Below are 54,651 nucleotides of genomic sequence, written 5' to 3'. Positions count from 1 at the left end.
TAATTTTTTTGATTAATAAACCAACCGTTCATGTTAATCCTGACACTTGAAATTTGATCCTACAGTAATGATGAAAAGATCGATGTAAAACTGCCGAAATCCTGGAAATTCATTATTGTAACGACTGTTTTGGACCAACATCGCCATCTGTGACGTTTAGCTGCAACTAAATTTTTTCTCTAAAAACACGTATTAGCCCCGAGAGAAGCCAATCTCTTGCAATCGTTGGTAAAAGTATTTTCCATATTATCATTATCATTTACGTTATATTAAACAATTTTTTACTTAATTTGAGTTAAGATGATATAAAAGGCGCTGAGAAATTTAATCGAGGTCGATAAATTAAAATTCATTTATACCCTTCTCGGTGGTATTATCATTTTGAATATCCAAGTGGGAACATAGTCCCGCGTCCCGTTACCGACATTTATATTTACGTTGAAGTCTTTTCTAGTCTACGTTGAGAATTATACGAACTTAAGCGTTCCATATGTCATATCGGTAAAGTTGTACGATATTCGCTCAATATATAGAAAATATAGAACAAATATTTTGTGCTACTAGTAGTGATGTATTGTACATGGCTGACTCTTTCATATCACCTTATCTTCGACCGAGAAGTAACAAAATATTAACCTTTTTGTTACGAGGGATCGGCTCGTAGAAGCGCTGCCTCGGTACGGGGCAATCCCAACGAAAACGCCCTTAAGGCGATGTGAAAGTGGCGTCGAAGAGGTTTTGTTTATATAACTTTTCTTCCAACTCGATTTACCGAATAGTTTGAGACGTTTCAACGCGAATAGGGAGACTATAAGGAAGGTCCTGAGACTCAAGAAATTTCAATTTTTTGTCAAATTTGTTTATAGGTATTTTAAAAATAGTTTGTAAAAAATGAAATCTCGCGAGTTTCAGGACCTACCTTAGGGTCTCCATATTCACGTTTTAAAGTATGAGACGATTTGTTCGTAGAAAAGGTTTATGAACGATAGGTATACTACATACAGATTTTAATAATTAGAAGGCTTAGGAAAAAATAATCGTGTGTACAAATTCTTTGGATGAAATGATTAATTTACGATACAAAAATGGTTAAAATTAATGCTATGGTTTTTCCGGTATTTCTTTTTGAAGTTTGAATTCCGTCAAATTGACGGGTCCCGTAAACCTAGTGTTAAAAAAGAGTGTTGTATTCGAATCGACTGAGTTGAAGGGGATTTCACTTCTCCTTAAAGAGTTTGGTGAGGTGGCGTCGAAATGATTTCTCAGAGAATATTTATTATTATTTAATAAACCAGGTAAAAACGTACAATTAATGCTCTCGAACGTTCGGAGCTCACAGTGTGGACATATAGCTTGACTGCCCTGAGCAATATCGAAACAAGTCCACTCGTTTGAGCGTGCACGTTTATTACCGTACGATAACGGAGCGTGGAACGATTCAGGAGGTAACACGACATAGGCGGTTACCTCCGTTGTAAATTAAACCGTGACACTTAAACTTTGTGACAACTTAAGGAAACTTGCTACAACGTACTTAAAAGTTGCCCTCCTCCTTAAGCCCCGATAAAAAGATTACTTAATTCCTCGATTCAAGGCGAAATCCCATTATTTTACGGGTACAATCCAATTGACAATCCCAACTGATCGATGAAACATTATACGAGCGGCTACTAAAATTTGCTCCAATGTCAATAATAATAATTAAAAACATTAAGGTAGTTATCACAAAAATTAATTAGCTAGAGGGTTCTATTATTTGTAGATCGAGCGATACTTCCTGGTGATCGACCTTGGGCTTATCATCGGACTGGCCAGAAATCTCAATTACTTTCTCAAAACCGTAAATTTCGAAAATCGTTTTATGACTCTTGTGGTATTACCGGAAGCCTGTTGTTTAAACCTGGGACGTTTATTACCGCGGGATAACGGCGCAAGGCACGATTTAGGGGGCAACGTTTACACAGGCAATTTTCCCTATATAAATTACACTGTAACAATTAAATTTAACAGCGATTAAGATGATACGAAAGGGGCTGAGAAATTTAATCGAAGTCGATAAATTATTATTCATCTGTACCCTTTTTGACGGGGACGTCATTTTGAATACCCAAGTGGGAACATAAGCTGTCGCGTCCCGTTACCGACATTTATATTTATTTTAAAGTCTCTTACAGTTTACGTTGAGAATTATACGAATTTAAGCGTTCCATGTACCATTTCGGTAAAGTAATGTCAGTGCCCTGTGCGATCCAATAAAGTTAATGGAATAAAAAAAAGATGAAAGCGTTTAGCTATACGAATAGTTGTGTCGCCAATAAGGCAATAAAGATTAAGAATNTTTTAATAATTAGAAGGCTTAGGAAAAAATAATCGTGTGTACAAATTCTTTGGATGAAATGATTAATTTACGATACAAAAATGGTTAAAATTAATGCTATGGTTTTTCCGGTATTTCTTTTTGAAGTTTGAATTCCGTCAAATTGACGGGTCCCGTAAACCTAGTGTTAAAAAAGAGTGTTGTATTCGAATCGACTGAGTTGAAGGGGATTTCACTTCTCCTTAAAGAGTTTGGTGAGGTGGCGTCGAAATGATTTCTCAGAATTACGTAATCGACTCAGACATAATTTTTCTCCTTCGCCTTTCAGATTTCATAATCCAAGATGGAGTCCTGGCTGAGCGACGTTCAACGCGTGAGGATTCCGCGTCCGAAATTCGGTAGCGGAAATTCCGTCCGCCGCTCGAATTCGGTGGTCCAGAACGTCCGACCGGAAATACACGCAAGACAGGGACAGGATGTCGCAAAAGCCACGGAAGAGTTGCGGCAAGCTCTTCAAGATAAGCTCTGACCGAGCCGGACCAGGAAGAAGGATCTTTTTGCATGTCGAACGTTCGACTTTCGCCCTGAGAACCGTGAATTAGTGATGGATTGAACCCTCGAGCTTTCCGACTTGGCAATTTCCCATTATTTCCTGAAATTATCGTAAGCACCTGTCTGTAAAACTGAGGCCTAATTATCTAGATTGGACCCGTTGATGAGAAAATTTCAATTTTTATGAGGGAGCAAATTTCCCGAGGGAATTTTTCAAGCTAATTTAAAGAGGAAATTTGAAAAGCAAATTTGATTAACCAATTTCTACATCGAACTTAATGGGGGAAGTTTTAAGAGCAAATTTAACGAGGGAATTATTCCCCTTAGAAATCGGTTATCGACCGACGATTTCATAATTATATCTCTAGTCAGGGAGTTTCGGATAATTTTGTGCCATCGTCTCGAGAAATGTTGGGAATATTAAACGTCGGCGAATTAAAAAGTTATATAAGTGTGGTTTCATGGGAGATTTTGAAAATCAAGCAGCTTGGAATTCATTTTTGTAAGAAATTGGAAAGGACTCGTTAGGGCTGGTGAACACGAAAATTATTCGGATATTCTGGATATCCTGGATATATGCCATTTGTACATACGACTACCGTAACTCGCGATGATCTATATTTTAATACTGTTATCACCCTCATATCTATATCGTAATGTTATGAGTACGTAATATTAATTAAAAGCGTGTCCTCGGTGAGGACGGGCGCGTTGAGCTTAACATAAAGACGACAAATATTACGACACTTTTAATACCAAAATCCAGTGAAGTACATCCCAGGAGAATTTTACTATAAAGTAGTTTATTTTAAGGAGCATATTCGTTGTATTAACCCTTTTAGTGTCGGATAACGAAATATCGTTGTTTTACATGTGCTAACGACTTCGAGTGGCACTAAAAGGGTTAAGGTGAAGTGAAACACGTTGAGGAACTTGATTGACGTCGGTAAAGATTTTTCTAAATACCTACGTTGCCGACGTTCGTTTTTATATTGACAGCTGTGTCGAATTATATTGGGTATTGGACTAAATGGCATACTTCACCTGTCGTTTTCGTACAATAAATATCAAGAAATCGAAGTAAAACTCCAGAAATCCCCTGGATTCATGCTTTCTGGGGCCCTAATTGACTGCAGAGAGACTCCCTGCGCCATCTGTGATTTTTGTGTCAACTAAATTTTCACTCCGAGACCTCGTATTACCATCGTTTTAGCAAAGCAACGTATGACACTTATTTGCCTTTATCCCGTTCAAATACGAGTTTATCGATTATTAGAGTGTGCCAAATTGTCGTCTAATTATCCTGACACTTTCGTTTCATATATTATGGCCTTCAATAATTGTATATTGATCGAAATATGAGAGCTCGACGCTATTTAGTTCTGGTCTGGGCTAAGTTAACAGATTTTTCCTCCAAAATCAAGATTTTGAAAGTGTCATGACAATTCTTAGATGAGAAAGTTTCAGACAGTTTGGTCCAATACCCTTAAAAATAAGTGTTTTATTCGAATCGACTGATTTGAGGGGTGTTTCACTTCATCTTAAGAACCTCCATCGTTATTCTGGCGATTAGTTCGAGAATAAGGAAAACATTTTGTATCCTTGTTAAAATTTGGAGCACCGATCCTTCGTTCATCCTTTGGTTTGTTAACATTGACAATAATTGACGATTATATTTGTTAATGAATTTTAGCTAACAGATGGGGGTGAAATTTTCACGAAAATGCAAAACGATATCCAAGACATGAATGCAAATTATCATATCACTTTTTTTACATCAAGGTGGATATCTTCTCTTTGTATATAGAACCGGTGCGATTTACAAAGTGCGATACTTGTACGTCTCGATGTCTTTACATTTTTAATATATATATATAGAATATAACGTACCGTCGTAATAATTAGATGCGTTAAGTTTAAATTTTAAAGTTAATTAACAATTCATGATTAAATTCAACTCCTGCGAAGCTGTCATCGATCCTAGAGCTAAATTTTTACACGCCCCGATAATTTCCTTTTAACAAAGGTATGAATGTCTTTCTTTTTGGAAATCGAATTCTGCGATGTAGATTTTTGCGCTTAACCGACAGCGATAAGGAAAACAGATATTGTTAATTTTACAAATTAAGATGTAACGCGTGACGGTACGCCATTATGTAAACATTCGGTTAAGAAATATTTTAATATAACAACAAACACTGTACGAATTACTAGAACTTATTTTTTGCACTACCAAATTTGAGCGAAATACCTTTAAAAAACGAAGCCTGGCACCTCAAAGAAGACCGAGAACTGATACCGCAGTCTTTATCAAAAAATGAAACTATGNCTAAATATTTACAAAATGTACGATATTCGTTAAATATATAGAAAATATAGGACTAATATTTTGTGCTACTAGGGATGATTAGTTGTAGCAAATACAACGTCGTAACCAAATTTGAGCGAAATACCTTTAAAAAACGAAGCCTGGCACCTCAAAGAAGACCGAGATTTGATACCGCAGCCTTTATCAAAAAATGAAACTATGATTAGTTGTGGCAAATACAATGTCGCAACCAAATTTGAGCGAAATATCTTTAAAAAACGAAGCCTGGCACCTCAAAGAAGACCGAGAACTGATACCGCAGTCTTTATCAAAAAATGAAACTATGATTAGTTGTGGCAAATACAATGTCGCAACCAAATTTCAGCGAAATACCTTTAAAAAACGAAGCCTGGCACCTCAAAGAAGACCGAGAACTGATACCGCAGTCTTTATCAAGAAAATATGGTTGCCCATATGCGGCAACGTGCCCAAGAAATGACGTGGGCAAGAAATGACTTTACGAAGAATGCCCGAAGACAGCATTCGAGGATCTTAATGACGTAACTTCCCCTAACTGTGCAAATTAATATGCATCCTCCTATCGATGTCCGTGAGCCTTATTACCTCCACGTTCTGGGAACAATGCCCAGGACCTCCATCCCGCAATTTTTTAATTACGTATATGTTTAGAATTATCTTTCCTTTTAATAGTTTATACCTGAAATAAACATTGTTCGTGTCCCTTCTGCTCATTTCCCCTTTCCAAAATACATTATATTTTAGTTTTGACAGGCCTTTCAAATTACGGTGAGCCTTATTACTCAAAGTTACCTTATATGCATTAACCCTTTTCGATCGGTGCCGCCACAGTGGCGGCATGATCTTGTTCAATCACTTATGAAAAAATGATTCCGAAAAACTAAACTTCCTCCGACTATCTGGTACTCCCATCACAGAAATTTGTCGATCGCAAAGGATTAACGGCGTTCACCACCAAAGTGGGGACGACCACCCCCACCGTAGATGGGGTTAGTATTTAATTCGGTGGGAGGTAACTAAAACATACTTTTCGCTCGGATGATGGAAACGCGACGCGTAATGGGCGGTGTTTGGCGATGGTCGAAAAATAAGTGCGTACTTTGTACAGTGGCGGACATGAATGCCTCCCCTACAGATACGGCATCGCCTGTGCAGGATGGGAGGGCATTGATGTCTCCCAGTGTACATTGTGGACATGAATGCCTGCCCTGCAGGTACGACATCGCCTGTGCAGGATGGGAGGGCATTGATGTCTCCCAGTGTACGTATAGGACGCACAGAACGACTAGTCGTCTCCGACGTGGCGTCGAAGCGTGGGTGACACCCGACACCCACACACGTCAGTTGCACACTCCACCTAAGATTCGGCAACGGTTGTCAAGGAATGCCCAAATTCCGAGCAAGAGACACAAAAATCGTGAAAATACTGCTCCACGGGGACAACGATCTTGAGCGTATTTCTCAATCGATCGAACCCAACGAGTGTTCGTTTTAACCCTTTGCGGACGAATGTCGCCAAATAGTCGCCCAAAAGCCTTTATAATGGAATAGTCGTCCGCAAAGGGTTAAAGATAAAACGTTGACGGGGGTTTACATGGGAGCGATTTTCGAGTAAGCACCCCCTTTCTAGTTAAATAAGCATTGAAATTATGTCGTTGCATTTTTTTATTTGAAAATGACCACTTATCGAAAATCCCTCCCATATAAACACCTGTCAGCATTTTATCTTTAAAACGAGTATTCGTTGGACTCGATCGGTTCAGAAATACGCTCAAAATCGTTGTCCCCGTGAGGCCCTGCCAAATCGCAGGAGTGGTGAGTGCCCTTAAGGTGAAGTGAATCCAGAGGATTTCTGGAGTTTTACTTCGATTTCATTATAATTAATATACGAAAACGACAGATGGAGTATGTCATTTAGTACAATGCCCAATATAATTCGACCCAGCTCTCAATATAAAGACAAATGCCGGGAACGTAGGTATTTAGAATAATCTTCTTTATCGACGTCGATCAAGTTCTTCGACGTGTTTCACTTCACCTTAATAGTCCTTTAAAAAGAAAAAGGGGGACAGAATAAATTCGGTAACGTGTAATAACCGACGAAAAACACCGTAAAGACCATGGTATTTTTGGAATAAAGTGCGTTCGAGGGGAGGGTTTTCTTTTGGGTCCTAACTTGGTTAAACTAGTGGACGAAAAATCCGACAATCTGTCCAAGCCTCTCGGAACCTAGTGCATCATCGGAAGGCCACGAGACGGAAACGTCCCTAGCATCCAATCGGAATTCGATACGATTACGCCGGATATCCGGATTGGAGACTCCCTTGGTGGTTGTCGCTCACGAAGAACACGTATGGACAAACGGACAAGTGGAGCGGAACGGGACGGACATAGAGAAAAAGGGAGCTAATAGGATGAAAAAGGGAATCGCGAGAATTTTCATTCGAGCAATTCCACCTCTGACAATTTTTATCGAGCACCCTCCATCACATTCGGATTAGCTCCCTAACCGCGGCTAGATTTATAGTTTCAAGTAAACCGATTATTTTATTTAAACGCTGATGCATCGTCCCGAGCCAGAGAATTGTTTCAAAATAAATAGAATAGTTTAAATGCGCCCATAATTATGAAAGTGGTCTAAGTCATATATTTTTTGTTTCGAAATTACATTGAATTAATTTCGTTTGAAATAATGTGGCGTGAAATAACTGATAAACTCATTTTTTTTTTCAATTTTGACTTAGACCACTTTCATAATTATGGGCACAAATCTCCTCGGGAGGGATTTTGTGAATTTTAATAAATAGTCGATGGAATGAAAAGAGAGATTTGGAAGTGGCCGACACTCTAAGACTAGTCGATGTTGCTTTACCTGCAATTTTCCATTTCTGACATCTATTTCAGACTAAGTCTATAGACTGCCGAGAACTATTTATTGCGCGACTAGCGTTTTTGTCAGAGGAAAAAGGAGAGACATTCGCCGGCTCTATTCTATCGAACGACGCGGCTACATTTAGCGACTCGAAGAAGTATATTTCTATTGCAGATAGAAAAGGTAACGCTCGTGTCTACGGAGTTGTAAATAGTTGAAATGGCTGATCTAAACGTCTTTTTCATTTCAGAGCCGCTTAGTCGAAATTAAGGATTTTTTTTCTCCTTCAATTTTACAAATTGCCTCCCTCACCTTCCAAAAATTTCACCGAGTTAAATAGGAATTGGTTGCAGTAGATTTCGCCATTTAAATGCATATCTTGATATAGAACGAGGTATTACAATATTTATATCCCTTCGATCAAACGTTTCTGAAATGGCGAGCTAAATTTCTGTTCTAGATTTCGAGAAACGAGACTATATATTTTTCTATGTAACAGTAACACAGAATACCTCCATATAATAACCTGATAAGCTTCTGATAGATCCTCTTTCTACGAATGCAACACGAATTACTCACACCTCGAAAACTACGAATACGATTTGCCGATATATGTATTTAAAGTAAACATTCTTGTAATTTACATCCATCGTCTTATTAATGAATTTCATCTAAGACCGTTTCAATAGGTGATAATTCTTTTTTTATGCACATTTAAAGGAAATAAGATAAACAACAGACAGAATTACAATTCCTCCGTTAAGTAATTGCTCGAGATGAATAAATTAGATTAAATCCAAAGTAGGTCGACCTCAACATTTTTTTTCGTGATCGTAATATTCGAGGAATCATCGAGCTAATTAGAATAATTTTTTTACCTACGCGTCTACCTAGACTTTCTTTAAATATAGTACAGAAGAAACGGAATAACCGGAGCAAAAGTCGACTCACCAAATTGTCGGGATGAAGATGATGATGACCGTAGTCCCTGGCGTTCCCCCGGGAACCCCCTGGTGAACTGTGCCGTCGACCTCGATCGTTTTCCGCCTCGTCTTCGTAGTCCTGGAAAGAAAAGGCTTTCACTGTTTCGTTACAAAGAAATGGAGAAAATGAAATAAGAAAATGAAGGAAAATAATGAGAAATGGACGTGTCAAAAGAATCGAAGAAAAAAAAAATCGGGACGAGATATACCGGGTTTCGTTCCCACTTCATCTTACGAGCGCCTACAGATTGGTTCCTGTCCTCTCTTCCTCTATCTCCCTCCCGTTCATCACGGATCAGCCACTCTCTCTCACTCTCCCACACGCAAGTGCTCTATATTGTACCTGATTGTCACACTCGTCATCGTTGGAGAGGGCGAGGTCAGAGGTTGCGACCTGATGCTGATGAGCTCTCCTGCAGCCCACTCTGGAACATCCATCGCCGTGACCTTGAACTTGAGGCATCTTTCAAGGGCACCCTCCCTTTCCCGTTCTACACCCTAAAGGGCCTCCGATGCGATTTCGAGAGGACGAGAGATGTCGCGATTGATTTTTCTTTTTCCTCGTCGTTTATTCATTTTAATTATGCTAATTGTTTTCCTATTATGATCAACTAATTATTAATTCTTTTTTTTTTAATAAGGATTTTTCGGTTGCTCCTTAATTACCGAGTCAATGTATAAGCTTTCACAAGGTTAACGTGAAATGAAACACGTCGAGGAACTTGATCGACGTTGATAAAGAAGATTTTTCTAAATGCCTACGTTGCCGAAGTTCGTTTTTATATTGACAGCTGTGTCGAATTGTATTGGGTATTGTACCAAATGGCATACTCCACCTGTCGTTTTCGTACGATAATTATAAAGAAATCGAAGTAAAACTCCAGAAATCCTCTGAATTCATGTTTTCTGGGGCCCTAATTGACTACAGAGAGGGACCCCCGGCGCCATCTGTGATTTCCAGGTCAATTAAATTTTCACTCCGAAACCTCGTATTCCCATCCTTTTGGCATAGAAGCGCATACAACACTTTTTTTGCCTTTATCCCGTACAAATGCGAGTTTATCGATTACCAGAGTGTTCTAAATTGTCGTAAAATTGTCCTGACCCTTTCGATTCTCATATCAGAGCCTTCGATAATTGTGTATTGATCGAAATATGAGAGCTCGACGCCATTTTGGTTCTGGTCTGGACTGAGTTAAACAATTTTTTTGAAAGATCCAAATTTTAAATGTGTCAGGACAATTCTTAGATGATCAGGAGTCATGTGTCAAAGTTTCGGACAGTTTGGTCTAATGCCCTTAAAAAAAAGTGTTGTATTCGTATCAACTGATTTGTAGGGTGTTTCACTTCACCTTAACGTGGATCTCATCTGATATTAGGGATGTTTTCCAAAATACTGCCAATGCTCGTTACTTGTATATCAATTGTTCGTGCCTTCAATTTCCAATTTCCTTAACTACTCGCCAAACGAATAATAAAAGGGAGGAAATCGTAATTCCCTCCACGTCGAGAAGTTTACGGAAGGGTTCTCTAGAACGCAAAGCTTCAACCGGAAGATAAATATGGAATTCATTTACATTTTTTAAGTCGAGGACAGTTTCAAGAGAATATCTCGGGACGAAGACTACTCGAGGGACGAGAAACCAACGAGGACATGTTCGGAATTCATTTACACTCGTTGTGTACGGATTTCCATGATTTACCCGCCAGAAACTGCATAATTGCCCTACACGTGCCAAATACCTCTCATTTTGGCCACTTCGAGCGATCCCATTGTCCCCCTAACTTTTTAATGAACAAAAATCATTTATGCACTCCCTAGCGCTGTTATAGGTAATCGGAACATTATCTTACAGATCCCAATGACAGAAGCCAAAACACTTACCCACCAAGCACGTTATGTTACAGTTACATAACACTTCATTAACATGATACATGACAAATGTTATTAAGAATATATATATATATTTGGCTATTTTAGTTACCGATAAACAAAGAAAGTAGGTTTTCAAGGGGCCTTCTGAAACACGTTTCATTTCGTATGTACTTGTACATTTGCTCAATTATTTCATTTAATGTACTTGAAAATTCAAAATCTCCTTCCTTTCGGGTCATCTCATTTGAACCCTAATTAATGACCTTTTGTGTGAAAAGACTACGGAATAAAATAGAGAAAGTTATGTTAATTTTATTAAAATTAACTTGCGCCCAACAGTTTTATGCCGAACAGCCCTTGACCTAGGTCGCGTCGGGGGCGGACTTTCGACATTCGACCTAAAGAAAAATTAATAAAATAAAACTATAGGAAAGTATTAGGAAAAGGAAGTCCGGTCTGGACATCTTTTCGGTCCTATCTCATTTACTACCTCTTCTCCGACATCCGATAAAATCCCAACGAGGAGAAATACGCCGAATGAAAGGCAATTCCAGTTCGAGGACGAAGTAATGCCACGGCCAAGAGACGGTGCAACTTACGTGCACCGAATCCCTCGTGCATCGCACTTTCGAGCACACACGTTTGTCCACGGAAATCGGGCAACACACGGTCCCCCTCATTCTCGCCAAAAGTTCCCTAGACCGACCGGATCGATCGAAAGCTCTGGCCTGAATTCGCGAAAATGGACAGCCAATGTGGCATCGCGTTACTCTACGTATGTACATACGCGGGTAACTCGATCGTGTCGCGGAAAGTTAGTCGACTCTACATGCACGCCACGCACTGGCGATGTGCATGTATGTATGTGCACGTGCAGCTCGTAGGTACGGCAGGTACATACAGAAGATTGTCGGGTACTGTGCAGCGAGAGTGCATTCGCGGATCTCCTGGAAATGGGACTGCCATTCGATTTTTCCTGATCGGCCTGGGACTCGAGTTGACACCTCCAAATCCCTGCATGGAACGAGAAGCACTGTCACTTCCGGTGAAAGTAGCAGGCGGAATTTTCATAGTTTTGCAAACCTTTGGGGGTATTGTCATTTTTCGCGAACATTACAGATGGAGGTTTAATGTGTTTCGGGGGCCCGGGGCATGTCATTCCCACCAAACACCCTATATTACAGTGACATAACACTGAAATAACATGATATATAAGGAATGGAGTACTGTCACTTTTGGTAAAGATGACAAGTGGAATTTTCACACGTTTGCAAGTCGGGGGTACTGTCATTTTTCGCGAACATTAGAGATGGAGGTTTGACGTGTTTCGAGGGACTGGGACTAGTCATTCTCACCAAACACCCTATTTTACAGTGACATAACACTGGAATAACATGATATATGACGAATGGAGAACTGTCACTTTTGGTGAAAGAGGCATGTGGAATTTTCACATTTTTGCAAACCATTGGGGGTATTGTCATTTTTCGCGAACATTACAGATGGAGGTTTGACGTGTTTCGAGGGACTGGGACATGTCATTCTCACCAAACACCCTATATTACAGTGACATAACATTGGAATAACATGATATATGACGAATGGAGAACTGTCACTTTTGGTGAAAGAGGCAAGTGGAATTTTCACATTTTTGCAAACCGTTGGGGGTATTGTCATTTTTTGCGAACTTTACAGATGGAGATTTGACGTGTTTCGGGTGACTGGGGCATGTCATTCCCACCAAACACCCTATATTACAGAGACACTGGCATAACATGATATATAATGAATGGAGTACTATCACTTTTGGTGAAAATGGCAAGTGGAATTTTCACATTTTTGCAAACTGTTGGGGGTACTGTCATTTTTCGCGAACATACAGATGGAGGTTTGACGTGTTTCGGTGGACCGGGGAATGTTGTCATTCCCACCAAACACCCTATATTACAGAGAAACTGGCATAACATAATATATAACGAATTGAGTACTGTCACTTTTGGTGAAAATGGCAAGTGAAATTTTCACATTTTTGCAAACTGTTGGGGGTACTGTCATTTTTCGCTAACATACAGATGGAGGTTTGACGTGTTCGGTGGACCGGGGAATGTTGTCATTCCCACTAAACACCCTATATTACAGAGAAACTGGCATAACATAATATATAACGAATTGAGTACTGTCACTTTTGGTGGAAGCAGTAAGTGGAATTTTCATATTTTTGCAAACCGTTGGGCGTACTGTCATTTTCTGCGAACATTACAGATGGAGGTTTAATTTGTTTCCGGGGACCGGAGCATGTCATTCCCACCAAACACCCTATATATTACAGTGACATAACACCGAAATAGCATGATATATAACGAATTGAGTACTGTCACTTTTGGTGAAAGTAGTAAGTGGAATTTTCATATTTTTGCAAACCGTTGGGCTTACTGTCATTTTTCGCGAACATTACAGATGGAGGTTTAATTTGTTTCGGGGGACCGGGGCATGTTGTTATTCCCACCGAACAAGCTATTTTACAGTGACATAACACTGGAATGACATGATATATAACAAATGTTGTTAAAAAGATACATTAATATCATACGACGTTGAATTATTACCGTTCGGTAACATCGTTACAAAATTGTAAGCATTGCAATTATATGATATTAACATGTAACATGTTACCGATATTATATTTTTTAACATACTAGCATAATAAGAATACATTCTTTACTTCACGACTATTGTCGGATACTACATTTGTATAAAAAAACACGAGAGATTATTCTAATATTTTCCTTCCGCTATCTCATTATGGGAACAAAACGTGCGATTTTGATTTTAAATATTTTTGAAACGTTTATAATGTATTCGGCAGATAATATTTAAAAACATACCTGTATTAAAATGAAACGAAATATTTTGTATATCTGGTAGAAAAATATTATGAAAACACATGGAGGTAATATTATATAAATATTATAGAGATAATATTCTAAAGTAAAAGTTTTGCAACTATTTCAAAGGTCTGCTAAATATTTACAAAATGTACGATATTCTTTAAATATATAGAAAATATAGGATAAATATTTTGTGCTAGTAGGGGTAATGCATTATTATGGGAGGCCCGAGTGGTATGTACGTGTCGCAAATTCGCGAAAATTAATGGCAAACGTGGGGTCGCGTTACCGCACGGCCATGCGCACGTAACTCGATCATGTCGCGTTAAGTCAGCCGCCTCTGTACGGTACAAGTGTACAGTGCATGTATACACAATGCAAATACATGCAGGCTATTTCCGTTCGGGCGGATCCAACCGAACCCGGGGGTGCTTTTTACCCACGTGGGCGGGACGCGTCACATTGAGATTTCAAAAGTGGTGGAAAAGTTCCGGAGCTTTTTTCACCTGCCACTCAAAAGCTCCGATCCGAGCTACAAAGACGTCAGGGAATTTTCGAAACATCAAAACTTTATCGCAAAAGAATATAAAAAATGCCTACAAAGGGAACGATATTCGGAGTGATGTACACAGTTATCTAATTGAAAAGGACGAAGAGTTTAAACCACCGAATAAACACGACATATATGTATATTTTTCAGACTGAAGGCGATATGAAAGAGTCAACCACAAAATCAACAACAAGAGTCAACATCAAGAGTCAACAACAAAAAATATATATATTTTTTTTTTTCGATTCTAAGCCTCTAAGAAGCGTAAAACATCGAAAACATACCTGGGCCGCGCCATTTTGGTTCGAGCTCATGATAAAGAAATATTTTTTCGATGAAAAATGATCTTTCATGAGTTTCAAGATCTACTTTAGGGCTTCCATATTCACGTGGTGAAATCTGAAACGAATTGCATGATCTCTCAGATATATATCTGAGAGGTCAAATCGTTTATTTTACGATTACACGATTATATACTATATAATATAATATAAAATAACATATATATATATATATATATTATATAATCGTTGGGGAAAGTATTCTCCGAATTGGGGGTACCGATTCGTTTCGGATTTCATCACGTGAATATGGAAGCCCTAAAGTAGGTCCTGAAACTCATGAAAGTTCATTTTTCACCAAAAATTTATTTATTTATCATGAACGAACCAAAATGGCGCGGCTCGGGTACGTTTTCGATGTTTTACGCTTCTTAAAGGCTTAGAATCGAAAATGAAAACTTTCAGGATCCAGCTTGAACAATTTAGAATACCGTAGAAATGGAATATTATAGAATCAGATGGGAAAATATGGTAAGTACTTTCACCAACGATTGCAAGAGATTGGCTTGTCCCAGGGCTAATACGTGTTTTTAGAGCAAAAATTTAGTTTCAGCTAAACGTCATAGATGGCGACGTTGGTCCTAAACAGTCGTTAGAATAATGAATTCATGGGAATTCAACAGTTTTACGTCCATATCTTTATCATTACTTTACCGAAATGACACATGACTTCAGTTCGTATAATTCTCAACGTGGACTGTAAAAGACTTCAACATAAATATAAATGTCGGTAACGGGATGCACCAGCTTATGTAATCACATGAGTATTTAAAACGGCATTACCACCAAAAAGGGTACAGATGAATTTCAATTTATCGAGGTCGATTAAATTTCTCCTTGACTTTCATATCCTCTTAAAGGGGATAAAAGACGTTGAAGGAAGCAGAAAACACGGAGGGGAAGGAAACTTCGAAAACGTCTACACACGGATGAAACAAAGGATTATTAACATTTAAAGAAAATATATACATACTCTCCTTCGTGCTGGCGAAATTGTCAGTTACTTGGAAATCTTCCTAGAGAATCTCTCGAAAATGAAATCTTTTGATGCCTAGACTATGATATTCGTCCCCGCAATGATTTGATTCCTCACCTGGCCGCCCTCGATCGGTCCTCTCCAATTATTAAAATTTAAAGAAAATATATACATATTCTCCTTCGTCCTGGCGAAATTGTCAGTTACTTGGAAATCTTCCTAAAGAATCTCTCAAAAATGAAATCTTTTGGTGCCTAGGCTCTGATATTCGTCCCCGCAATGATTTGATTCCCCACCTGGCCGCCCTCGATCGTTCCCCTCCAATTATTACAATTTAAAGAAAATATATACATATTCTCCTTCGTCCTGGCGAAATTGTCAGTTACTTGGAAATGTTCCTAGAGAATCTCTCGAAAATGAAATCTTTTGGTGCCTAGGCTCTGATATTCGGCCTCGCAATGATATGATTCCCCACCTGGCCGCCCTTTATCGGTCCTCTTCAATTATTAAATATTAAAGAAAATATATACATATTCTCCTTCGTCCTGGCGAAATTGTCAGTTACTTGGAAATGTTCCTAGAGAATCTCTCAAAAATGAAATCTGTTGGTGCTTAGACTATGATATCCGTCCCCGCAATGATTTGATTCCCCACCTGGCCGTCCTCGATCGGTCCTCCCCAATTATTAAAATTTAAAGAAAATATATACATATTCTCCTTCGTCTTGGCGAAATTGTCAGTCACTTGGAAATCTTCCCAGAGAATCTCTCGAAATTGAAATCTTTTGGTGCTTAGACTATGATATCCGTCCCCGCAATGATTTGATTCCCCACCTGGCCGCCCTCGATCGGTCCTCTCTAAATTTGATACGAAGGAAGGCCTCAGAGAGTCCAAATCAAGTCGTCATCGCAATATGTAGGCTCCTTCACCATTACGATTTCAGGTGAAGTGAAACACCCCTCAAATCAGTCGATTCGAATAAAACACTTATTTTTAAGGGTATTGGATCGAACTGTCCGAAACTTTGGCACGTGACTCGTAATGATCTAAGAATTGTCCTGACACTTCAAAATCTGGATTTTGGAAGAAAATTTCTTAACTTAACCCAGACCATAACAAAAATGGCGTCGAGCTCTCATATTTCGATCGACATACAATTATTGGAGGCTCTAATGTAATAAACGGAAGTGTCAGGATAATTGGACGACAATTTGGAACACTCTGATAATCGATAAACTCGTATTTGACCGGGATAAAGGCAAAAAAGTGTCTTCTGCTCTGCTATGCTAAAACGATGGTAATACGACGCGTCTCAGGGTGAAAATTTAGTTGACATGGAAATCACAGATGGCGCAGGGTGTCCCTCTGCAGACAATTAGGGCCCCAGAAAGCGCGAATCCAGAGGATTTCTGGAGTTTTACTTCGATTTCTTTATAATTACTGTACGAAACGGCCGATGGAGCATGCCAGTTAGTACAATACCCAATATAATTTGACACAGCCGTCAATATAAAAACGAACGTCGGCAACGTAAGTACTTAGCAAAACCTTTTTTACCGACGTTGATCAAGTTCTTCGACGTTTTTCACATCACCTTAGTGTACGTGATCCTTGAGCCATATGTAAAGACCTCCAGTCTCCGTTCCTACAAGATTAACGACGACACGCGAGGGAATAAAATGTAAACGACACGAATCTAATGCAAAATAAATGAAGGAACCGTATGCAGCGAGTTCTACAAAATCGTCGCAAAGTCTCTCGCTCGAAATCCCCGGGAGGTTCCTCGCAAGGCGGAACGAGAAAGAAGAGAGGCAGGGAGAGAAAGAGAGTTTGTCTTTGAATTTGGGAAGGAGACCTCGTCCTGGGCATGTCCTGCCCGAGGCCGCTGTCCTCGCTGGGCGATCTATATTCGTGGTTATCCCGTGGCAGGAGCGGTCCCGTGACTCCCAGGGGATCTCCCTCGACGTCCAGCAGTCTTCCTGGTCGGCAACAGCCGCCACTGGGAGCGACTCTCTGAGGGAAAGCAGTTCATTTCCGGTCAGCCAGCACCCTGCTCCTACGCGCCCTTCCGTTTTTGCATTTTCTTTTTCACCCCCGGTAATTCTCATTTACTTATTTCGAGCTTTCTCTCTCGGAACTTGGCGAGCTTGCCCGAACTTTGACGGGCCCGGGAATTCCCGGCATTTGTTATTTTCGGACCCTCTTCATATTCTCGATATTATTTCCCCCGAGGAAATATCTCTTACCGGACTCTTCTTCTTTAAAGATCTATTTTTAGCAGATGGAACTGGGCGAAACGTACAAAATTTTCCTTTGTTAGAGTAAATGTCGTTTAAAAGAAAATTGCGGTGGGTAATAGTGGATAGTTGTTTCTGTTTAATCACACCTCTGTCTTGATGGCCTTTCTTGTTTTGTAATAGATCTGGCGGGTAGTGTCAATGATACATCTTCGTGTAATTCTTCAAATCCATACAATTGTCTTGTAGTTTGTGGAGTGTAGCTCCATTACTGTGTAGATGTTAATGTTTGGAACTGGGCGAAATGTACAAAATTTTTCTTTTTTAGAGTATATGCCATTTAAGAGAAAATTACGGTGGGTAATGGTGAATAGTTGTTTCTGTTTAATCAGACTGCTGTTTTGATGGCCTTTCTTGTTTTGTAATTATCTGGCGGGTAAAGTGTCAATGATGTACCTTCGTGTAATTCTTCGAGTCCATACAATTGTCTTCTAGTTTGTGGAGTGTACTTCCATTACTGTGTAGATGTTAATGTTTGGAATTGGGCGAAATGTAGAACATTTTTCTTTCTTAGAGTAAATGTCATTTAAAAGAAAATTGCGGTGAGTAATAGTGGATAGTTGTTTCTGTTTAATCACACTGCTGTCTTGATGGCCTTTCTTGTTTTGTAATTATCTGGCGCGTAAAGTGTCAATGATGTATCTTCGTGTAATTCTTCGAGTCCATACAATTGTCTTATAGTTTGTGGAGTATAGTTCCATTACTGTGTAAATGTTAAGGTTTCCACCCAGGGTTACCATTTGACTTTCGTAATGATTTCCGTTAATTAAACTCGTTACTTGATCCTTCTCTTGCTGGATATTTTCAAACGATAATAATTTGTCGCATCAGAATTTTACATTAAAAATCACAGGATAAGTTTGTTGGCAAAATGTTATTTCTTAATCATCTCGACTATTCAATGCTATGAAAGAGAATTAGACAGATGAAGAAATTTGGACTAAAATGAATAAAAAAAATAGAATACAGACGCTTCAAATGTCAGAATTATACATCTAAACTGTGAAATCACGCCTTTAACATCTAGTAGCATGAAAATCCAAAAACGCCGTTTAAAAGTAATTAAACATATAGTAGAATATTCATACGGTCCATCGGCAGCAGCAATTTGCGTACACCTGAATGTCATAACGATTAAAAAATAATAATTTGTAACGGGATAAAAACACATAATCTTCTACTTTTTACTCAACAAAAGTGTTCTGGTATCTAAAAGATATATATTAAATCTTTAAGTATTAAACGAAACAATTTCTACGTATTTAGAAAAATGATTGGATCTATCGACGTCCCATTAGACAGCATATTTTTAAACAATCTTGAAATTCGCGGAGTGATTTCATTTTTTTAATAATTTAAACCATACAGCTTAAGAAAAATTCATCTCGATATATCGTAACGAAAACGGAATGTTTACCAAAGCTTGGGCAAGCTCGGCCAAAACGTATTTCCCATTATTTCATAACAAAGAATCAGCTTTCTCCGTGCTAACTACTAAACTGTAAATTTCGAGCCGGAAGTAAGGGAGATCACTGAGCGTAAAGAAAAGCGAGCACCTCAAGCGAACGTAATTCCAGCGACTACGCTGCGTTAAAGATATGACAAAGAGAAAACAGAAAAGGAGAGAAAATAAATAATAAACGGGAATTAAAAGGGTCGAACTAACGACGAGGGGACTCGAGAGACAGGGAGAAAGTATTCTCCCCATCTCTCCTTCGACGAGGCATGCTCCGGAGAATCTCAAGGACCAGAGATAATATCGCAGAAAATGTTTAAACAATTCTTTTCCAGACACGAAGCAGCAACATCAGCAGAAAAAGAGACGGAAGACAGAGGATCGAAAGTATCTCGCATACGGGGATCGGAAGACAACTATGGAGACGTTCATACGATGCAATGTTATAAGAGACACAGAATATGCAAACATGGCGAGAAGGTTGTCGGATCATCTCCGGATCGCGATCGATGATCGATCATCGATAGTGGTTTCTGCGATCCTCGGTCTAGACGGCGTGCATGCTTCCAGGGATAAATTACAGGCTTTCGATCGTTATTTTCTCACTTTAAGGTGGACTCGTTTCCTCCGATCCTTCTTTTCTGACCCCCTCGATCGTTCTTTTTTTTTTTTTCATAATTCTCGATTTCGATATTCTTTTCTCTTTACTTTCCCACTCCCCGCTGCCTCTTGTCCTCCTCGCACCTCTCCAGTCGACAACGAGATTTCCCTTTCGCCTCTTCTGTCGCATTTTTCGAAATCAGCCTCCCCCCTTCCTCCTTCGTTCCAAAATTCTATTTACACTTTTCTGCTTTATCGTTTTCTTTTATTTAATGGACGGGGCCTTCTACACGAGGGAGCTTAGCCATCTATCTAGGTACACGTAATTGGAGGTCGACATTCATTCTTTTTTTTTTTTCCCAAAAATAATATCCCTAAAATATTTACTTGAATTTACTTTGATATGCAATATCTGCGGTAATGGATTCCTTTGTTGAGAGCGCCGAACTATGGAGCTCGTAATTTCCGAATTCCGAATTCTGGAATACTTCAAAGTTCTACCTCGAAAACGACCTAGTTCGATTCTCTCATATTTCAAGTAGTTAAGGTGATGTGAAAGGGTGATGTGTATATATATATATAGTCAAAATATTTTTAAAAAATTCTCTCCAAATAGGGTGCACCAAATTATCTAAAACTTTTAACACGTGATTATGGAGGCTCTAAGGAAGAACGCGCTGCTCGAGAAATTTAATTTTTCGAAAAAAAATTATCTTTTTTGGTTCTTGTTCGAAATAAGTATTCTTTTTCGAAAATGGAAATTTCATGAGCAGCGCGTTATTCTTTAGGGATAAAATAATTCATCAATTAACCTCAAATAATTCGGTGTACCCAGTTTGGAGACAAGTTTGATAAATATTTTGACTTATGGTACGTATATAGACATCCATACCACCTTAAGGTGATGTGAAACTGACATCAAAGAGGTTTCGTTTACGAAACATTTATCCAAATTGGGTGTACCGAATCGATTCAAACTTTACAATATAAATATGGAGGGTATAAGTAAGGTCCTGAAAGTCATTGAAAGTTCAGTTTCCTTTAAATTTATTCATAGATGTATTCAAAATTAGTTTTAAAAAATGAAATTTCATGAGTGTCAGGACCTTCCTTATAGCCTCCACATTCACGTCGTAAAATTTGAAAAAATTCAGCACATCCATTTCGAAAAAAAAGTTTCATAAACGATACCTCTTTGACGCCACTTTCACATCACCTTAAGGTGAAATAAAGGGCCACTCTGCATATATAGAACGTTAAAAGATTTATAAAACTTTTCTCCATCCTGGGTGCATCGAATAATTTCAATTTTCAGCACGTGATTATGAAGACCCTAAGAAAGAACGCGATGCTCGCGAAATTTCATATTTCAAAAAAGAATTTTTATCTATTTACCCTAGACCCGAACCAAAATCACATTTTTTTTTGTGAAAAAATGAAATTTTGCGAGCACTGCGTTCTTCCTTAGAGCATCCATAATCACGTGCTGAAGTTTCAAATGATTCGGTGCACCCAGTTTGGAGAAACGTTTTATCAATATTTTCACGTTTTGATATATCAGAGGTACCTAAAAGTAATCAACTTTTTTGACATGTAAAACACCTCTTTCAAAATAATTGATTACTTACGGACACCCCTAATATATAGAATGACCCTTCCATATCACGTTAATTCCGGAATCCCGGCAATAAAAAAAAAATGAAAAAAAAATGTAAATAGTAAAAATCCTGAGTTTGGAAATTTCAAAGAATGGATAATATTTTTGGGAAAACTCGTTGCGGATGTGCAATGGGAACAGACACAAAAGAGACACGCTCCAAAATCAGAGAGTCACAGTTCTAACGTGTACACGCAGGATATAGAGAAAGAGAGCGAGAAAAAGGGAGAGAAGACAACAAACGTGTGTGAAATACGGAATAGTGTGACAGTACTCAAAGTGAAGTACGAGTACGTACTGGATTCGAAAATTGTAGGATACTCACCGGAAGGTCGTGCAGAGACGGAGTAACTATGAGGTCCGAGTGTGCTCTGTCACCTTTTCTCTGAACACACGAAACGAAATAAAAACTACACCCTACCATCTAATTTCAAGTAGCTGAGTGCCATTACTAGTTATTATTATAATTCAGCTACTAATGCTGCATTAACATATCACAGAATTAATCAAACGTGCAGGAGTAAATGCGGAAAATGCGAAAAGTGAGGTAGGTCTGGTTTGGAAGTAGCTTCTGCAATTCAAATTGCTCCAGTAGACAACAGAATTAAATAACACGGCATCTGGAGACTTTCTATGGTTTTATCAATCGCCACCAGCAAGGAATATCCAAGATAATGTTTCGCGTCTATCTTGATCGGTGTAAAACAAAATTACCATCACAAGTCTCATTAACTCTAATGGTTTAATATTATCCTTTAACACTAGGTTGGTGCAGAAATAATTGCGGCTTAAAGTTTTTAATATCAAACGCGATTACTTTGGCATCATTCTATCAAAGACAACGTGGAGAAAGAAATGCAAAGCATACATAAAGCCAAATCAGCTGATTTAAGGTGGTATGAAAGAGTCAGCTCATACGTATGTATATTTGAGAAGTCAAATCGTTGGGGAATGCATTTTCCAAATTGGAGGTATCGATTCGTTTCAAATTTTACCACGGGAATATGGAGACCCTAAAGTAGATCCCGAAGCTTATGCAATTTAATTTTTCATAAAAAATGTATTTATTTATCATGAACTAGAACCAACATGGGGTAGCCTGGGCACGTTTTCGACGTTTTACGCTTCTTGGAGGCTTAGAATAAAAAATGAAGAGTTTGAGGACCTAGCTCGAACAATTTAGAATACCGTAGAAATGGAATATCACAGAGTCAGATGAAAAAATGTGGAAAATACTTTCACCAACGATTGCAAGAGATTGGCTTGTCGCGGGGCTAATACGTGTTTTTAGAGAAAAAATTTAGTTGCAGCTAAACGTCACAGATGGCGACTTTGGTCCAAAACAGTCGTTAGAATAATGAATTTCCAGGATTTCGACAGTCATACATCGATCTTTTCATCATTACTTTACCGAAATGGTACATGGAACGCTTCAATTCGTACAATTCTCAACGTAAACTGTAAGAGACTTTAAAATAAATATAAATGTCGGTACGGAACGCGCCAGCTTATGTTACCACTTGGGTATTGAAAATGATGTTACCCCCAAAAAGGGTATCGATGAATTTCAATTTATCGAGGTTGATTAAATTTCTCAGCGCCTTTCATATCATCTTAAAAACACTCCTTGTCATTCGGACCACTCTAATTAAACGTTTGTGGTAAGAAATCTAACTCTTTGCACTCCTTCGTCGAGTGTGACTCGCCATAAGTAATCGACATCTCAGTAATTGGGAGTGAAAAGGATTTAGCAATGAAATTGTGGATGGAGATTTGGAAAGGTCGAAACTGATCGGTGCGAATAATGTGTAAATGTCGATTTGTACCCACCCTGGTTACGGAGGAGCGAGGCCGATAGACCAAATCGTCGAAGGCAGCCCGGTCTTTGCTGTCAACGAGCTCTCGGAGTTCGGTGAGCAAGGTGAGCTTCTCGTGTGTGTTCAATAGATCCGCAAGGCTCGCCACGAGCTCCTCCACGGTGATCCTGCGAGTCCTGTAATCCGCCAAAAGCTGGGAAAGCGCCGCCCTTTCGCTCCTGGCGAGGACGACTCTTGCCTTCTCCTCCACCATGGCCGCCGTTGCCGAAGACACCGTGTGCACGCCTCTGTGCCTCCATTCGTTCGTACAGCTCCTTCAACGTGTTCATTTATTCATTATTTATGATAAACCCTGAAGTTCCTTTCTGGCTAGAAATGAACAAAGGTGTACGTAACATTGCGGTCGAATGGAGTTTTTTTCTTAAGGGAACCTAACCTAACCTAACCTAATCTAACCTAATCCAACCTAACCTTAGACTGTGGCGAGACTACAGCCAATCAATTCAGTTCAGATCAGACCAGACTAGATCAGACCAGATCCGACTAAAACAAACATATAACATTTATAAACGCAGCTACATTTTTCTCGTATATAATCTGATCCGACGTACGAAGTATAGCCACGTCTATAAGAGGTAACACGTTTGTTTCAGTCGGATCTGGTCTGATCTAGTCTGGTCTGATCTGAACTGAATTGATCGGTTGCAGGGTACCTTACATTACCGACACGTTAATAAAATAATTTCTTTACATAGTTTTTTAATCAAACCAAAGTTCAAGATAGTTTTTGTTTTTAATTGTTACCGATAGTTTAAAAGATTAAATTCTATTGCTTTTCTTATGATTTCACAAAGTTTTCTTCGTTCTCGTCATTTGCCATGATTTTTTTATTAATTTTAAACATATGCATGAACAATAAACATAAACGTGGTATTCTAAATATGCTGTACTGCCTTTACGTTTATGCATATTCGTGCAAATTCTTTCAGGTGAAAATTTATTGTTCCCTTATAATAAGAAATAAATAATTAAAGTAAGGCGAGATAGGGGGAAATGGTGCGGTCACGTGCGGTAAGAATTATTTAAGCTTGTAAAAAAAAGAAATTGGCCTTACGCCGGACTCGGGGGCCGATGATTTCCAGGACTGTCCATCAAGATGGATTCTTGATGGTCTTGATACCGTGACGTCGGCATAACGATTGGCTGACTGGTGGTACAGGAATGGGGCACTTTACCAACGTCCCGGATCAAAAGAGTCATCCTCTTGTTGGTCTTCAAGATCTGCACCGCTTCATCGTGAGTAGCCTCCTCGAAGCTCTGCCCATTAACTTCGATTATCTGATCGCCCACCTGAAATTACATTTCGGCTCAAAGCACTTCGATCCCTACACCCACTCCACAAGAATTTGATTATCAGTTTATCCAAATGTAATTTCTCGTTATGCTTAACAAATGTTGCATCCAACTTTTCGAAAACCTTTCCTCAAATTCTTTATCTACATAGACTTCATGAATAGTCATCAACAATGATTTGCCCTCGCTCTCGTAATTGAGTGTTACTAAAATCTAAAATGTCAGCGCAGATCTGCAATACAACAAATATCACGGCCACTAAACAAAACATTGGGTTAAGGCGATATGAAAGAGTCGATCTATATATCTCTAAGAGGTCAGATCATAGGGGAAAGTATTTTCCGAATTGGGTATACCGATTCACGTCAAATGTTACTACATGATTATGGAGGCCCTAAGGAATAATGCGCTGCGCATGAAATTTGTTTTTTCGAAAATAAATTTTGTACTTATCTCGGACGAGAACCAAAAAAAGATATTTTATTGTCGAAAAATGAAATTTCACGGGCAGCGCGTTCTTCCTTGGAGCCTCCACAATCACCTGTAAAAGTTTCAGATAATTTGGTGCACCCAATTTAGAGAAAAGTTGTCTAAATATTTTGACTTTTTGGTATGCATTGTTATGCCCTAATATTATAATATTCTTTTGATCTTCTGCCATTTGTCGGGTCCTGGGAACTCTGCTGGACAGCGCTTCACAGCGGTAGTTCCCTGGTCAGCAGAATCATATCGCTTCCTAAGAACATCTCTGTTCCACTGTGACACGACTCTGTCGGCTCCCGAGGACAGTCAGTCGTCATTTGTTCCTCCGAACTAAAGGTACTTCAGGACTTAAATAAAGAAAGTGAGTGCTACGAAATTGTTATAATTTTCGAAACAAGAATATCACCCCAAGGCATAACAGTATATATCACCTTTTCATACCACCTTAAGATTTCGGGAATCCATAACGTGTCTCAATAGGAAACAAGTCGAGACAACAATCTAGAACTGACAAGGAACCTCAACGACCGCCTCGCCCTAGCGTTGAAGCCAATCGAACCGATTCATCCTGGAAGCAATAAAAATCCTTTCTAATTCCCGAGAGTAACCCCTTATCGAGCGCCCACCAAGGAAGACGAAATGGAACCAATCCCCATCACCCCTAATTGAATAATCGAAATAAAATCGAAGGCAATTTCGACCTAGGTTTCCAATCTTCCCGGTCCTTTCCTGCTTACCAGGAGACCAGCTCGGTCGGCGACGCTGTCCTTATCCACCCCGGTGACATAGATCCCAAGACCATATTCTAGGCCCCCACGGATCATCAGGCCCAAGGACTGGCCAGGCTCGATGCAGAGCTCGACTTTGCGCGTTCTGGGTCCGTATCGGGCATCCCTAGGATGCAGAGGAGGCGGGGATGCTGGCCGACCCTGGCGGTCCATCCAACTGCAGGATTGCTGACGTCCCGAGGACGACCACACCGGATGTCCTCCTCGGCATCGCGGGTCCAGCGCCGGACCTCGTACCGTCATGCTCAGGGTGCGACAGGACTTCAACATCTGGAAAGGAATCGGAAAAGAATTAATAGGAACAGAACGACATGGTTACACATTAGGGTAATCTAGGATATCGTCCTGTCGGTCAAATTGTACCACTGTGATATTTAAGAAGATACATTAAGGTGATATGAAAGAGTCAGCCTATATGTATCTAAGAGGTCAAATCGTTGGGGAAAGCATCCTCCGAATTGGGGGTACCGATTCGTTTCAAATTTTCCCACGTGCATATGGAAGCTCTAAAGTAGGTCTTGAAACTCATGAAAGTTCTTTTTTCATCAAAAATGTATTTATTTATCATGGGATCGAACCGGATACGTTTTCGATGTTTTACGCTCTTGGAGGCTTAGAATCAAAAACGAAGTACTTCTGATAAATAAATTCTAAAGTACATGAGCCACGAACAAACAAGAACCTAAGATGTGCTATCGGTCTTTTCTAGAGTCAATCAGACGGTTCCGTTAAACGATCCAAATTTTTTATAGTAAAATTTGATTTTCTTTTCCGGAATTGACTTGTATGTTCATAGTTTTGCTTCGATTTCGTTTTCGTGTGTGGCTAGCAATTGATAAATAAATTCTAAAGTAAATGAGCCACAAATAAACAAGAACCTAAAATGTGCTATCGGCGTTTTCTAGAGTCAATCAGACAGTTCCGTTAAACGACCCAAATTTTGTATAGTAAAATTTGATTCTCTTTCCAGAATTGACTTGTATGTTAATAGTTTTGTTTTGATTTCGTTTTCATGTGTGGCTAGCAATTGATAAATAAATTCGAAAGTAAATGAACCGCAAATAAACAAGAACCTAAAATCTGCTATCGGCGGTTTCTAGAGTCAATCGGACGGTTCCGTTAAACGATCCAAATTTTTTACAGTAAATTTTGATTTTCTTTCCGGAATTGACTTGTATGTTCATAGTTTTGCTTTGATTTCGTTTTTCATGTGTGGTATAAATTATCCGACCATATTCTAATAGAAGAGGATGATTTCCCCACATGGTACAATTTACCAGACGAGTCATTTAAATCGTCCCGTTGTAAGGAATATTTTATTTGAATGTCTACTGCATTAAATAGTAATTCAGTACTTTCATGTGCGGGGTATATGTGCGTACATTGCGTGCAGTATTTCACAATTAAATGAAACAAGAACTCGTTTAATAAAATACCTTGCTAAAAGCTTTTTTATTGGAATTTTTGTAAACCCGGGATAATTTACCCAACCGTACCCTATTATATAATTGTAGTCAAAAATAATTTCGACGCATCTTTTCTTTAATAGAATTTAGTCCTTGGTAAATTTCTAATTTAGTGGATTATTCCGTGGTAAATTTCTAATTTAGTGGAAATGTATAGCAATTATACATGGAAAGAGGACATCTGCATTCTTAGGAAAGGACAGCGCGTATTGCTATCAGTTTTCCTCTTACTGCAATAATAATTGCATTAACAAAAAAAGTGTTTGAAATGGTATCAAACGTAGATGTAACCATAGGAGAGTTGCCTTTACAAGAAATGCTTGATAAAATAACAAATAAATTTATAACAACGGACAAAAAATATTGTTGTCACTCCTCGATCATATAAGCGATGTACAGTTTGTTGTTGTTAGTTAAGAATATTGCAACTATTTCATTTGGTTTCCCTCAGTGAAGTAATAGTTTCTTTCTGGTCCAGACAGCAAGAACATTTCTGCAAAAAATTGCTGGCTCATTTTTAGACGTTTAACATTTGTTGAGGCAAGTAAAATGATATAGTAAGATTATGAATTATTTCTCTGCGGGTATTCTTAGTACATGAAAATGCTTATTTTGAAAATGTTTAACCGTAAATCAATCGCGTAAGTGCGGTTAATCGGTCGGAAAAGTCTTTCAAGCATGCGTATCAAATCCGCAAGGTTGCGGAAGGGTGAAAAATTGGATCAGTGTTGTTGACATCGAGTAGAAAGCGAACGGGAGATAACTTTTGGCTCGAATCCGAATTGGCTCACTATCAGTTATCACGAACTGGACGAAGAGGGGGCTCCCATTGAATTGGCTCGAGAACGTCAAATGTGATAGAAAATTCCCGGACATCTATAAAAATAATTAAAGCATTCCAGTTCGCTTAGTAGAGCGGTTCTTAAAATTGTTTAACTCACGGAACACTTTTCATTATAAGGAAAATTTGCGATACCCCCAAAATGACAAAGGTCATAAAACTAACATAAAAAATATGCAAACATGTATAATATGAAAAAATATATATATATATGAGCCGCTCAGTGCACACATCGACTAACTCCACTTTTCGAAAAATCTTAAATTTAGGTGTCAAAGCACTTGGTACAGTCATAACTTTTTATATTTATAATATCTTTCCTGATTAATAGAGATTAACACCATTAAACGGCAAAATTTGTTTGGGCATTGAATAATAAGTAATTTATTTCAGAAGCCATTTTGATTAACTCCATCCTCTAATGTAAATCGTAGACGAATACCTGGCAGTATAGTATTATTGGATTATCTGTTGCGGCCGTACATCGACGCTTTTTTTTTTTAAACAGCCGAAGATGCTTTCCCCCTTTCAACGATATGAGTAATAAAATCGCATCAGCAAACAGATAGAAAGAAGCGCAATGCAGCCGGTAGTTAGTATAACGGTGATCTCTCACGCTGAATGCTACTGTATACTTCACCAATATTACACGGACTACATATTTTTTGGTCTTTTCAACATTACTCCCTGATTGTTTTTAAAGAACTAAATATTATACCGTTATAATCAAGATGAGTGAAAATAATAACAATGTGGATGTGGAAAGCAGTGATGATTCTTCAATACGATTTATCAGCAGAAAGTCTGGTGCAAGAAGACGTTTATCGTGTTTCTCGGATTTATCCTATTGCAACGGTACAAATTCCCCAACAAACACATCGATTGGGAGGAAAAGAAGTTGTAATCCTGATAAATGGGCACGAAATTTACAAAAGCATAACGGAACAAAAGGTTTGGCATACAGGAATAGGGGAGGAAATTGAATACCTGACAAAAACATTTGTCGACATAAAATGCAGACGATTATTTTTTGGCTATTCTTTCTTATTAATTTTATATACCGTCAGATGAAAACTATAACTGTATTTATGTATTCTACATTATATATTTGAAGTTATATTATAATAGGAATTTTAAAAAAGAATCTACATTACTTCATCGCATTTCTCAACTTTTTGTTTTATGGAGTTAATCAATGTGTGCACTGAGCGGCTCATATATATGAACGAGTTCCCGGACCTCAGATTAATAACAACTGACTCAGAATATTCTAAGCATTTCAGATTTATAAAAACTTGACTTTGGCGAAACTGTAAAATCTTTCTTTAAATCTTGAATTACAAAGCGGAAGTAATGAAAAAGGCTACGTGAAGATTTTGTTGTCGGTGCGAAAATTGACCAGGGAATTTTTCCTCCCGCTCTTTATCTCGCTTCTCTTTAACTCGCAGGAGAGGACCGCGAGAAGTGGGCAATAAAGTGGGCTTTACGTATATCGATTTCCGAGAGGCAGCGGCCTAACTTTCCTATGAATTATTGATCATCGAAACTCGAAGAAAGTCAATTACGGCCTCGAGGCCGATTAATCGGCTGGCAGGGAATTAAGGAGGCCTCCTCGGCGGAAAAAGTTGGCCCTTTTTTGTACGAAAAGTCGAGTCGATCGCGTTTCAGGTGACGCCATAGCGTGGGGTTCCTATCGATTTCCCTAGGCCGTGACGTCACATCCTGCTCATCCTTGACCCGGCCTCTAGATGTCTCGTCCTTACGAATTTGTCAGCGAATATCTTCTCGATGTTATTTTCCGCTTTCCCTTGATATTTCCCCCCTTCTCTGCCTGATAAGAAGGGTAAACGTCGGGCACACCATTTACCCATTTCTCTGAAATTTTTTATCAAAGGATTGTATCCGGTGCAGTTCCGCTAAAATATGAACACATGAATTATTTTACGGAATTCTCCGTCTCCTTGCTAAGGAAAATTTTATTTCAAGAATTAATCCAGTGAACCTCTAATACAAAAAAAAAAAGAAAACGAAGTCAAATTTTCAAACCATTGTTCGTATGCAGAAATTGTGACATATTACTTTGAAATTATGCTTCCCGTGGAAGTAAAAACTGTTAATTATAACGCCGAAATATAGTCTAAGTATAATTAGAACATAGGAAACCAGATTCTTTGTAGGGAAATATTTTTAAGGGAAAATACGTTAAATGGGGAAAGTATAAAGACTATGCATTGATTCCCGGGAATTAATTTTGGCACCGCAGAGAACCCTTTCTTTTCCTTCTCTTTCCCTCTTTACACCCTCTCTCTACTTTCCTGCACCCTTCCTGAATTAAACATCTCCCCAAATTGATTCGATTCTAGCAATTCCATCTCGCGCGTTTCCTTCGCTCCCGTTTTCCGACTTTCCTCGAGCCGAATCAAATTGACCCCTTTTCAACTCCTTTCGATATCTTTTCCCAGTTTTCGCGGAGAAAGTCGGGATCCTTTCCACGATAATTATCCTCTTAATTCAGCCCCTTTTTTTATATCAATTTTCCTTTTACAACTCGAAAATAAGAACAGCCAATTCTGCGAATCTAACGCATGAATGTTAATTCTGAACGCTCTCGAAGTAAAAATTAAAAAATCATTCAGTCTCTTTTTTATATATCAATTTTCCTTTTACGACTCGAAAATAAGAACAGCCAATTCTGCGAATCTAACGCATGAATGTTAATTCTGAACGCTCTCGAAGTAAAAATTAAAAAATCATTCAGTCTCTTTTTTATATATCAATTTTCCTTTTACGACTCGAAAATAAGAAAGGCCAATTCTGCGAATCTAACGCATGTATGTTAATTCTGAACGGTCTCGAAATAAGAATTCAAAAATACCAATAATTTTGTAGAAAGGACATAAACGATCTTACAAATATCATACAAGTTAAATATTTCTTTTATATCCCAGGTGAAATTCAAAATCTCAGCTAGTTTTGTTTTTAATTGTCACGTGTACGTTTTCACTTTTTACATAAATTTCGAATGCACGGAAAACGAGATGAATGTAAAAAAAGATACTTTGCACAGTGCATGTCCTTTTGCAATATGTTGAATAACGACAAGATCTTTTCCATCTAGGAATATCGAAGCTTTCGATCAACCAACCGATCAATTAATCAATTCGTGTTTTCCTTATTAACGATATATTTACTCCTATACTATTGAAACGATATATAATTTATTAAAAAATACTTCCAGCTTAGCATCACGAGACTTCATGATGATTTCAAATCTTGTAATGAAATATATACTTAAGAAAGATGTGAACAAAAGAAGAAGCAAATATAGTAACAATCGGATTGTTGCTTCAGTCATGAGCGCCAAAGCTAAATTTACATATATCAACCAATCAGCCGATCAATTAAAAAGGATCCTGTTATTTTTTTATTGGTTTATATATTTATCACTTCATCTCCGGTATGCTGATTTCTAATCATATTGTTCATCTGAACATTATTTCAGGTATAGTAATTTAAAATCACGCGGGCTGTCAATTATGAAAAGAAAAAATATGCTTCTATATTCTGTATCATCTGTTTCTGGTTCCAGTGACAGATAATCAATTGTAATCACTAAGTGTCTCAGTGAACCAATCAATCAATGGAAAAACGCGATGCCTTATGTTTTAGTGAAATAAATACCTTCTACAACGTTCTCGCAATATCGCCTTTTAGAACAATTATATCAAACCACGTTGATAATAATCAAACACCCCATAATGGCATTCATACAAAAATAATAAAACAAGTAACGATCAAGTCGTCGTTTTCACTTACAAGTACCGAAACCACGTTTCAATGAATCTACCGATCAATCTATCAATGCCATGTTTTCTTTTTTAACAATTTACATACCATTGCATACCTAAAAGGTCGTTTTTTTTTAACAACCTTAACGTTTATGCCAATCAATGGCTGCGTAATGGATCGCATAGAAGTGATAATGAAAGAGGAAAAAGCATTACAATAGAATGAGCGATTCGAATAATAAATACCGAGAAGCTCTGTTTCAATCTACCAATTAACAAATTAATGCTATATTTTCTCTGTCAATGATGCGCATGTTATTACGCTTCCGGAATATCACCTTCTTAATATGTTGAATGACACGTGAGCCATTAATGGATCGATTTAAAACAGCACATTTATCAACTGTTTCGATACTTCATGTGCAGCATCCGTGACATTAGTACAGCAACACTTCGCCCGTGATCTATGCTCGAAGTTGTCGACACATTGAAGTAAAATAAGGATTAAAACAACAATAAGCAGCAGCGGTAGTGAAGTAACCCCTTCAACCCTTACAACCCCTGGTCTCTTTACGTTAAGATGATATGAAGGCGCAGAGAAATTTAATTGAGGTCGATAAATTAAAATTCATCTGTACAGTTTTTGGTGGTAACGTCATTTTGAATATTCTACTGGGTACATAAAATGGCGCGTCACGTTACCGGCATTTATATTTATGTTGAAGTCTTTTATAATCTATGTTGAGAATTATACGAACTGAGGCGTTCCAAATGTCATTTCGGTAAAGTAACGATGAAGAGATCGATGTAAAACAATCAAAATCCTGTGAATTCATTATTCTAACGACTGTTTAGGACTAACGTCGCCATCTGTGACGTTTAGCTGCAACTAAATTTTTGCTCAAAAAACACGTGTTATCCATGGGATCAGCCAGCATCCTCGTGCAATCGTTGGCGAAAGTATTTTCCATATTTTCCCACTTGACTCTGTAATATTCTATATCTACGGTATTCTAAATTTTTCGAGCTGGATCCCGAAACTCTTCATTTTCGATTCTAAGTCTCCAAGAAGCGTAAAACATCGAAAACGTACACGGGCCACGGCATGTTGGTTCTAGTCCATGACAAATAAATGCATTTTGATGATAAATGAAATTTCGTGAGTTTCAGGATCTACTTTAGGGCCTCCATATTCCCGTGGTAAAATTTCAAAAGAATCGGTATCCCCAATTCGGAGAGTACTTTCCCCAACGAATTGACTTCTCAAATATGACTCTTTCATACCACTTTAACGACACTCTAAAATCACGTATTAGATCGTATGAAATACCATAATTGCGTATGTTCACAAAGAAGATAAGAGTGCCAATCAAATCCTCGTTTTCCCTAAAGCCCCGAAGTTGCAGGGCACTCAAAAACCACGTAACAGATCGTACGGAATACCATAATCGCGTATGTTGACAAAGATGATAAGAGTGCCAATCAAATCCTCGTTTTCCCTAAAGCGTCGAAGTTGCAGGGCACTCAAGAACCACGTAACAGATCGTACGCAACACCATAATCGCGCATGTTGACAAAGGAGATAAGAGTGCCAATCAAATCCACGTTTACCCTAAAACACCGAAGCTGGAAGTCAATCGATCCATTAAACTCGTATTTTCCCTTCGAACGATTTACATATCATTACATTCCCCGAACATTGTCTCTTTAAACAGCCCTTACAACCGGGCGTCGTGTAACGTTGGCGACGGTCCAAAGCCACGCGATGGAATCTAAAAGAAAGTTATAAAGGAAAAGGAGGGAAAAAAAGGGAAAAAAGGGGAGAAGATGGAAAAAAGCGAACGGTAGGTCTCGTTGTTTCGTAATGGAGGCATCCAGGATCTCGGGGCGTCGCGGCGCCAGCCGTCTCGGCGTCCGGCGCGATCGCCGCCATTTATTTTCCCTACATAATGCAGGACTCCCGCGGAAGCTCCTGAGGGAAGCTGCCCCCTTTCTCGCGAGCAAACACCGCTCGGACCAGATCGATCCCGAAATTGCTTTCCTTTGCTATCCCGCCCGAAAGAGAAGAGGGAATTGGAACGGGGATGCAGATGGACGCGAAGATTGACGGCCGGATAAGTGGCCCGATAGGGAAGGATCCTCTTGATGGATAACTATCGGGGGACATCGGTAATTATTGACATTTTTTAAGGTGAAGTGAAACACGTCGAGGAACTTGATCGACGTCGATAAAGAAGATTTTTCTAAACACCTACGTTGCAAACGTTCGTTTTTATATTGACAGTCGTGTCGAATTATATTGGGTATTGCACCAAATGACGTATTCCACCTGTCGTTTTCGTACAATAATTATAAAGAAATCGAAGTAAAACTCCAGATATCCTCTGGATTTATGGTTTCTGAGGTCCTAATTGACTGCAAAGGGACCCCCTGCGCCATCTGTGATTTCCAGGTCAATTAAATTTTCACTCCGAGACCTCATATTCCCATCGTTTTAGCATAGCAGCGCATAAGACACTTTTTTTGCCTTCATCTCGTTCAAATGCGAGTTTCTCGATTAACAGAGTGTTCTAAATTGTGGTACAATTGACCTGACCCTTTCGTTTCTCATATCGGAGCCTTCGATAATTGTATATTGATCGAAATATGACAGCTCGACGTCATTTAGGTTTTGGCCTGGAATAAGTTAAAAACTTTTCTTGAAAAATCCAAACTTTGAATGTATCAGGACCATTCTTAGATGATCACGAGTCACGTGTCAAAGTTTCGGACAGTTTGGTCCAATACCCTTAAAAAAAAAGTGTTTTATTCGAATCGATTGACTTGAGGGGGGGTTCACTTCATTTTTAAGCGCGGCCGCATCGTTCTCAGAGAACACGGAAGGATGCGGACTAAAGGCGCAAGTGCTGTTATCGCAAGCTTGATTACGACTTGGAGCAATATTGAGCCGTCCTGGAGGGTCGAGGTCGGCCTTGATTTTCTTGCAACCGAGACGTGGACCGAGAAAGCACTTTACTCCGATCCTGATTCAACGCGTAATATCCGGGAACATGGAGCTTTCAACGACATCTTGTCGATTACAGCCACTTATCGATATTGAATTTATAGCGAGGACCGAAAGTATCCGTTTCCGGTATTACGATATAAAGAAAAATGGGAAATACGAATTGCAAGTATTAGGTAACTTTGGGTAATAAGATCCATGTGGGGGGCAAGACCCGTGCTCATTTTTCACCATATAGCAAAAATGCAATGTCTTTGGCTTCTGCTGTCACTTAACACATTCGCGACCGCTGACGTGAATTCACGTCTTTTCAAGTTCTATTCCTGGTTGCCGGTGACGTGAATTCACGTCATTTTAAATTCTATTCCTGATTGCCGCTGACGTGAATCACGTCCATAACGATACATGATATAAGTTTGCGGCAACCAGTTTCAGAATTTCATTATTTTTGTTGGTACTCGGTATTTAAAATGGAAAAAATTTGCCGGTCGCGAATGTGTTAAGGTGAAGTGAAACCTCCCTCAAATAAATCGATCTGAATAAGACACTTTTTATTTTAAAGTATTGAACCAAACCGTCCGAAACTTGGACACGTGACTCCTGAGCACCTAATAATTATTCCGACTGTCAAAATTTATATTTTTTAAACAAATTTTTTATCATAGCCCAGTCCAGAACTAGAATGGCGTTGAGGTCTCATATTTCGATCGATATACAATTATTGAAGGCTCTAATATGAGAAACGAAAGGGTCAGGACAACTGAACGACAATTTAAAACACTCTGGTAATAGAGGAACTCGCATTTTAACGGGACAAAGGCAAAAAAAGCGTCTTATGCGCTGCTATGCTAAAACGATGAGAATATAAGGTCTCGGAGTGAAAATTTAATTGACACGGAAATCACAGATGGCACAGGGGGTCTCTTTTGCAGTCAATTAGGGCCTCGGAAACCATGAATCCAGAAGATTTCTTGAGTTTTACTTCGATTTCTTTATAGTTATTGTACGAAAACGACAGGTGGAGTGTGCCATTTATTACAATACTCAATATGATTCGACACGATTGTCAATATAAAAACGAACATCGGCAACGTAGGTATTTGGAAAACTCTTCTCTATCGGCATCGATCAAGTTCCTGTGTGTGTCAAGTCCAAATGTGTCAAAGTTTCGGACAGTTTGGTCTAATACCCTTGAAAAAAAGTGTTGTATACGAATCGAGTGATTTGAAGGGGGTTTCACTTCACCTTAACCCTTTCGTTACCTTGGACGAGATATCTCGCGATCCGATAGTAGCGGATTAACGCTTTTGACGATAATCTAGCTTTCTAGCACCAATATTTTGACATTCTAGATGAATATATTTTATAACTAATTCTATTCGTATAGCTAAAAGGATGAAATAAATACAGCTACTACCGGATCGCGAGATATCTCGTCAAAAGCGTTGATCGGCTACAACCGGGTCGCGAGATATCTCGTCAAAAGCGTTGATCGGCCAGTATCGGGTCGCGAGATATCTCGTCCAAGGTAACGAAAGGGTTAAATGCCTTGGAAATTAAAATGGTCATTTTAAAGGGAGAGAAGCGGGAGATGGTTTGAAGGGCTTTAGGGGAGGGAGGGGAGATATCGCGGGGCAAAAAGGAGGCCGGAGGAAGGAAAGGTGAAGGAGGCGAAGATGCGGATTCCTCCGGGAAAGCTGGGAGCTTTTAGACTCGGGAAACGTCAAGTAGCCGAGTTCTTCGAATTGAAAAGCCAAGAGATTAGTCAGGGTCGATGTCGAGAGTCTCGTTCGAGAGATCGATAACTGAAGTAGGACTACGTCTCTCGGATCTGCTCGTACTCCTGAACTTCTGCGCCTCTTTTGCGTGACCGCCCCCTTTGGATTTACGCAAAAATGAAGAAAAAAATGAGAAAAACCATTGCAGTCCAGTTTTTGGATCAAATTTCATGCACAATTTCACACGACACTTGTTGAAACAATTCAAACCCCTCTTTTTCTTGAAACGAATTACGGATTCCTTCCTAAGAAATAAATTTCGATTTCAATTAGTAATAATAATACCTCTTTGATTCGGATTGTAGTTTCAATTCTGACGCTTTAAGAAATTTCTACACGTCAATACACGTTGGTATAGTTTTTTTTTTCCTATTTTTTGGCATTTCAAACTTGGCTTTACAGTTCGTTTCAATATTTTTCATTATCCAATAAGTATTGATTTTAATAGAAACATCGAGATATCGAGTCGAGGTCCTTCAACAATGCATCACGTATCGAACTCGGTTAGAGGGTGAGTATTCATTTTTTTTTAATTTCTGGACTCCAGTATCTCGATTCGGGCTCTTTTTTCACCTTTCCCCGACATAAAACAGTGTTATCTAGACTTCTCGTTTTTGAAAAAATGTTTGAAGATATTTTGGATATCGGTGTGTCGATCTGTGCAAAACAGTTTTGTCTACTTTCCCAAATTTAAGACCTCGTTATCGATACTTCTTGTTATCCGAGAAATAATGAGATATCGAACTCTGTACTTATCGAGAATTCCTAGGAGCATAAAATAATTTCTAAATATTTGTTTGTAATCTTTACTAAATATCTCAAGCGACAGATTTTTCAAGATTTCTTGTAGATTTCATTGGAAGATATTTAAAATATTTGTTGAAAATCTCAATGACATATTTAGTTTCAATAATTTATAGACATAGAGAAATTATATTTTTTAACTTATTAACATAATAAAAATTAATTTTTTACTTCACGACTATTATCGGACACTTCATTTGTTATCAAAAAACACGAGAAATTATAGTAATATTTTCATTCCGCTATTTCATTACGGGAGCAAAAGGTGTGATTTTGATTTTAAATATTCTTAAAACGTTTATAATATATTCGGCAGATAATATTTAAAAAATACTTGTATATAAATATAAATGAAACGAAATGTTTTGTACATCTGGTAGAAAAATATTACGAAAACACGTGGAGCTAATATTATATAAATATTATAGTGGATAATATTCTGAAGTAAACGTTTTGCAAATATTTAAAATGTCTGCTAAATATTTACAAAATGTACGATGTTCGTTAAATATATAGAAAATATAGGACAAATATTTTGTGCTACTAGGGATGCTTTATATCCGAGCTCGGTTGGAACTACGAAGGCTAATTTTGAAAACAGCCTTCGTCCATGCAAATACATTTTATCTACTTTTCCGTACTTCAAACCCCGTCATCGATATATATCATGTAATTCGAAAAATAACGAAGTACCAAATTAAAAATTTATCAATAATACAGCGTGTACCGAGATTGGTCGGATTGCGAGAGCTAATTTGAAGAAATGTTATTAATGTCAATCTCTGAAATCATGCGAATATTTCTTTTCCACATTTCTAAACTCAAAGCCCCTTTAGATATCTTTTAGGTATAACCGGGACTAAATATATCTTATTTGCCAAGAAATAACGTTACATTGAATTCAATATTTATCAATGGTGCATCGTCAACGAGACAGATTGGAACTCGAGGATTACTGTTTAATAAATTTCCGGATGCCCGGATTATCAACAATGCCTTGTACCCCGATTAAATTTCTCAGCGCCTTTCATATCATCTTAATTCTTAACAAATTTCTCCATTTCAATGTGTGAGTCCATAAGAAAACTTTCTGTCCAATTTTTCAAAATTAAGATCCCATTCTCAACTACCTTGTTTATCGATATATTCATCTCGGACGGAATAACAATATCGACGGTTATCAACAATGCACTGTACCCCGATTAAATTTCTCAGCGCCTTTCATATCATCTTAATTCTTAACAAATTTCTCCATTTCAACGTCTGAGTCCATGCGAAAACTTTCTGCCCAATTTTCCAAAATTAAGATCCTATTCTCAGCCACCTTGTTTATCGATAAATTGTTCTCGGACGGGATAACAATATCGACGGTTATCAACAATGCATTGTACACCGAGGTCGGCCGGAATGCGAGGGCTAATTTTAAAAAAGTTCCTGGGTGACAGTGCCCTGCTCCATGCGCATACTTTCTTGTATAGTTTCGCCTCTTCATACTTTTACCGAGGCCGATACACTGATGGCCCATTGTAAGGAAGCTTTTGTCTGAAGAGTCGCGATCCAGTAGAGCACGATGAGCTTCCGGTTCCGGTCGCCTATCAGAGCATCGTTTACCCCGGGGATCACCTCGTCGGCAAACTTGAACGAGTTCTTCACTTCGACGTGTCCTTCGAATTTTCAAATCCATTCCCCGAGTGCCCCCCACCCCGAATTGACACTAGGTTTACGGGACCCGTCAATTTTACGGAATTTAAACTTCAAAAAGAAATACCGAAAAAACCATAGCATTAATTTTAACCATTTTTGTATCGTAAATTAATCATTTCATCCAAAGAATTTGCACACACGATTATTTTTTCCTAAGCCTTCTAATTATTAAGATCTGTATGTAGTATACCTATCTCTACGAAACCCGTCAAATTGACGGACTAGCTAATTTCATAAACAATCCATATATATTTGCTTCGTTGCAGTGAGTGTAAGGCGAAGATGAGAGTGAAAGTTTGCATTGAAAGTGGAGAAATAGAAGGATCTTCGGATAGTGAAGAGGAAAACTTCTTGAAAGGGTGTCGTAACAAGAAAAGGATGCGCTTTCTTTCTAGTTCTGACTCCGAGGATGAGAGGACGAGCATTCCAATCATTTCCGTGATAATTTTTAAAAAAGGACTTTTTACTTATTAATAATTTATTTAAACGTAAAGCCTAGGGTTGTTTAATACAGACTTAATTTGAATAAATCGATTTTTTAAAGAAAATGCGTGTTTTCGTTTACCCGTCAATTTGACGGGTGCTCATAGAAACAGGTATATAAAAAAACGCCCGTAAACCTAGTGTTAAACAAAAAGATTCGCGCCCCTCCACAGGACGTAACAATAAATTCTAAAGGAAGCGCCAGAAATCTGAAAAATATGAACATTCTCTTCGACGGCTTTACACTTGTTAAACGAGGTCTTCTGCTCATTGACAATGCGACCGAGTTTCACGTTTTCGAGATTTCACCCCGTCCAACGAGGGGCACATTTATTTCTTATTATGTCTAAGATATACCTTATCATTTTTTAAAGTGACGTGAAAGGTGGTTTTAATCGGTGGTCACCAAATTCTTTTAAGATGATATGAATGGCGCTGAGAAATTTAATCGACGTCGATAAAACGAAATTCATCTATACTCTTTTTGATGCGAATGCCGTTTTGAATACTCAAATGGTAACATAAGCTAATTTGTACCTCATATTGGTCTTTATATGCTAAATCTGTACCGGAACGTATACATTATTTTTATAACAAACTGTATCGTACCGCGAGGGCGTGAAGAATCTCAAGCATTCTATAACAATATACCGTATGAAAAATAAAATGTATTATTATATTGCGGTATTTAATTTCCTGAGATGGGCAGCCAAGGGTCACGGGGCGACATTTTCCTCAAAGAAAGCGCTCATTTAATTCAGAGACATGAATTGAGCGAATTTACATTAGAACTACAAAGACCAGTCAAAATAACTGGTTTCAAATGACCTATCCTATAAAAAAAAAAAATCGCCGGTAGTTCTAGTGTTAATGTTCGAAACAGCCCCTCGTGCCTTACTCTGAGAAATTCCTACGGAATTAGGGTGCCTGCGAAGAAGTCTCGGTGCTATCGGTCTTTATATACTAAATCTTTACCGGAATTTGAACGTCAACTCATTCTCTACTCTCCTTTTTGGAAATGCGACTACATATAGTCGCCTAAATTCAACGAGGAATGCGCAGGAGGCAAAATTGGCCATTCGCTAAATTACCGCCGAAGTATACTGTTGCCCTTTGAAATACCTTTTCAAAAACCGTAACCCAATTAGATCTCGGCAAAAAACGGAAACCTAGAAATTATTTTTATAACAAACTATATCATCCCGCGAGGGCGTGAAGAAGCTAAAGTATTCTATAACAATATACCGTATGAAAAATAAAATGTACCCCAGTAGCATAGAATAATTTCTAAATATTTCTTTGTAATATTTGCTGAATATCTCAAACGACAGATTTCTTAAGATTTCTTGTAGATTTCATTGGAAGATNGAGTTGAGCGAGTTTAATGTTCAAAACAGCCCCTCGTGCCTTACCCTGAGAAATTCCTACGGAATTAGGGTGCCTGCCAAGAAGTCTCGGTGCACGAAGGCGTCATGAAAACTGATCTTACGGGTCTCTTTACGAGCTACAACTTGAAACGGCCATCGAGAAGGGGGAGTCTTCACCCCATGCTGGCAAATATAAACTCAGGATGGATGAAAATGTTATGAAAACTGACCTTAAGGGCTTCCTCGTGGGTAACGGCTCGAAAGGGGGTGCCGTTTACTTCCAAAATGGTGTCCCCAGGTCTGAGACCGGCTCGTTCAGCCACCGAACCCTCCTCCACCCTGGAGATGTAGACACCAACCCCTGAGGACAATTACCGGAAATCTCATTCAAGGAAGTTCCCGAGGCATCGGGTCCATCCGTGGCGTCATTTCCACCATGAAATTCTCCAAAGTCCCCAAATCCCCCGAAAGTCCCATCGTCGTGGCTGTGCAGAATTTTCATCAGCTATAACTTTAAAAAGGAATATTTGTTGACCAGGAAACGAGACCACGGATGGGAAACAAACTGATATCAACACGTAGAATAGAGATGCAGAGAATAAGAGATGATGTGGATGCATAAGCGGTGAATAGAAAGTGATCCCCGAATATCCTTTGTGATTTTGGTGATCTTCATATAATACATAACTACGTGAAATCGGGATAATTGCGAGTAAATAAACCATGCATTGAGTGTAGGGAAAAGAGAGACGGAACGGGAAGAAAAAAAAGAAACATCTATGCGAACCTGGAACTGGAAAATGAAAAGAGACATCCAAAATTTGTTATCTTCCGTAGTACTAAAATTATGAGTAATCAAATATAATAGTGGCACACATTGAAAAAGAAAGATCTCGTAATTCTCTGACATTTGTCTTCGTTTTTAATTTCTCCGAAAAGCAATTAAATACTTAATTATCGATCATATTATTCATCTAATTCTGATGGGTCCTTACAGGCCACTGATTTCGATCGCAGGGTCTGTATTAACTTTTTGCGAAACTCCAAGGAATTTGTCTAGCGTTTCCATCTTTCGGAAATTTTTCGGAGATTAAGGTGAAGTGAAACCCCCTTCAAATCAGTCGATTCAAATACAACACATTTTTTAAGGGTATTGGGCCGAACTGTCCGAAACTTTGACACATGACTCGTAATCATCTAAGAATTGTCTTGACACATTCAAAATTTGTATTTTTGGAAAAAATTTGTTAACTTAACACTGACCATAATCAAAATGGCGTCGAGCTCTCATATTTCGATCAATATACAATTATCGAAGGCTCCGGTATGAGAAACGAAAGGGTCAGGACAATTTTACGACAATTTAGAACACTCTGTTAATTGATAAACTCGCATTTGAACTTGATAAAGGCAAAAAGAGCGTTTTATGTGCTTCTATGCCAAAACGCTGGAAATACGAGGTCTCGGTGTGAAAATTTAGTTGACCTGGAAATCACAGATGGCGCAGGGGGTCCTTCTGCAGTCAATTAGGGCCCCAGAAAGCATGAATCCAGAGGATTTCTGGAGTTTTACTTCGATTTCTTTATAATTATTGTACAGAAATGACAGGTGGAGCATGCCATTTAGTGCAGTACCCAATATAATTCGACACAACCGTAAATATAAAAACAAACGCCGGTAACGTAGGTATTTAGAAAGAACTTTTTTATCGGCGTCGATCAAGTTCCTCGACGTGTTTCACTTCACCTTAAGTTCCGATCGCGAGGAAGGAACGAAAATCGTAGTTTTGGCCGATGTTAATTTGCCCGATTGGAGGAGACACGCTATCGTGGCCGACTTTTACGGTAATCACGGCGGTGTGTCGCGGTACACGCTCGCCATTTAATTAGCCGACGAGCCGGCTCGAAAAGCAGAGGAAGAGAGGGTTAAAAGACAGGGAGTGAAAATTAGTCAGCTACAAAGAGCCGGAAGGACAATGAGCTCGTTAGGGGGCCCCTGAGTCGAGGCTCCTTCATCGATTCTCGCCCTTAATGAAAGATCGGCATTATTTAACCCGGCCGCCTCCGGTGTATCGATTCTTCCTTTCATTATTCAGGGATTCGATAAATGATTATCGGATTTTGCCCCGAAGGAGAGGCATCCGACGTGGTATCGCCTCCTTCCGACGTTTCGACACGAAGTCCTGGTCGCGACGTCAAGAGGCCTCGAAAATTGATTTTCACTCAAAAATGGTATTTCTTTTATACTCGGAGGAAAATGAATGCCTCAAAATTACAGATGCCTACCTGTTGGATATTTCTGTTTTAGGTACAGTTAAAAGCTGTCCCATTAAACAATTAATTCAGCTACATTTATTTTTTGACATGTACAATTAATAGAAATAATTCTGTAGGTGCCATCTGTAAATGCAGCTGAAAATGGCTGTTAATACTGACAGGGATGGAACTGGTATATATAAAGCATTACAAAATTGTAGATGCAACAAAAAATATCCGTTGACATTATGGATTCACTCTGTTCAGGTTATCGTTTTCGGAAAGTTTAAGGGGAAAAACCACATTAGGATGTTCATAAAATCGGACTTTTTTCATTATATAAATTGTTAGTATAACTATTTAAGAATACGTTGCCAAAATCTCAATGCGAAATTCGAATTCGTTCCGATTTTATGATCGTAAAACCGACTGCCCTGTTTCTTACTTTTTCACATGTACAATTAACAGAAATAGTTCTGTAAGAGCCATCTGTAAATGCAGCTGAAAATGGCTGTTAATACTGACAGGGATGGAACTGGTATATATNAGTATTGGGTCGCGAGATATCTCGTCCAAGGTAACGAAAGGGTTAATTCTACCTCGCCCTCCTCGTTCCAATTATTTTCCTCCCCCAAGCTCTCAACATCCTTTTATCGCATAAACAAATGAAATTCAAGCTCGGATACGACCAAAAAAACATAATTGTAGTACCGTACGTTTCCTAGGTACACATAGCACTCATGCTTGAGTAAATTTAAAACGTAATTGCCCGCGCATTTTACATTTACAAGAAATTCTAATTGTAAAGTACGAGTCGTGGTTTACAAAGGATTTCCCAAAAGTAGGTGTCATTTTGAATTTCGAATAACGCAACTCGTTTCGAAAAAGTATTAATTTTTTCATTTCAATCCGAAGTACAAAGTGAAGTGTAAAATATGTATACTTTAAATGACCATCTTAAGGTGAAGTGAAACACCTCTCAAATCAGTCGATTCGAATAAGACACCCTTTTTTAAGGGTATTGAACCGAACCGTCTGAAACTTTGACACATGACTCGTGAGTACCTAGGAATTATCCTGACAATATCGAAATGTGGATTTTCGACCAAAATTGTTTAACTTGGCCCAGACCAGAACCAAAATTGCGTCAAGTTCTCATATTTCAATCGATATCCAATTATTCAAGGCTCTAATATGGGATATGAAAGTGTCAGGACAATTGTACGACAATTTAGAACACTCTGGTAATCTATCAACTTACATTTGCACAGGATAAAGGCAAAAAAAGTGTATTATGCTACTCTATGCTAAAACGATGGGAGTACGAGGTTTCGGAGTGAAAATTTAGTTGACATGGACATCACAGATGGCGCAGGGGGTCCCTCTACAGTCAATTAGGTCCTCGGAAACCATGAATCCAGGGAATATCTGGAGTTTTACTTCGATTTCTTTATAATTATTCTACGAAAACGACAGACGGAGTATGTATGCATTAAGGATAATGCCCAACATAATTCGACACAGCTGTCGCTATAAAAACGAACGGTGGCAACGTAGGTATTTAGGAAAACCGTTTTTACCGATGTCGATTAAATTCTTCGACGCGTTTCACTCCACCTTAAGGGAATGTGAAAGTAGCATGCGAAAGTGCAATCGTTCATAAAACTTTTCACAGAACTGGGTGTCTCAAATCGTTTCATACTTTAAAACATGAATACGGAGACCATAAGGTAGGTCATGAAACTCGGAAAATTTAATTTTTTATAAACCATTTATAAAATACCTATAAACAAATTTGAAAGGAATTGAAATTTCAAGAGCTTCAGGACCTTCCTTATAGTCTTCCTATTCACGTTGTAAAGTTTCAAACTATTCGGTAAATCGAATTGGGAGAACAGTTTTATAAACAAAACCTCTTCGACGTCACTTTCACATCACCTTAAGGTGAACCGAAACCCGTCGAGAACCTTAATCGTCGTCGGTAAAAACGAATTCTACTGACTGATGTACGATTTGAAACAGTCTCCACCCTTTTTGACGGTAACGCCATTTCGGCTACATGGTGGTATCATAAAATGGCACACCACTTTACCGACGTGTCAATATATTGACAGATATATCGTCCTGCGTTAAGAATTGTATGAAATGGTGCACGCCATGTGTCATTTCGATCGAATGATTGTAAAAAAGTCGAAGTAAAACTGAAGAAATCCTCTGAATTTCTGATATATGATGCTCATCATTTGCTGCGCATAAACCTGATGTGATACCCTGATCGACTGTACGATCATCCGTTGCATTTAAAGTTAAGTACCTAATCGTTGTTCTCAAGAGCTCGTGCTGGGTGATTAGATGCGTTACCTTCATCTTAACCCAGAAGTTTCGAAAATACTTTTTTGCCATTATCACGTACAAATGCACATTTTTCAATTACTAGAGTGTTTGGAATACGTGACTCTCCTGACACTTCGTTTCTAATATAGAATAATTCGAAAATTATGTAATGTTCGAATTATGGGAACATGTTTCCATTTTGGTTTCACGCCAGGCTAGATAAAAAAAGATTTGTATGAAAATCTAAATTTTGAAAGTGTCAGGTCATTGTTACGTCCTACGTAGGCCATTCGTCTAATTACACGACAATAATCATCAAGCGAAAGAAATTCACAAACATCCTTTAACATATTTTAACATCTTCTACCAACAAGTNTCAACCCCCCTTCTTTAACCTTTCAAATATAATTCCCATCAACAAGCGTCGAAATGTATTTTTATTAAAAATATTGTTTCAACCCCCCCTTCTTTAACCTTTCATATATAATTCGCATCGAAATGTATTTTTATCACCTAAGAATCATCCGAAAATCATGTTCCGTCGTTCTTAACGTTTGAAAATCAATTCATAGAAGGCATCGAATGAGATATTTTAATAAGAAAATTTCTCCAGATATTTATTCCCATTTCTTTCTTATTTAACCAAGTTTACTTCAGAATGCCTACGGGTCAACTCGGTACCTCTTCTGCTTGGCGTAATCGCATCTCGCGTCGAATTGACTTGTACGGCAAAAAGAAAAATTGATTACCCGAGTTTCCAGGGAAATCGCATGTCGGCGAAACGAAGCATGCTCTTTTTCTCCGAAAGTCGAAAATCGAACGAGGTCTTCTTGCATTGTTTGCGGGGCTTGGTACTTCGCGGAACATAATTAGCGCGACTAATGAACGATCGATTGCCCAATTACTTTCTCTTCTAGGTTCTTGTTACTGTACAGGATGCATACAGTGTCATGCAAAACAATCGTTGGCTCGCCCAGCCCGGAAGAGCTCCGTGCAACATTAATCGAGCGTCGCGCAAAACGCCGCTAATTAATTCTCCGATTTACAAAATAATGACGCTATTACTGCCAGCGTAAATAACTCGCATAAAAGCTGAGCCACTTTTTTCATATTTCTGCAATGAGGGCAAAATATGTTTAAAAATAAAAATAAAACTACTGCTCATAAAAAAAACGCATTATTCGACCGTCAAAGGGTGCGAACTTTCCAGGCTGAGAAGCTGAATTTTCATGCAACATCGATGCTCTTATCGCTTCTATTTTGTCTTGATTATTGCGAATATCCAGAAGAACGCTAAATCGTGGAGAAGAGTAATGCCAGATTCTAAATTTCACAAGAACCTAATTACTTTCTCGTCGTTTTGATAACTCTGATTCCACGGAAAATACGTTCGCGCTATCAGTCAATTACGCTTCACGTATCGAAAAATATTTCATGTAATTGGATAAAAATTACAAACAGTTTACGTGGCTTTTTTGATAACCTAAGATTCAAGTTAAAAGTTTCCTTAAGGCGATTTAAGATGATATGGAAGGCACTGAGAAATTTAATCAACGTTGATAAAACAAAATTCATCTATACCCTTTTTGGTGGTAATGCCGTTTTGAATACTCAAGAGGGAAAGTAAGCTGGCGCATCCCGTTACCGATATTTATATTTATGTTGAAGTCTTTTATAGTCTATGTTGAGAATTATACGAACTGAGGCGTTCCAAATGTCATTTCGGTAAAGTAATGATAAAAAGATCGGTAAAGTAATGATAAAAAGATCGGTAAAGTAATGATAAAAAGATCGGTAAAGTAATGATAAAAATTCGGTAAAGTAATGATAAAAAGATAAGAAAGATAAAACTGTCGAAATCCCGTGAATTCATTATTCTAACGACTGTTTAGGACTGACGTCGCCATTTGTGACGTTCAGCTGCAACTCAATTTTTTCTCAAAAAACACACGTTAGCTGTGGGACAAGCCAGCATTTTCTTGCAATCGTTGATGAAAGTATTTTCCATATTTTCCCACTTGACTCTGTAATATTCCATTTCTACGGTTCTAATTGTTCTAATTGTTCGAGCTAGGTCCTAAAACTCTTCATTTTCGATTCTAAGTCTCCAAGAAGCATAAAACATCGAAATCGTGCCCGGACCACGCCATGCTCGTTCAATTCCATGAGAAATAAGTAATTTTTGGATGAAAAATGAAATTTCATGAGTTCCAGTGCCTATTTTCGGGCCTCCATATTCCCGTGGTAAAATTTGAAACAAATCGGTACCCCCAATTCGGAGAATACTTTCCCCAACGATTTGACTTCTCAGATATAAATAGGCTGACCCTTTTATTCATATCACCTTAAGGACGTCAATTTAAAAAATGGCTCACATTCTGTAATTGCTACAGATGGGTAGTAGCTTACAAATTTAGTAGACCTTTTCCCCTACCACGTCAATTTTAGATTACTTATTCTCGATTCTCCGCAAGATTTCGCCTTCCGATTGGTATCCAAAAAACGTTCCTCGGATTACTCTCCTCCTTTATTCGCTTAATTATTACGCTGGTTACCTGACTGCGCATCTGGTAAAGCGAAACAGAAAGATTTCGCAGTGACTGTCTTAGTTTCTGATCAGGATCGAAGTGAACCAATCGAATAGCACCCTCAACGATTCTTATTCGATTGGTCGATTAAACGTCATTGGGAACAATTTTATATGAGTCATTCCGCAAAGCGCCTCGGAGCTGCCAAAGGGAAAACCCAGTCCGCGATGAAGAAAGACTTCTTGAAATGCGCGAAAATGTCGGAAATGTGCTCAGAAGATATTTACGAGCTGAGGAACTACCCCTAAGGCTCCTGGCATGCAATTAAGTTTCTTCCTTTCTGCGAGAGAGGTAGGAAAACTATGACGCCGGTCCGGATATCTCCTAGATACGAAGAGGCATTCTCTCAAGGCTGAGAAGAAAATACCTAAGAACATATCTTCTTCCTCGGAAAAGCGAAAGCAAGGACAGCCTCGAGAGAAAAGCTCGACCATCGAGGCCCTGCCTTACTCCCTCCGCGTTTGCGGTCGAGCTTTCCTCTTTTGAGGTATCTTGGATCCCCCGCAAAGGGGATTTGCATGGAGCCTTTTCGGAGGTTCTTTTGCTTTTTCTATTTAAATGGTCTCCCTTTTGGCACCTCCCAGGACGGAGCTTCGGCGAATTGGATTCGCCGGCTCTTCGGTAACCTCTTCGTGTCTTGAACTTCCCGCAAAGGCGGAAAGCTTCGAGGGAAAAAGCTCGAGACTCACCGGCATCCTTGCCGCCCTTGACGCAGATCCCGAAGCCGTGGTGGGAATCCGGCGGATCCCTGGTCATAGTGATTGTTCTTACTGTAAGCTCCTGCAAGCTCAGGGGCTGCGGCATCGGCGGAGATTGAGGATTCTGGGAGGTTGGTTGAGAGGAGCTGCTTCGGAGGGCAGATACGCTGGCAGGACTGGACGCAGGAGTGCGCCTGTCCGTTTGCCTCCTCTCCGAGGGTCCATTTCCGAAAAGCCTGGAAAATTTCACGGAATTACTAACTTCGACCGAACCGGCACCGGTACGTCGATGGGATTCGATCGACACTAATCCGTTGGAACAATTAAACCAGTATCGATCGGTTGATACGGTCGATTTGGCGCTAATCCGTTGATGCTGTCAAGCCAGTCCTAAGCCGTTGATGCACCCAACTTAGCACCACCACGTTGATACAATCACCCCAACGTTAAGGTGAAGTGAAACACCTCGAGGAACTTGATCGACGTCAATAAAGAAGATTTTTCTAAATGCCTACGTTGCCGACGTTCGTTTTAATATTGACAGCTGCGTCGAATTATATTGGATATTGTACTAAATAAATTAAAAGTATTTGAGTTCTTTTTTTAACGATGAAAGGTAGATAAGAAATAATTAGTTTAACTAGGTCTATCTCTCGTGCGAGCATCATGCTTACAGGGTTTGTCCGAAAAGTAATGTCAGTGATTTAATTGTGAAGCGACTATACGTCGCAGCGCGCTCGGGCCGGTTGGGATCGGTGGAGCGGGAAGTCAGCTTTCGAACGCACGGTCGCTCACTCGTCTCCGACCATCCAGAGAGTAAGGACAGGCTTTTCCATGAAACGCGTTTTCGCCTCCCGTGCAGGCCGTAATGCAGCGCTAGCTGAGCGTCAGCCCACACAGCCTTCCTCGTGACCCTCTTCCTGGGAGATTCAAAGGTGCCAACGGTTCCCCAGCTGCCCTACAGTCCTGACGTGGCTCCCCCAGACTTTTTTTTGTTTCCGCGCTTGAAAACTCCCATGAAAAGACATCATTTCGAGACAGTTGACAACGTCAAAGTGGCTTGCACCAAGGCTCTAAAGGACATTCCGAAGGAGGCCTACCGTGCCGCCTTCGATGCTTGGAAATCTTGGGGGAAGCGATGTATCGACGCAGGACGACCCTATTTTCAAACCTTTTAACGTGTTGTACCGATCTGATCAATACATTTCTTAAACCCTTTGAGTCCTACGCGCCGCTTTCGTGCTCATCAGATTTCATGTTGAAAAAACCCAGATTGAAAGGTGCCAACGGTTCCCCAGCCGCCCTACAGTCCTGACGTGGCTTCCCTAGACTTTTTCTGTTTCCGCGGTTGACAACTCCCATGAAAAGACATCATTTCGAGACAGTTGACAATGTCAAAGCGGCTTGCACCAAGGCTCTAAAGGACATTCCGAAGGAGGCCTACTGTGCCGCCTTCGATGCCAGGAAATCTCGCTGGAAGCGATGTATCGACGCAGGAGGAGCCTATTTTCAAACCTTTTAATGTGTTGCACCGATCTGATCTATACATTTTTTAAACCCTTTGAGTCCTACACGCCGCTTTCGCGCTCATCAGATTTCATGTTGAAAAAACCCAGATTCAAAGGTGCCAACGGTTCCCCAGCCACCCTACAGTCCTGACGTGGCTCCCCCAGACTTTTTTTTGTTTCCGCGCTTGAAAACTCCCATGAAAGGACATCATTTCGAGACAGTTGACAACGTCAAAGCGGCTTGCACCAAGGCTCTAAAGGACATTTCGAAGGAGGCCTACCGTGCCGCCTTCGTTGCCTGGAAATCTTGGGGGAAGCGATGTATCGACGCAGGACGAGCCTATTTTCAAATCTTTTAACGTGTTGTACCGATCTGATCTACACATTTTTTAAACCCTCTGTGTCCTACGCGCCGCTTTCGCGCTCATCAGATTTCATGACGAAAAAACCCAGGGCATTTGAACGATACCGACAATTGACCGCGCACTCACAATCTGACGAAACGCGCTCAACTTTCCAGACGCATTTTCCGACGAATATCCGACAGAATAAAAGGAGCGCTATCGCGCCGCTTGGATCTTTTTGCATCCCATTCAGAAAGCGCTATTGTGCTGCTCGGCTTTTTTCGACCGTGTTTTTTTAAAAACCTCTGGTAGTTACGGTTAAATCGACTCACTGACATTACTTTTCGGACAAACCCTGTACACGAGGTGAAGATATTCGACTCGGGATATCTTCGGAAGATCTATGGAAGCTATAAGCACCTGAGGACTTGTTCCGGCGAGATGGGTCCACTGGCAGTGCCAGGGTGTCCACGATGCCTATAGGGGGTGGTGTGCGAGGAGTGGTGATGTGGGGCACTGGGTGGCCTCTCGACGATGGTGTAGCTGGTGCCCGGTGGACTGTAGTACCCCCGGTGTTGGCCAGCCTGGTGTCTTCCAGTCGACTCGAGGTCCTCGGCCTCGTAGCAACCCCCGGGGCCTCCAGGACCCCCGGGACCTCCCAGACCGCCGGACCGGGAGAAGTGCGTGCTTCCCCTGAGGAAGTGCGAGCCCGTGGAGCCGCCCCATTGCAGCTCCTGCAGCTCCGAGCCGTAATCCTCCGTGCTGCTGGCCATTCCTTACCTGCGACCGGTTACCCCTAAAACGAAGATCGCACTTCATGGCTTATATAGAAATTTTAAGGTGAAGTGAAACCCCCCTCAAATCAGTCGACCCGAATAAAACATATTTTTTTAAGGGTATTGAACCGAACCGTCTGAAACTTTGACACGTGACTCGTGATCGTCTAAGAATTGTCCTGACACATTCAAAATTGGGATTAATGTAATTTCATTTTTGCCGTATTTAACTTTCCCGCAGCTCATGCAGTTTAAATTAGTCCCAGGAAAAGTCCGAGCAAACGGGGAAACTCCGGGAGGAAACTCGTTAGTGGATTCGGCCCCTCGCGTCCAACTTATACGTGAATATATTGAATTGGGCCAATTTTGTTTAAACCAACGAACCCCAATGTTTCTATAATCTCCCAAGAAAACGTTCCCTCTCTCCGACCTGCCTCAATTTGGCCCATTAACCTTTTCGTTACCTTGGACGAGATATCTCGCGACCCAATACTGGCCGATTAACGCTTTTGACGAGATATNTTAATAAAATAATGTCAAAGTTAGATCAAATTCGAATTAATTTTTCACCCTCAATAAAATTCATAAAAAACGGCTGAAAATCAGCCTCCTAATGTGGTTTCCCCTTTTAAACATATTGGTAAGCGTTATGGATAAAATCTGAAGATTTCACAGATTCAAGATATGAAATTTACTGATTTCTTCCGTAGAAGTACCGAACGCAAGCATGCACATAAAATGATCGAATGCGTATGCAAGTAATTGCGCATCGGAAATGACTTTCTTCTATTGAATGACGCGACGCGATGCCTCGATGCCAATAACTCCCGATTCCTGTTCAATTTTAGTATTTTCACATTAATTATTGTGTCCATAATATATAACTTCACATTTAGGTAAGTCAATCTCGTTGGATGAAGTTCTAAAAAAAATATGACCTCGTGTTTTTCAGGGAATTCTAAAGATCATGACAGACCTTCCCAAGATCCTATATACGTCAAAAATCCAAGGGAAGTCTTCACTAAATTGTAAAAAAAGTTGACTGTTTCATAAATAAATAAATTTAAAGACAATTGTTATGCAACCTTTAAACTGTAACCCACTCATTAACTTACCTAGCCCAGTACCCTTGTAAAACGAAAGAAGAAGGATTATTATATGGTGCTGGAATCGCCGATTGATCGGTAAGCAATCCAAATTATTAATAATTTTCTCAAATTTCTAGTTTTCGGACATTATTTTTCAAACGCGTTCGTCTGGAATCGACATTTTTTTTATTCGCGGGAATTCTAGTTCAAAAAGTTATGAACCGATCGTCATGAAAATTGAAAGTATTTCTTTATGAAATTACGAAGAACATGAACCAACATTTAGGATGATATCATAATTTTAAAGGTTTTTCTTGTATTGCAAAATAAAAGAAAAAATGGTGAAAATCGATACATTTTTTTTTCAAACACCTGTCAACTCTTCAATTTTTACAATTTTTCCTCGCCATGAGGTTCATGTTCTTAGAAAACATGTTAATAATGTAAAAAAAGGAATTCTAAAGATCATTCTAAAGATCAGAGAATTCTAAAGATCATTACAGCCCTTAGCAAGATCCTATATACGTCAAAAATCCAAGGGAAGTATTCTTCACTAAATTGTAAAAAAAGTTGACTGTTTCATAAATAAAGAAATCTAAAGACAATTGTTATGCAACCTTTAAACTGTAACATTAAAGTGTTTATGTTGGAGGTTCTCAAAATTCCTGATAATCATTTTAATGGTATACTTATATTCTATAGGTATCCAGGATGACAAAACGGAAATCAATAACTCTTTTATAACCACTGAGAACATTGAATATGATTCATTCTTGATTGTAAAGGAGTTTTAGATTTCTGTTTTGACATATGGGAGAATATACCATTAAAATAACTATTTAGGAATTTGGGGAGGTTCTAAAATTATCATTTCAATATCGTGACACCTTACAAATGTATATCTGTAACTATTACAGAATTTTATCAGGAAATTTTACAAAAAGTATCCTGTTACCTTCACAGATATTGTTCTGTTACTTTTACATGTATAAAGTTGTACTCTTTACAGTTACTTATCCGTAATACTTCCGGATGTTTATCCGTAACACTTACAAATATTTTCCTGTAATCCCTACAGATAGTTATCCTGTAATCTTTACGAAATCAAGTAACAGAAACTTGACTGCAACGCTCACAGAAATAATTCCTATTCCAAGAGATAAAATCGGTACATTTAACAGATTTTTTCTCTCCGTGTATAAATTCAACCAGTTAACTGCGTTTGACGAGTAGACATGTTGGTAAACCGTAACGTAGCAATAAATTCTTTAGGTAACTGGTTCAAATAATGCATTAAGGGGTTGTGAATGTGATATCCGAAAGGGCAATCGTTCGTGAAACTTTTCTAGGAAGTGGGTGTAGAGAATCGTTTCAAACTTTACAACGTGAATATGGAGGCTATAAAGAAGGTCCTTACACCCATGAAATTTGATTTTTAGTAAAAAATTTTTTTAATAACCTATAAACAATTTTTGTAATACTTCAAATTCCATGGGTGTCAGGATCTTCCTTATAGCCTTCATATTCACGTTGTAAACGTTGAAACGATTTGATACACCCGGTTCAGAGAAAAGTTTCATAAACGGGATCTCTTTGACGTTACTTTTATATCATCTTAAAAATATTGTTTCAACCCCTCTTCTTTAACCTTTCAAATATAATTCCCATCAAC

At 39.0% G+C, this 54,651-nt stretch overlaps 1 protein-coding gene across 1 annotated transcript; it reads right to left on the bottom strand.

The window, feature by feature from the left end:
* Positions 1 to 9,039: 9,039 nt before the first annotated feature.
* LOC105698995 (whirlin) lies at positions 9,040 to 51,888 on the bottom strand (the record flags this gene model as incomplete). The annotated part of the gene is made up of 11 exons (XM_023433026.1): positions 51,536 to 51,888; positions 49,255 to 49,499; positions 48,533 to 48,544; positions 41,619 to 41,749; positions 26,103 to 26,423; positions 24,644 to 24,879; positions 23,543 to 23,843; positions 22,038 to 22,097; positions 17,558 to 17,715; positions 9,415 to 9,496; positions 9,040 to 9,150 (listed from the first exon to the last, which is right to left on the bottom strand). Coding segments are annotated over exons 1-11 (2,010 nt in total), but the record flags the coding sequence as incomplete, so codon positions are not given.
* Between the last annotated feature and the right edge of the window lie 2,763 nt (positions 51,889 to 54,651).

The sequence above is a fragment of the Orussus abietinus genome, unplaced genomic scaffold (assembly GCF_000612105.2).
Source record: "Orussus abietinus isolate OABI.00-Male unplaced genomic scaffold, Oabi_2.0 scaffold522, whole genome shotgun sequence".
Classification (NCBI taxonomy): Eukaryota; Metazoa; Arthropoda; class Insecta; order Hymenoptera; family Orussidae; genus Orussus; species Orussus abietinus.
Note: the sequence above shows the minus strand (reverse complement) of the source record. Positions and strands in the feature narration are given on the sequence as shown.